This window comes from Oncorhynchus nerka, linkage group LG24 (assembly GCF_034236695.1).
Source record: "Oncorhynchus nerka isolate Pitt River linkage group LG24, Oner_Uvic_2.0, whole genome shotgun sequence".
NCBI classification, from domain to species: Eukaryota; Metazoa; Chordata; class Actinopteri; order Salmoniformes; family Salmonidae; genus Oncorhynchus; species Oncorhynchus nerka.
The window spans coordinates 36,464,546-36,536,634 of NC_088419.1; the positions used below are offsets into that span (position 1 = coordinate 36,464,546).

General features: G+C 42.2%; 1 protein-coding gene and 1 long non-coding RNA gene across 2 annotated transcripts; one reads left to right on the top strand and one right to left on the bottom strand.

The window, feature by feature from the left end:
* The first annotated feature begins 22,155 nt into the window (after positions 1-22,155).
* On the top strand, positions 22,156-46,060 carry LOC115107928 (potassium channel subfamily K member 10-like). The gene is made up of 7 exons (XM_029631703.2): positions 22,156-22,631; positions 25,209-25,594; positions 38,388-38,505; positions 39,891-40,051; positions 41,325-41,517; positions 43,009-43,151; positions 44,126-46,060. The coding sequence occupies exons 1-7, from the start codon at positions 22,577-22,579 to the stop codon at positions 44,801-44,803; spliced, it is 1,734 nt and encodes a 577-aa protein (XP_029487563.1). The 5' UTR covers positions 22,156-22,576; the 3' UTR covers positions 44,804-46,060.
* A 7,405-nt stretch (positions 46,061-53,465) lies between these two features.
* LOC135564303 (uncharacterized) lies at positions 53,466-62,754 on the bottom strand. Its single transcript, XR_010460885.1, has 3 exons — positions 62,602-62,754; positions 62,202-62,396; positions 53,466-53,736 (listed from the first exon to the last, which is right to left on the bottom strand). It is a non-coding gene; the product is annotated as an uncharacterized LOC135564303 (long non-coding RNA).
* Positions 62,755-72,089: the final 9,335 nt, after the last annotated feature.

The window sequence follows — 72,089 nt, forward strand, 5'->3', positions numbered from 1 at the left end:
AAGCAACACTCGTATGGTTTAAGGGGAAACATTTAAATGTCTTGGATTCAGTCTGTACTATTGCATTGGTCCGTAATTGTTTCCGATTTTATCTCAGTCATTTCTCGTCGGCATAACTCTTGGAGGGGGGACCATCAGCCATATTCAGACTGATCTATTTGTGTATCTCTCAGAATGGCCAGAAGATGGCATGCTTACCTGGCCTCCTCTCCCACTGGAAGACATTGTTATGTCATGGACATACCAAGAGATGGAGCCTGCAAGCACTTTCTCAGAGAAGTTTGTCTGCCAATAAACACACACCACTCAATTTCAGCCAATAAACACACACCCACCACTCAATGTCAGCCAATAAACATGTCTTCAATTCTACAGGACAAAACAAAAGCACCGTACTGCAGATAAAGTATAATCAGCACAGTCATGTAATTGAATCAGAACTGGACTTGTGAGAATGTAATTCGTGAATCATGACACATTAATCAAAGGTAGGTTTATACATCTTGGATCATAAACCCAAATGGTATAGCTTTGTGTTTACATTTGTTATTGTTACCAATCATGAGAAACAGCAGTAGAATATACAATGTTTGTTAATTAAAAAAAAAAATGGTTTGCATCAACTGATGATGTAATAACTGACAAATAGCAATAGCTGCTAATAATGTAATACTTCTTGCATGTATAATGTAATAAATGCTGATGGGATGTGGAATTGGAGACAAGTGGGAGTTGAGTTGCTGTGTGAGAGAGAGAATGATTGTCAAAAGATAAAAAAAAAAAAAGTCAAAATGAAACATAATAAAAGTACATCTGAATGACACTAAGTGGCAGTGTTTTTACAACTAATGCCGGTTTGCCTGAGGCTGATGCCGTGCAGGTGTTTGTACGCATGCATATTGTAACGGTTTTGACTTATTATTTATAGGGGTGCCAGGTAGGTTGTGCCTACCAGAGAACACATTGGTTTCTCCTTTTGGTTTGGGAGGGAATGAGTCCCATCTGGTCCGTCAAGTCTACACCAATACAAAGGACTGTAAAAGTCAGGATGGAAATACACTTTTCATAAACCCTTAAAACATTGGAAAGAACTTCAAAAACAACTGTATTCTTTTGCGTGGGTTGTATTACCAACATCAATGATTACACACACATATAATATACCACAATGAGTTCTGGTTCCTCCAGAAAGGTCCTGTACCTAGGGCCTAAAAATAGTCCAGCCTGGTACAGATGTTCAGGGAACTCAAGTGACCTTAGCCACGCAATGTTTGTCCGTTCCTACAAGTGTAGCGTAAACCCAGTATCAAATCATACAATCAATATAACAATTACTTTACCACACAACTATAAAGCGTATCAACTTTTTACTAAGTCCTCAACTAGAACGAACTACATAAATCATCACAGTATACATCACATCAAAACAAATGAAATACCGTGTACAAAAAGGTTATAGTCAGTCGGTCAGTCAGACAATCCAATCCGCCAACAAATCTCCAGCGGAAAGGCCACGAAGAACAGAGAGGTGTAGTCCACGGACGCAAAGAGTGGATACGATCCTGGGTAAACTCTATTAGGCTACAAAACACATGTTTAAAGGCAACAAAACAAACGGAATAGGGGAACTGAGGGTTGAACACATCGTCATTCACGTCTCCATCACAACCCCACTTTTGCGCAGCTAATGCTGGCTATTTAATTGGGAATTAAAGGGAAAGCGCCCTACTGGAAGGAGAAGCACTATTTAATTGGGAATTGAAGGGGAAGCACCCTATTGGAAGGAGAAGCACTGAGACCGTTCAGGAAAATTCAGGACCGTCACAATATACACACACTGTCATTCAAATAAACACATACAAGTACACACACATACATGTAATAGTGCCAGACATGCACACAAACATATACAGTAGGCATTGCTGTTATGATTTCAGTTGTCCTTGATGCCCTTTGTTTTACATTTATTATTTAGTTAAATTTTTTTGCATTTTTGTTTGCTGTTTTCTTCTCTTTTCCTTTTTTCTCTTTAGTTCATTCTCTTGTTTGTTGGTGCATTTGGGGTTGGGAATGAATGGTTGAAGGACAGCTAATTGGGGAACTGTGGGGGGATCTTGGAGGGTTCGGGTTTCACAAGATTGTGATCATGAAAAGGAAACTGACATATATTTTATATCACTATCATGCACACGTACCCTCACACATAAAGATGGCTCTGTTGCGGAAAGACTGATGCATGTTTGATAGTGTCTTGATGCTGGATTGTTTGTCCTTCATTTTCTAATACTTTAATGTTACCCCTTGTGTTTTTTTGTAATAAATAATTATACAAAAATAAAATAAATGCTGATGATGTAATAAATCACAAATAATGTAATAAATAAACTGAACACATAACATAATAATTATTTTGCGCACAATGTAATAATTATTGTTCAAACACACCAAGACAGTCATGAAGAGGGCACAACAACACTTTTTCCCCTTCAGGAGACTGAAAAGATTTGTCATGGGTCCCCAGATCCTCAAAAGGTTCTACAGCTACACCATCCGGAGCATCTTGACTGGTTGGCAACTGCTCGGCATCCAACCGTAAGGCACTACAGAGGGTAGTGCGTATGGCGCAGTACGTCACTCGGGCCAAGCTTCCTGCCATCCAGGACCTATATACCAGGCGGTGTCAGAAGAAGGTCCAAAAAATTGTCAAAGACTCCAGTCACCCAAGTCATAGACTGTTCTCTCTGTTACTGCACGATAAGCGGTACTGGAGCGCTCCTTAACAGCTCTTACCCCCAAGCCATAAGTTTGGTGAACAACTGCTGAGCAATTAATTAAATAAATATTTATATTGACCCCCACTTTGTTTTTACACTGCTGCTACTAGCTGTTTATGATCTATTTATAGCCACTTTACCCCACCTACAAACTACCTTGACTAACCTGTACCCCCACACATTGACTCAGTTCCGGTACCCCTTGTATATTGCCTCGTTAGTTTTTATTTATTGTGTTACATTTTATTTTATTTTTACTTTACTTTATTTAGTAAATATTTTTCTTAACTCTACTTCTTGATTGTTGGTTATGGGCTTGTAAGTAAGTTTTTCATGCTAAGGTTGTATCATGCACTTGTTGTATCCGGTGGATGTGAAAAATTGGATAACATTACAAAATGGGTAAAATTGTATTCATGAATAGTGTAAAAACTTCAACCAATAATGTAATAACCTTAAAAACTAAATTCAAGTGTCATGCTTCAGTTATAGCTGACTACACACCAAACCACAGTCCTGAATCCTAGCTCAAAACCTGACATTAGCAGTAATATCAATACCTTTTATTGACCCCCCCCCCCAATACATACCAATAACCCCTGGCAGGGCCAGCTTGGATCAAGGTAAAGTCATCTTGAACAGAGGCAGGGCCAGCTTGGATCAAGGTAAAGTCATCTTGAACAGAGGCAGCGCCAGCTTGGATCAAGGTAAAGTCATCTTGAACAGAGGCAGCGCCAGCTTGGATCAAGGTAAAGTCATCTTGAACAGAGGCAGGGCCAGCTTGGATCAAGGTAAAGTCATCTTGAACAGAGGCAGGGCCAGCTTGGATCAAGGTAAAGTCATCTTGAACAGAGGCAGGGCCAGCTTGCATCAAGGTAAAGTCATCTTGAACAGAGGCAGGGCCAGCTTGGATCAAGGTAAAGTCATCTTGAACAGAGGCAGGGCCAGCTTGGATCAATGTAAAGTCATCTTGAACAGAGGCAGCGCCAGCTTGGATCAAGGTAAAGTCATCTTGAACAGAGGCAGGGCCAGCTTGGATCAAGGTAAAGTCATCTTGAACAGAGGCAGGGCCAGCTTGGATCAAGGTAAAGTCATCTTGAACAGAGGCAGGGCCAGCTTGCATCAAGGTAAAGTCATCTTGAACAGAGGCAGGGCCAGCTTGGATCAAGGTAAAGTCATCTTGAACAGAGGCAGGGCCAGCTTGGATCAATGTAAAGTCATCTTGAACAGAGGCAGCGCCAGCTTGACCAGACCCATAGGTCTAAACTATGGCTATTAAACCTATGGGTCCCAACCTTTCAACTAAAATGATTTGCCCTACGCATACCGTTTGTTCAAATGTGCTGACACTGATCTTAGCCCTGGCGGCTAAACTAGGCCAATGGCGTCATGTCATGGTAACGGTTCCATAACATGAGCTGCAGCTGGGGCTGCACTATATTCAAATGCCAGTATGCATTCTGCAAATGGTGGAACAGGCAAAATCTGATAATACAACAACAACTTGATGGCAATAAGTTAGCCATCAAGTTAGAAAATGATGTAGCTAACTAGCCAGCAAACCCCTGTAACTAGCCAGCAAGCTAGCTAGCAACGATAAAGGGATTTCAAGTAGGTTAGCATAACTCGAGCATAAAATAGTTTTTTTTCTAAATAAACTTGCTGGCTAGCATTTATGAAGCCAGCCAACACCTTCCTCACACACTAGAAATATCTTTCCTCCAACGTTTAATGAAAAAAAGGTGCCTTTCGCTCCCAAACACAAGTTTTCTGGAGACTTGTGGGCGGAGTGCCAAAGATGTCACACGGTATATGCTTTCAGTAGCCTGACTGTGTCCAGACGAAGGAGAAATCCGCACACAATGCATCACTGACCCCCTCTTGAAGTTGTCAGCCAGGCTGAACACAATCTGACCACAATGAGACTTTTGTATGTCTAAATACCAGAAGTCGCATATAACTAAGTGTCAAGTGTAGACACAGCTTATGAGCCCATGCTATACTGTAAGTAAAAGCAGCACGTCTGTTAAACGAGGCTCGCTTGAAGCGTTTTTACACTATTTTCATCGTCAACAAAAGCATTGCAGAGACGAGGTGGATGCACAGAAATAAGCACATAAGTAAATATAAATTCACAAACAATCTCAATAATCCTAAAACTAAGTAGGAAAATTGCTCAAATAACCCGGTACACATTGAAAGGTTCAGGTATCACCCCCGCTAATTAATACTGTCAGCTTGTGCTAACTGTGACTTCAGTCACTCTTAAAGGGACAGGCTTTTTTTTACAGGTTAACAAACAGAAACTAATATATAGCTGTTGTTTCTGATCAACAAATATGTTGTAATTAATGTTGTTGTATTGTACTGGAACTAATGACAACAAACTGTAACTGAATGGATTCAATTAAGAAAAAAGTTCTAAAAGGATTCTGATTGGGGAGACCAAATTCCACAAGATTTATCAAAATCCTATAGGATCCAATCGGATTGTTTTTGATTTCCAATAGGATTCTAGTAGAGGTGATACAAAATCCTATAGGATTGTGAGAATCACATTGGATCCAATAGGATTACTTTTTATTTCCAGTAGGAAAAAAGAAGTCCATTTATGATTCTGATAGAGGTGACACAATCCTATAGGATTCTATTAAAATCCTATTGGACTAGGGATTTTTTGACAAGGGAAGGTATTTACCAGATAAATACTCTTCAAAATCTCTTCACATTAATGGAAACAAATGCAGATAATGACTGATAATGTTAGCAGTAGCACTTGTATAAAACGTCAGCCCAGCATTCAAAGCGATCCACCAGTCATCAATTACACTAGAGTCTTTATGTTTCGATGATGATACATGGCATGGAAGGTTGTTCAGATGAATTAAATCACAGTACAGTTGAGTTAGATCATATGATTGACAGTTGACAGTTTAGTTGGCATTAGTCTATAATTCTTGTCTTGATTGGCATTAGGATTGACCAAATGGTGGGTAGAGTAGTATGTGCTGTATGTATGTATGTATGTATGTATGTATGTATGTATGTATGTATGTATGTATGTATGTATGTATGTATGTATGTATGTATGTATGTATGTATGTATGTATGTATGTATGTATGTATGTATGTATGTATGTATGTATGTATGTATGTATGTATGTATGTATGTATGTATGTATGTATGTATGTATGTATGTATGTATGTGTATGTATGTATGTATGTATGTATGTATGTATGTATGTATGTATGTATGTATGTGTATGTATGTATGTATGTATGTATGTATGTATGTATGTATGTATGTATGTATGTATGTATGTATGTATGTATGTATGTATGTATGTATGTATGTATGTATGTATGTATGTATGTATGTATGTATGTATGTATGTATGTATGTATGTATGTATGTATGTATGTATGTATGTATGTATGTATGTATGTATGTATGTATGTATGTATGTATGTATGTATGTATGTATGTATGTATGTATGTATGTATGTATGTATGTATGTATGTATGTATGTATGTATGTATGTATGTATGTATGTATGTATGTATGTATGTATGTATGTATGTATGTATGTATGTATGTATGTATGTATGTATGTATGTATGTATGTATGTATGTATGTATGTATGTATGTATGTATGTATGTATGTATGTATGTATGTATGTATGTATGTATGTATGTATGTATGTATGTATGTATGTATGTATGTATGTATGTATGTATGTATGTATGTATGTATGTATGTATGTATGTATGTATGTATGTATGTATGTATGTATGTATGTATGTATGTATGTATGTATGTATGTATGTATGTATGTATGTATGTATGTATGTATGTATGTATGTATGTATGTATGTATGTATGTATGTATGTATGTATGTATGTATGTATGTATGTATGTATGTATGTATGTATGTATGTATGTATGTATGTATGTATGTATGTATGTATGTATGTATGTATGTATGTATGTACGTACGTACGTACGTATGTATGTTTTTCTGCAGGGAGAAAGAAATAGCAAATAATGAGCAATAATGATAGCACATGCACACATAACTAGGTTATCAAATGCTATAATATTAATCAATTGCAGTGTGAAAATGCAATTATGAAACATATCAATAACAATAAGCATACGTGATTAAGCTAGCCAAATATAGCAACACAATAACAATATAAATGTTAAAAGTGGGATGCAATAACATATAGTGTGGTAGGCCAAAGCTAGAGTAGGCTAAATTGGCAGTGGCTATTTAGTGTAGCATATAACAATAGATACAGCTCATGAATCTAGTAGGCTTTCCAACAGTATTAACTAAAAACCAGGCCTTCATTTGAATAAAAAAACAAGTGCACAAAAGATGCAAACAATGACATGTGTCAATTAACAACTACATGTAGCATCAAGAAAACTGATTAGTGAATCAAAATGGCTCTTTGACTTGGACTATTAGCATTAACGGCTTTAATGCTAGAGAGAGAATACAGTAGACAGCATGTGTCAAAAGTGACTGATGATCTATTTTTGGTGTCCTGTGTTTATGCCCTTTTGTGGACATCCTGTCCGGATGTTCTCACGCTATGTTCTCACGCTAGTGCTTATGTAACATGATAGTGCATCTGTTTTGGGTAAAGCAAGTGTTTGCAATAACAATGTCCTGGTGATTGATGTGTAGTGACCATGTTGAACTGAAAGAAAATGTGAAACAGTTGGGAAATTTTGTTGTGAACTTATGGAGCTGCTGTGTATCTTGTGACCCCTTGTAGAATGAAAAAGTAATTCCCGGGGGAGGTCTGCCTGAGTATAAGTAAGTGGTAGACTTGTCCTGTGCCATGTCTAACACAGATAAACTACAGAAGACATGTCTCTTAGACCAATTCTAGGTGTATTGTGTCCTTCATGTCTGGGACACAATGACAAAACCATCTTAAGCCATTTTCTCCTGCGTTTCGCTTGAGAGAATGGCTTAAGATAAGACTTGCTCTATGTCAGACGGAACAGGCCCTGAGTGGAACATCCCTGCCTGGGTACGCATTGGAAGAGGAAGTCTGTGGGAAAGATGATTTGAAAGCCATAAGAATCTCTTCAGTGGCATATAGTCCAGACTCCAAAGGGACCATTTTAGGCTGTGCCGAATTCAATAGCTCAAATGCAACCAAATCTGTTAGTTCGTATGTATTTTCAAAAGCATGCACAGAGGTCAACTGTTCTGTGCCTGTCTTTAGCTTTAGGTGGGGAGATTATTTTAAAGTGCTTGATATGATGAAACAAGTGGAAAAACTTTTCCAACATTGTGAACATTTACGAAGATGGGCAATTCTGTCCTCAATACATAATTTGGGCTTAAAAGCAAGAAGGTTGATATATAATGGAAAAGAAAACATACGAAACCTGGAAGGCCCTGGAGATCCGTCATGGAAGGGACATTGTCTGACGAGTTCACAGCTTGGCGATGGGGTTTTAGAGACTTTTGGGGGTGTTGGTTTACAATAGACCATTCCCAAGGCCTTTTTCTTTAAGAAAAAGGAATTAAAAAATATGTAAATATAAACATGTATTATGTAGTATTGTTCAATAGTAATGTGTAATATGTATGCATTTCAGTACTAAAGATTTTAAAAGAAAATGTCATTTACATTGATTGAATGACAGCTCTTCCTATGGCCCTATGTCTGTGAGAGGCATGTTGTTAGGTTATACACACAAAGAGAGAGAAAGAGAGAGACAGATCCCAAGGTGTTATTTCTAAGACAAATACATTTAAAAAACAGTCTTTCCCCAAAACATATTTACACATATAAACAATTATTGGGTAATAAAGTGTACTATTGTGAAATAATATGTATGATTTATAAACTCATCTAAAAAAGAAACATCCCTTTTTCAGGATGCTGTCTTTCAAAGATAATTCGAATAACTTCACAGATCTTCATTGTAAAGGGCCTAAACACTGTTTCCCATGCTTGTTCAATGAACCATAAACAATTAATGAACATGCACCTGTGGAATAGTCGTTAAGACACTAACAGCTTACAGACGGTAGGCAATTAAGGCCACAGTAATGAAAATTTAGGACACTAAGGAGGCCTTTCTACTGACTCTGAAAAACATCAAATGAAAGATGCCCAGGATCCATGCTCATCGGCGTGAACGTGCCTTAGGCATGCTGCAAGGAGGCATGATGACTGCAGATGTGGCCAGGGCAATAAATTGCAATGTCCATACTGTGAGACGCATAAGACAGCGCTACAGGGAGACAGGAGAGACAGCTGATCATCCTGGCAGTGGCAGACCACGTGTAACAACACCTGCACAGGATCGGTACATCCGAACATCACAAATGGCATGACCAAATACTCATAGTGGCAATGTGAAAATACAATTATGAAACATATCAATAGCAATAAGCATATGTGATTAAGCTATCCAAATATAGCAACACAATAACAATATCAATGTTAAAAGTGGGATGCAATAACATATAGTGTGGTAGGCCAAAGCTACAGTAGGCTAAATTGGCAGTGGCTATTTGGTGTAGCATATAACAATAGATACAGCTCATTAATCTACCATCTAAGCCTACACTCACTAAAAACCCACCACCCTACTCCACTATTTAAATATATCTAGTCCTACCTCAGGCCAACAGCCTGAAAGGACAGGACACCACCATTCAACACACCCTGTAATTTTTCTGATGTAAAGTATCGTACACCCAAATACCTCTCTGCAGTTGCCACCACAACGTCAATTTTCTGTGACTTTCTTTCCGTCCCTGCAGTAAAGTTGATAACCATTGCTATAAATCCCATCTTACTGAAGCACATTTCACTTGTTGGCCTATCCCTCTGTACTGGTACAGATCTACTACTCACACCACTCCTCTCAGGATCTCTCCCCATTGACCCATCTTCCTCTACTTTCTTCACTGCCTCGACAACTTCTCCACTACTGTAACCCTGGAAACCTCAACCTGCCTGTCTTGCACCGGACATTTCTGGTCCCCAGCTCCATGGGAAGCCCACAATTAACACATACCCCTACTCTCCCCAATGCTACACATTTCTTTGTCTCATGCCCTTCTGCACACTTCTCACACCTAGGAACCCCCCTCCTACACATTGCTGCCACATGTCCATAAGCTTGACACCTGTAACAACTAGTGGTGTCTATTCATGGATGCCAAGGGAAGCCAGGCTTCCCCAAAAAATGTACCAAGAAAATCATTTTAAAAACTGTGTTTTATAATTTTCCTTCAATTCGCAAGAGGCTGAATGTATCTCACAGGAGAAAGCATCCGAGCGAGCGAAACAGGGGCCCTCGGTCACTCAGCGTTTAGGCCGTCTATCTGATTTTGTCTGGTCCAAACGAGCATGACATTGTTGCTGCCCGTAGCATTGAAGGCAAGGAAAGTCAGCGAGCATTTAGCCCCCCTTGATAAAATAAAGTATAAAAAATGTGCCAATCAGCATTGAGCTAAGCTGAGTGAGCTCAACTGTGAATGATCTTGGCTCACAAAAAAAGTGTCAAGGGAAGCCAGCTTGGATTTTGGCGTCAGACATCAAAACTCAAAAGAACAGTCTGAGTCGTGCCAAACGACGAGCATCACTAACACCGGGAATCTTCTTCCTGAGTTGGTCAACTTTCACATTTACCCCTACCCCGTTAATCACTCTTTCAATGGCTTGCTTTTTTTGAGAGTTCAATTCCAACTTTCCCTCCTTCTCTGTTTCTAATCTGCCTAAACATGCTCAGTGTAACAAGGATGGTTCAGCACAACAGTTTATTCTGGAAGACTGGATGAGTGGACTAAGGCAGTCTTTTGACAAGCAGAAGACCTGGGTTCACTTCCACCTTCTAACATGAATAACAGTGATGAAGGTCTACTTTTCACGTTACCTCTGCTATAATTTATAGCCCTAAACATTTTGATTGTAACATTATTTATAATATTACAATGGGCCTGGCAACTGTAGCCTATAATTAGTGCCATAGGCTTCCCTAGGAAAAGTATTTCATTCCCAATGTCTTCCTTAAAATATTAATCAAAATATGGACTGAAAATCATCAACAAACAATATTTTTGCTATAAACCATTTGCAATTTAAAACCATTTGATTGTATGAGAGACACAGTCTGCCAAAACTTTGTTTTTGTGATGTGATGCTGCCTTTTACATGCACTGAAACACCAACAAGTGTTTTCACAACGCTCTCTTATAAACACAATTATTCAGATTGAAGAACCACTTTGGATATTTTAGAGTACTTCCATTCTGTTTCGAAATACATACAGTGTATCATAAAACTTACATTGGGTTAAGATTCAGACACCCTCGAAACACCAGATCTCAGCTTAGGGGCACAACTTTTCATGGTTTTACTACACAATGATGGTGTTTTGAGTCTTACTACTTTAACAGTGTAATTTAAATCATTTTAATTACAACAAACATGCAAATTGTTGTTGACGTTACAAGAATAACCTCACATTATGATATGTGGACACAATGTATTTTACATGGCATCTTGTTCTTTTTTTTTGCCAATTATGCATAGGCTACGGCTTATGATGAACGGTGATGCGTTTCGGGAATTTATAACATGTTCTCAATGTCATTTCTTGACAGTAGGCTGTCACTGTTGTAGTTTAAAAGCAGATCTAATTGATTGCTCTAACAAAGTCCACGATAGTGGTTCAAATTGATCAAATCTGGTCTACAGATCAAGTGGGTCGTTTGCAGAAAAGGAATTAGAGGAATTGTCATGATCTTCCTTTTGCTAAATAGACTAAAGATTAAGATGAAAATGTATAGGGCTGATTAGGCCTATTATCGATTTTCATGACAATTACGTTGGCATATGCCATGCAATTCTACATTCTTATCATGGTCCCAGTGTAGCCCCCTGAAAACCTTGTTGACGGAGATATGACGGTGAACCTCGTCACGACATCAGTGTAGTTTCAGTGTGACTCCGATGAGCATGTGGATATATGATGTTAGGTTTTCTGGTCATTCATTCACACCAGCCAGCAGAGGACAATAAAGAAGCCTTGTAGGCTAATAACTGCAGGCTATTTGTCTTCCTCTGGCATTTCCGTGCCTCTCCAAGGACTATAGAATCCATTTTAGGATATCAGCTCAATGTATATGGGTTGAGCTCATTTAATTAATTTCCCCCCAGGACAAAGTGTATACAGCTGTACATTATTCTGCTTGCTTTCCTCCAACTTAGTACCAGGCATCATTACGTAGTTGGATTTGCATTATCTCAGGGTTTCTCAAACAGGAGACAAAGGGCTGTGAGACATGGGTTTACCTCTGGACACATGAAAGGTAGGATGTGTACAAAGGGTCCGAGGCAACAGAAGACGAACCGCAGGGGGCTAATGATTTTGGAGATGGGAAACGGGCCGATAAACCAGGGGGAGAGTTTGCGGGATTCCACCCGGAGTGCCAGATCCCGAGTGGACAGCCATACCTTCTGCCCGAGACGATACTGGGGAGCCGGGGTTCGGTGGCGGCCTGCTTGTCATCGATACCTGGAGGTGGTCTTGAGGAGGGCCACCAGGCTCTCCTCCAGGTACGACAACAGCGGAGGACAAACATCTGGGCAGAAGGTATGCCGACCTCCGCTTCCTGCTCAGGGAAGAGCGGGGGCTGATACCCCAGGGAACACCCAAAAGAAGATAGCCCGGAGGCAGAAAAGGGAAGGGTGTTGCGGACGTATTCGAACCACACCAGCTGCTGGCCCCAGGTGGTGAGGTTGACGGAGTCCAGGCAGAGCAGAGAAGACTCCAGATCCTGGTTGGCTTGCTCTGACTGGATGTTGGACCGGGGGTGGAATCCTGAGGAGAGACTGGCCGGCGACCCAATGAGGGTGCAGAACGCCTTCCAGAACTGAGACGAGAACTGAGGGCCCCGGTCAGAGACCATGTCGACCGGTAGTCCATGGATCAAGAAGACGTGCTGCACCATGAGCTGGGCCGTCTCCTTGGCAGAGGGTAGTTTGGGGAGAGGAATGAAGTGGGCAGCTTTGGAAAACCGATCCACCACAGTCAGGATGGTGGTGTTTCCACCAGATTGGAGAAGACCTGTGACAAAGTCCAGGGAGATGTGGGACCAGGGCTCATCCTGTCCTTGTCAGGTACGAACATCCGGTTATCTGGACCCCCCCTGGGGTTCGGCTGGGAACGCTGCGCCTCTTGAACCTGTTTACCTATACCCCAGCTGAGTGCCATCGCCAGGCACGAGGTGGGAAGGATGGTCTCGGGCTCCGGGGTAATATCCATGGGGTTATTACGGTGAACAGTGCATGCGGTTTGACATTCTTGGATCCCGGCTGATATGAGAGGGAGAAGATGAACTGTGTGAACAGCAGGGCCCATCTAGCTTGCCTGGAATTGAGGTGTTTGGCGATACTCCAGTTTTTTGTGGTTGGTCCATACGATGAACGGGTGTTCCGCCCCTTCCAGCTGGTTCCTCCATTCCTCCAACGCCATCTTCACTGCGAGAAGCTCACGATTTCCCACATCATAGTTTTTCTCCATGGCATTGAGGAGATGGGAGAAGAAGGCACAGGGATGTAGCTTCATGTCCAGGGCAGAACGCTGGGACAGGACCGCCCCCACACCTACATCAGACGCATCAGCCTCTTCCACCAACTGACGGGAACTGTCAGTATGAACCAGGATGGAAGCAGTGTTTATTAAGGTCCCGAAACGCCCGCTCAGCAGCAGGGGACCACATGAACGGAAATTTGAGAGAGGTGAGTTTTGACAGGGGGAAGCCTGGCTGCTGTAACCCCGGATGAAGTGGCGATAGAAGTTGGCGAACACCAGGAAACATTGCAGCTGTACCCTGGACAAAGGCTGGGGCCAATCCACCACCGCTTTCATCTTCCGGGGATCCGTTTGGACACTTCCAGCGGAGATGATGTATCCCAGAAAGAGGATGGTGGAGTGATGGACCTAGCACTTCTCTGTCTTAACAAACAGCTGGTTTGTTGAAGAACCTGTCGGACGTGGAGCATATGTACTTGGGGGAGCGGGAGAAGACAAGGATGTCATCAATGTAGATGAAGATGAACCGGTTCAACATGTCCGTAGACATCATTTACCAGAGCATGGAACACAGCAGGGGAGTTGGTGAGGCCAAATGGCATGACCAAATACCCATTGTGGCCACTGGTTGTGTTGAAGGCGATCTTCCACTCATCCCCTCCCGTATCCGCACCAGGTGGTAGGCATTTCGTAGATCTTGCTTGGAAAACACGTGGCCCCCTGCAGCAGCTCGAAGGCCGAGGAGATGAGTGTTAGCGGGTAGCGGTTCTTCACCATTATGTCATTGAGTCCCCGGTAGTCGATTCACGGGTGCAGGGTCTTGTCCGTTTTCTCCACAAAGAAGAACCCTTTGCCGGCGTGAGAGGTAGAAGGATGTATCAATCCTGCAGCTAGGGAGTCTGCAATGTAGGCGTTCATAGCCTTGGTCTCCGGTCCGGACAGCGAGTACAGTCATCCCCGGGGCGGAGTGGTGGTAGGGAGAAGGTCAATCCCACAGTCATATGGTCGGTGCGGCGGAAGCAAAGTTCCCGGGCCTAGTTGAACCCCTCCCAGAGGTCACCTCCTTCTGAGCCCCCAGGAAGACGTCCCGGGGCTATTTGCGCTGACCTCAGACAATGGGAGTAGCAGAATGGCCCATGATGGTGTTGGGGTAAATGTCTTGTTCCTTGTCAATAATTTTCTTATTGGTGAAATCAGCAATCAGACAATATCTTTAAGTAAATCAATCAAACCTTTATTAATGCAATTGCAGACAGAAGTTAACAACGGGAACATAGCATGTTTCAGAGTAAGTTCTGCAAAATAAAAAAGGTCCTAGTTGCTTTAATATGCTTGCAGTCAACCCCTAGTGATGTAACTGCCTACTTCAACACCTTCTACTCATGAGAACAAACCCATGCATATACAGTTTACAAAATTGCAGGAGAGAACAATAGTTCCAGTGTTTTCTAAGGGCTCAGCAGTAATTTTCCACTTCCGTGTGGCTTACAGTGGTATGTCTGACTTGTCTCTTATCTATTTACTCCCCTGCAGGGTTCTGTGTCTATGTATCTCTTTTAGCCTTGAGGCGCTTTCTCACAGACACCCTGTTTTGACTGTAATTACTCACACATCTCTCAGACCGTTTCATATAATAAGCATAGACTAGAAAATAACTGTGGAACAATATTAAACCTTATAATGCATATATATTGCTATTCTGTAGTCCAGGACCCTATAAATGTAGTGGGGAGGGGTCTTATAGCCCTTCCCCTTCTATTAATACAACATAAGCATAATCAATTATAATTATAATACATCAATCATTTGGTGCAGCCCTTATCATGACCCCAAGGTGACCCCATCAGTGGCACCAGTAGACGAGTTGATGAGGGGATTGTGTCGCTGGAGAATCCCAAAACCACGGGAATCTGAGGAGACTTGATGAGCAGGAATTGAATGGTCTTGCTGTGATTCCCTCACAGCCGTAGGTTGATGGGAGTGGTCCGGCTTATAGAGCAACAGTCCAGGGTGCTAACATCTATGGGAGTGGAGAGGGGCTGAGTGGGGATTTTCAACTCGGAAGCCAGGGTATAGTCCAAAAAGCTCTCAATGGCCCCAGAGTCAATGAGGACCCGGAGAGATTTTGACTGGTTTCCCCACAGCAGAATGGCATGAAAAGGAGTGTGAGCAAGGGAAGCAGGAAAGTTCTCCATATGTCCCACCAGAGTACTCACTCCTACCAGTGAGCCTGGTCTTTTTAAAGGACAAGAGGACACAAAAGGACCAAGAGTCTTTCCTTTCCCTCCGTCGTTCCCGTAGTCGCCCATTCGGATATTCAAAGCAATGAGGGAATCGAGGTCCGTAGGTAACTTCCAAGCGGCAAGCTTGTCCTTGACCTCCTCCAAGATGCCGTGCAGGAACATATCGAACAGTGCTTCCTGGTTCCAAGCACTCTAGGCTGCCAATGTGTGGAAATCCACTGCATAGTCTGCCACACTGTGGGAGTCCTGCCTAAAATGGATTAGCTTCCGGTCAGCTTCTCTCTCGGAGAACTGGGCGAAAAAAACCTTCCTCACCTTTCCCACGACCCCCTCCAGACTAACGCATATGACCGGCTGTTGTTCCCATACAGCAGTAGCCCAGGTGAGAGCCTTCCCGAAACATCAGCGTGATGAGATAGGCTATCTTGGATTGATCCTGCGTAAGCAGGGCTCCTGAGAAGGTGGAGTGACCGATGAGATGGCGCTGCTAGCAGCTGGGTTACTGAAGAGCTGTGGGGTTACCACTGTGATAGGCTGCCTCTCAGTCAACCCATGGAATTGCTCCAGCAAAATGTCCAATGCCCGGGTCATGGCATTCAGCTAACGTTTGGACCCCCACCCCATAAGGCCACGAAGCAGTTCCTCGTGCCTCCCGATGGTAGCTCCTTGGGAGGAGATGGCGTTGCGCAGCTGGCCCGGGTCTGCTGGGTCAGACATGGCCAGTTCGTACTAACACGTTTGAAGGTAAGACCCAGGTGCAGACAATGTCGAAGTAACAAAAGTTTATTTAATCGAAACATGGGCAGTCAAAGGTAGAGGAAGGAAGGCAGGCTCAGAGTCAGAGGTCGGTAATCCAGAGTAGTGGGGCAGGCAGAAAGGTAAAAAAAAACAACTAGAAAACAGGCACTATAGACAGGACAGGAGCAAGGGGGGAAACGCTGGTAGGTATGATTGGACAAAACGAACTGGCAACAGACAAACAGAGAACACTGGTATAAATACACAGGGGATAATGGGGGTGATGGGCGACACATGGAGATGGGTGGAGACAATCACAAAGACAGGTGAAACAGATCAGGGTGTGACAGGGAGATTGTGGCATTTGAATTCTGACACGCTTAGAAATGACAAATAATACAGAGTCCCAAATGTTTGTCATATCTACAGAAGACCAGAACATATGTAAAATGGAGCCAACTTTTTATTAAAATGCTTCTTGTACTGGTTGACCTGAAGAAGAAAAGGTGTACCACTTCCATATGTGAGGCTCATAAGAGGACAGTAGAGGAAGATAAATTAATGTAGTGAAAACAACAGATTTGGAATAAGGAGGAGGGAAACTACTGTTGAATATTTTTGGGATCATTAGAATTTGGCTAATCACATGACTTCAAGGAGTGTCTTCAAATTGATGAGTGTTTTTTTTCCTTCTCTGACAAGACTGGATGTTTTCTAGGTCCGACTGAAAGTGCACTACTAACAAACCTTGCAACTTTGTTGTGGCAATGGATGCAAATGCAAAGTGTTCCTCAAGTGTGTAACACTTAACAAACAGTTCTTTCGGACAGTTTTCAGACCACTTGACTCATTCCACATTTTGTTACGTTACAGCCTTATTCTAAAATGTATTACATTGTTTTTGTTCCTCATCAATCTACACACAATACTCCATAATGACAAAGCAAAAACAGGTTTGTAGAAATTTTTGCTAACTTATAAAAACTGAAATATCACATTTACATAGGTATTCAGACCATTTATTCAGTTCTTTGTAGAAGGACCTTTGACAGTGATTACAGCCTTGAGTCTTCTTGGGTATGACGTGTCGTGGAAGATTCAGAATTTGTTGGTAACATTTGTAAGATGTTTTATATTCATCAAATGTGTGTAAGTTACTTCTCATCAGAATGGTATTTTTGTATAATACTGTGGCGAGGTTGCAGTTATCTGTTCTATGTCAAGACTAAGTTGCATGGGCCGCAGAGAGGGGAGAGGTCAAAGTGTCATCATGTGTAAACATATCTTTTACTCCCTACCTTTTTCTTGTGGGGAAAGGAGGGTGGCAGTGTCTGGAATCATTCTCATGCTCCCTTTTATTTTAACCTATAGCCTCACTCTCCTCTCCGTGAGTTTGTCCAGGTTTGGTTGTATTTAGAGTTGGTTGTATCTAAATGACAATTTGATTTATGCCTGTTGATTTGGAGGATTGGTTTATGGTTCTGGGGTTTGAGTTAGGAGACAAAGCTGAACGATGAATTATGTCTATGCTGTCTGACTATGTGTGTCTTTGCTATTAAAGGATCTCAGTTGCATTGTAAGGGGGGCTCTCAGAGAATTCACTGAGAGACACTGAATTACCTGAGAGTCACCGGATTGTGATAGAGCTCATATAATTAAAGATGGACCTTGATAACTAACTCTGACTTGTGTGTGTGGTTTGCTCCCATGATTTGGTAAATAGAGGAAATTTCCACGACAGACACTACAAGCTTGGTACACCTGCATTTGGGGAGTTTCTCCCATTCTTCTCTTCAGATCCTCTCAAGCTCTGTCAGGTTAGATGGGGAGTGTTACTGCACAGCTATTTTCAGGTCTCTCTAGAGCTGTTCGATCGGGTTCCAGTACAGGCTCTGCCTGGGCCACTCAAGTACATTGAGACTTGTCCCGAAGCCACTCCTGTGTTGTCTTGGCTGTATGCTTAGGGTCATTGTCCTGTTGGAAGGTGAACCTTCACCCCAGTCTGAGATCCTGAGCATTCTGGAGCAGGTTTTCATCAAGGACCTCTCTGTATTTTGCTCCGTTTATCTTTGCCTTGATTCTGACTAGTCTCCCAGTACCTGTCGCTGAAAAATATCCCCACAGCATGATGCTGCCACCACCATGCTTCACCGTAGGGATGGTGCCAGTTTTCCTCCAGACATGACGCTTGGCTTTCAGGCCAAAGAGTTCAACCTTGATTTCATCAGACCAGAGAATCTAGAATTCTAGAGCTCTGTCAGAGTGACCATCGGGTTCTTGGTCACCTTCCTGACCAAAACCCTTCTCTCCCGATTGCTCAGTTTGGCTGGGCGGCCAGCTCTAGGAAGATTGTGGTTCCAAACTTCTTCCATTTAAGAATGATGGAAGTGTGCACAACAAATAAACTTTGATTGGATTTAGTCAGTTATTACATTATCAGTTGCTGAATGGTAGAATTAGGACATGGCAGTGTGTGATCGACCATAAGAAGAACCCCTTTCCCTCCCTCCTCCCACAATCCCCACCCTCCCCATTTCCCACCCGCCAGGCAGATAGTAAGACCTCTCCTAGCTGTCCCACCCATCCCTCCCACCCCCAAGTACTGGAAGTGATCCCCCCCCAGGCACATGCCCGGAGGCCTACTTCGACTGTAGATTGAGCAGAAAACAGTATAGCTGTAGAAAGGCCCATGGACTTGGTGGAATCGACCTTTAATTCATGGACACTTGCTCAGCTGGTCCAGGGCGCTTTAAATAGGTCAGGTGGAAATGTCCAACAGATCTCAACCCATTAAAAGGATGAAATCGCCATCGCCCGACCTCGCTGCTTTCTCTTCGTCAACTCCATCCAATCCAGACATTCTGTGTATCCATGAATCAACGTACCTTTCGTCTGAACTATCTGTTGCGATCAGGAGTGCGGGCCGTCGGTTATTGTTTATAGTTTTTACCGCGGAGCGCGGCTTGGAGCGCACGCTTCAAACCTAATGTGTTATGTCAATGGGTGGCAGGGTAGCCTAGTGGTTAAAAATAAAATGTCGATAAATACAATTGTTAGACATGGAAATATACATATACCTCTCCTTAATGCAACCGCTGTGTCAGATTTCAAAAAAACTTTACGGAAAAAGGAAACCATGCAATAATCTGAGATGGTGGTCAGAAAATAAATACAATTATCCGCCATGTTGGAGTCAACAGAAATCAGAAATCACATTATAAATATTCCCTTACCTTTGAGGGTAGCCTAGTGGTTAGGGCGTTGGACTAGTAACTGAAAGGTTGCACGTTCAAATCCCCAAGCTGACAAGGTACAAATCTGTCATTCTGCCCCTGAACAGGCAGTTAACCCACTGTTCCTAGGCCGTCATTGAAAATAAGAATTTGTTCTTAACTGACTTGCCTAGTTAAATAAAGGTAAAAGGTAAAATATAAAATGGACAATGATCACGGCCCTATAGATCATTACAAGCCAATTATGCCATTGAAATATGGTTGAAATGTAATGAAATGACATGTACATATGAAGACTAACCTGGAAGGATGAAGTATGTAATGTAATGATTTGCTGAATTGAAAAATCCTTGTATCAAATTGATTGAGATTGTAGATTGAATAATTGGTAAGTGATTGATTTATTTGTATTATTATTCTCATGATTATGATGAACAGTTATGAGCCTAAATGACTCAATCACAATTCCTGTTGAATTCTTGTTGAACCTAATTATGTTAATAATGAGTGATTGTTATGATTTGACTTTTGTGATTATGAATTTGCTTGGATACATGCTATTCTGTTTAATTTGTTATGCAGCACAGACAAACTACCCAGTTGCAACTTTGTTGCAGTTAAAGGAATTCCTGCCTCAGTCATTCCTCTATCACCTGTTCACCTTCACTATTGTCAGTCATCCTACCTGTCCAGCTACCCACACAGATTCCAATAATCTTTCAATAGCTTTGTCTGAAATTCAAAGAGGTATTTTTGTTATCACCACAGATTCATTTGCAATTTGTTTTTTTAACTGGGCAAGTCAGTTAAGAACAAATTCTTATTTACAATGATGGCCTACCGGGGAACAGTGGGTTAATTGCCTTGTTCAGGGGCAGAATGACAGTTTTACCTTGTCAGCTCGGGGAGTCAATCCAGCAACCTTTCGGTTACTGGCCCAACGCTCTAACCACTAGGCTACATGCTGCCCCACATTATAGCACTGAGTAGTCATTAGGATCACTCTCTCCACTGTGCTCAACCTGGTCTCAGAGCATGTCGTATTATTCTGTACGTAAATCCGAGACCCCGAATTACAATTCATATAAGTTACGAATTGCATAACGTACAATATGTTAAGAATTTTCAAAACATATGATATTTTACGAATTCTAGCTAGTAGGAGTTAGGGTTAGGAGAAGGGTTAGCTAACATCCTAAGTAGTTGCAAAGTCGCTAAAAAGCAGTAAGTAGTTGTACAGTTGCTAATTAGCTAAAAAGTTATCCGTGATAACATTCAAACTCCATACCTTTGGGTTGCTAGAAGTTAGCGTTATATCCACCCTACTTTAGTTTTTGCCTTATGGTACCATCTGTGTTATGTAACCATTACAAACGTAACATATGATACTAATTTAAATCTCCTGGATTTATGTGTACTATGTTATATCTAGTCTGAGACCAGGTTGCTGTACTTGCCAATTTTCATGCACACTTGTCTCGCAGGACATTTGCATGTGAAATACTCTGAAGTCTTTTAAGCTATTTAAAGACTACAAAGAATATTTAATGAAAAGCCCATGGTTCTGTGTAGTGCGTGTGTGTGTAGAGAGAGAGGGGGAGATATTATGAGAGAGCGAGAGAGGTATGAACTACAGTATAAAGGTTCCACATCAGCGCACCATTCGCCCAACGCACGGAGGAGCTGTCCATGGTGCTGAAATAATGCGGCGGCATGTCCATTTCAGAGTGCTCATATTCGGTGTTCTACTTGACGCATGTCAATATACAATCATGTATATTTAATGTATATTTAATGTAGTTACAACATAAAATACGCTTTCATGTCATGAATGTATTAACATTGTGGGTATAATCAATGACAAATATAATATATGCAATAGGCCAATAATTCAACAAAAGGATCTAACATGTGTTATGCTTGTGACTCCACTACACATCAACAAGACAAAACGTGGTTTTAGGCACATGGAAAAATAATCCAGTATTTTCGGATCACAACATCATCCTTTTCAATTGACTTCCAATTATTTGCAACACGGTAATATGAATCCTCATGGCAATGCATTGTCTGACGCACCAAAACATACGTTTTACGCCCACAATGTTAACGTAACAGTACAACTTAAACAATGAGAAGTGGAAGAGGTGGACAAGGATATCCATATGTGATTGATTTCTTCTGCATGTTTGGATGATGTAATGACGTGTCCCGAAGCACAGGTTAATATGATAAAGCTTTGCCGCAGGGACCACTATCTGCCAGTTACATGGGGGCTCCCGCATTCAGCCTCCCTTATAAAGAAGCTTTATTCCATGAGCCTCATCCAAGTGTCAGGTTTTTTTGTAGGACGGCACACATGACAATGTGTATTAGACAATTCCTTGCCCGTCAAAAATGCTAGCAATCACGACTTCTTCATGCTGAACTTTGGCTGGCATATGCCTCATCGATTTGGAGTGTTGTCATAAGAATACGCCAGCTCGCACTACCATGAAAAAGAGCGTTAGAGACGCACGCGCAGCGCGACCGTTGGATACAATAGGCTTGCACAGCCCTGCTGAAGTCTTTGCTGCAGCGGTCAAGAGAGCAATTATTGAACATGTAATCGTCAAGTTCGTCAACGCTGTTGGAGCTCCGACTCCTCCTGCGTTTTGTCGTTGTTTACAGTTTTAAAAAAGGACAGGCGTGGACTGTGGTGCAACGAGCAATAGTGGGTGTGCGCTTTGCTCTTGTTCCTACTAGAGTCTGTTGCGGGGAGAGGGGAGCTCATAATGACCTTTTTACCCGGGTGTGCACCTCGCTCTCACTGACAAGAGCAAAATAAGACACGGATGATGTGTTTTTACTCCCTACCGTTCTCCATTCTCTCTCGGTTAAAAACAAAGGATTCAATAGAAAGAGCGTTGAAAGATTTTACATAAAGACAAGGCTTTTTTCTTTCCAGTCAGTTGTTTTCGGCAAGGGTTTGGTCCATTGTGGCAAACCGAAAATCAAGATGAAATTTCCCACGGAGAACCCAAGAAAACCAGGGAATCCCAACCCTACGCCAGGTTTGTATTTCAACGTTTGGAACGTTTTGTCGGTAATCAATGAAAGCAGATCGATTGAGTTAAATGCTTCCAATATTGAGTCCATATAGGTTATTTCGTTTAATTGTACACACTTAAAGTAACATATGTATCATTAGACTATAGGTGAAGTTGGAAATGTATTGATACACATACATTGGTGTTATTGACATAGACTAAGTCCATTTATAACTGCAGTGATTGAGTGCACCACAAACATGATCATGCATTGCATGACCAATGTCCAACGAGGAATGGCGCATACCACAGCTGTTTTCCTTATTATGAATAAAGCCTACCTTTAATAACACCTAGAGCCACATGTTGGCTATGGCTCTGATCCCACCCCTAAAGAATAAAATACATTTATTGTTGATGTAGATACTACATTTGGTGGGCACTGATGTGCCTAGGGGAAACTGTCTGCCTGCAACGCGCCAAAGCAGCACACATTGTCCAGATAGATAAAGTAGGAGACATGGCGAGGGATAACGCTACCTGCCATTAATGAGCTTAATCTATTCAATTTGATTTAGAAAGCCCACGGCTGTTTTGGTGATTGACATTCCCATCAGATTAGGTCCAGGGATAGGCACGACTCCTTGTAGCTAGTCTACCTCATGCTGGTAGCACGTTTCCTATTGCCATTTTATGTATAAATGTATGTTAACAGAATTTAGCTACCAATCAAGGTCTGATTCCTTGTTTATGTTGTTTTTGAGGGGAATTTACCATTGCCGGGCTCTAGTCTAAAACACATCGGTTGAGGTGAAGGCGAAATGGCTAATGTGAACTGTCAGTCGGTAATATAATGTCATAAAGGAACACTTGGTGTGTTACAGCTGGTGCAGTATTGTGATGCATTGAGAGATGGGGTAAAAACACATTACCTCATCGGATTTAGGTAGAGCTGGAGCTCTGCATGGGTAGTTCCCGCCAATCCTGCACGTATGGCACGTCAATGCGGCTGTCCTATTCTCGCTCACGATCAAATGTTTACCCAGCCGCATCTCCAGCCACCAGTGCAGCAGGTGTCTATCTGTTTTCATCGGTATGACCTTTTGGGAGAAATGTCAGCCGTGTTTTATGGTCTACATGCAGCCAGCAATGTGTTGAGCGTTGCTCATCAAAATTATTTTCGCCTGCCGGACCAGTGTGGTGAATGTTTTTCCTCACAGTGTGGTTGAATGGTTACATGAATCACCACCACTAATGAATTATATTTGTTTTCATAATCAAAACCTAGTATACAGTGGGTAGGCACATGAGATGTGGCAGAACATTGAGGACTCTTAACAGTACATCATGTAATGTTGAAAGTAAGCATCTTGAAGGTGTAAGCATGAAATTGAAGCAACACGGCTGGAAAATATGTTTGAATACTTTGGCTGTAAATTGTGGATGTTTATAACTACAAAGGCATCACAAGGGGACAAACAGAAAACTCTTTCTTCAAATATCATTCAGACAGTACATCATTGGGAAATTGTTCAGCAGGGTAGCCTAGTGGTCAGAGTGTTGGACTAGTAACTGAAAGGTTGCAAGTTCAAATCCCTGAGCTGACAAGGTACAAATCTGTAGTTCTGCCCCTGAAAATAAGAATTTGTTCTTAACTGACAAGTCAGTTAAGAACAAATTCTTATTTTCAATGACGGCCTAGGAACAGTGGGTTAACTGCATGTTCAGGGGCAGAACGACAGATTTGTACCTTGTCAGCTCGGGGGTTTGAACTTGCAACCTTCCAGTTACTAGTCCAACGCTCTAACCACTAGGCTACCCTGCCGCCTTGCCTAGTTAAATTAAGGTAAAAATAAAATATAAAATAAAAGGCTCAGCTTGTAATCCATAAAAAAAATAACATTCTCAGCCTGTGCTTGGGGCTGCCAGCCATATATGGCCGGAGTATGTGAATCCACTGGCTGATGGAGTGTGCTGATGGAACACTCCATGCCACTGCTCTGAGTTGCCTGCTCTTAAAGGGATACTTTGGGATTATGGCATTCTTCTAGCACACTAGCAGATACCCATGGACTTCCAGTCATTGTGCTAATGCTAGTTAGCAATTGTGCTAACGACAGTTAGCAACTTCCTTCAAACTGCGCGCAGAGACATAAAAATGGAATCCACGTTGTCATCTGACTCTGGGGAAGCAGATAAAGGGCCACATTGACAAAATTGTGAAGTATCCCTTTAACAATAATGGGTTTTCAGAAAGCCCACAGAACACATTAGGGATTCACCCTCTCTCTCTCTCTGCCACCCCGTGCTGCTCAAAACCTCAAGCATCAAGACAAACTCCATTTATATTTCACTGTCATACTCCTGTGGCTGATAGACGGAAATAAATTCTTAAGCCCAAACTGCCCAGAAAAATCAAGCCCAGCTCCATGTAGAAGTCGTACCCAGACAATATAGTAAACTTATTTACATGCTGTAGGGTTGTAGGGTTCTTTTAATTCCACCCATTTGCTTACATCTGGATTGTGCAGTATATGACTACATATGAACTTTTCCTATATTGCAGCACCTAACAATAACATTACATGTTTTTCTCTGCAGTGGCGGTCCAGACCAACCTGTTCCCCCCCAAGAAGGTCCAGCCAGGCATGATGAGTGCCAGCCTGGTCCAGGCCAGTGTGGCCACCATGCAGAACCCCATGGGCTGCACCGTGCCCCGGCTCTCTCCATCGCGACCTGCCAGCATGGTGGCCAGCATGGAGGCGGTGGGCGAGGATGGCTCGCCCCTTTTCACGGTCATGAAGTGGAAGACCGTGGTGGCGGTGTTTGTGGTGGTGGTTGCCTATCTGGTGGGGGGAGGCCTGATGTTCCGGGCCCTGGAGCAGCCTTTCGAGAGCAACCAGAAGGTGACCATCACCGCAGAGAAGGCGGCGTTCCTGCAGAAGCACCCCTGTGTCACACCGGCGGAGCTGGAGGTGCTTATCAAGGTAAGGAAAGACAACAGCAGCCACTAGGTCAGTCTGAAGTCAATACTGGAGCTCTCCTGTCTCTTTCAGCTCTGTCTGAGGTCCCTAGTGGGGACTCAGGTCAACTGAAACTTGAACTCTGTATCGAACTCTGTATCGATCCAATGTTATTTAAGCCCCCCCCCCCCCCCTACACTATACAGTAAACACTGCCAGCCATCCTGAAATTGGATACAAACCACAATAAACAGGCTTGTGTATCAACATAACTATAGAGTCTAGCTGTGTGTCAGACTGAATTGAAAGTTACCACTGACCACCACGTTGTGGGTGACTGTGTACAGTACTGTGATTGATAAAAAGGGTACGAGTGTGTTATTTTGACCAGTATGCCCAGCAGTCTGAGTGCCAACATGTGATGTCGTTCAGGCCTTGGCTGCCACTACCAAATGCTCCTAACTGTGATGCCTAAAGACACTCGTTATTGCTAGCGCCTCACAGGGAATATGGTTGGCATAACAATGGCTCAGAGACATGACTGAGGAGAAGTGGAGAATAGATATCAGAATGGCCAAATGCCAATTCCTATATCTAGGTGGATGTGTAACAGAGGTGGTTCATGGAACCATGCTTGATTGATCTTGAAGATTTGTGTTATCTCCCCAAGCGAATGCCTAGGCTTTAGCTCAGGAGGCTAACACAGACTTAGTTTCAAACCTGTCTGTCACATATGCATGGCAATACTTCATCTGTACCATGGGATAGCTATGATAAATGCCCATACAATGAAGAATACATTATGTAACTGGCAACACCAATATACATTTGTTTTTCTTTCATCAGGCCGATAGCTTATAGGAAAGTTGGCAGGGACCCCTGTCACTGTAATTGTATGCCTTTTACATTATGTAATTCTATAGATTTCCTTATTTAGAGTCACCTTGATCAATTTGACTTGCAAGGGTATGCCTGCCATTTCTTCAAGTCCTGCTCCCTTTTAGTCTATATTGAGACAAACTTCTTGGACTGAGCTCAAGACAGCTTCCAGAAAACAACAGGTGCTACAATCTAAGGTTTCACCTCCGGAATAAAAAAATGGAAATAGGTTCATCTGGATAGGAGGAACATCATAAACTGAGCATTTGACTTGTACTGTAGCACTCTCACTTCTGCAAGGGCCAACAGGGTTCTCAGGGCCGAATGCTTCCAGCTCCTCATAAAACAACCAGAGTGACACTCAAGTGTTTGGATCAGCCAGATATTGACGCCTCATCCATGAAAACCCTGGATGATAATGGCACCAGGCCAAGTTTCTCCTGGCCGGCTCAACAATAATACACATTGAAACACACGGGTGCCAGTGTGAATTTTAATCATGAGTGAATTGGAAACACTTCGCTAACAATAACTCAAGGATCTTGGGCTTGGGCAATGATTGGATGTGAGAAGGTTTGTAATTGTTTTTGAACTGTTTTAACTGCGAAACAAGAGGTGGTAATTTATCTTAGTTACGGTAGAACTCTGAAGTAGTAGGAAATGGGGGCAACCAAGGGGGCAATCAAGAGGGCAATCAAGTTTGAGATCACTTCCTCTCTGGAAAAAAAAAACGGTTTTGGGGAATAAAGGGATGCCAATGCAGTTGCTAATGCTCACCGCCTTCGTAGGGTCTTGCTGGGGCCCCGTAATGCTTGGAATGCAGAATGGATATTTTCCTGCAGAGAACCCGAGCCAAAATAAGCAACTCAGCACTAATTCGCTTACATACAGTGCATTCGGAAAATATTCGGACCGCTTGACTTTTTTCACATTATATTACCTTACAGACTTATTCTAAAATTGATTAAATAGTTCCCCACCTCCCCATAATATACACACAATACCCCATTATGACAAAACCGAAAATGTTTTTTAGAATTTTTTGCAAATGTATTAAAAATAGAACATTTAAGTTATTACATTTACATAAGTATTCAAACCCTTTACTCAATACTTTGTTGAAGAACCTTTTACAGCGTCTACAGCCTCGAGTCTTCTTGGATTGACGAAACAAGCTTGGCACAAGCTTGGTATTTGGGGAGTTTCTTCAATTCTTCTCTGCATCAAACCAAAAATCAAATCAAATGTATTTATATGGCCCTTCGTACATCCGCTGATATCTCAAAGTGCTGTACAGAAACCCAGCCTAAAACCCCAAACAGCAAGCAATGCAGGTGTAGAAGCAGGGTGGCTAGGAAAAACTCCCTAGAAAGGCCAAAACCTAGGAAGAAACCTAGAGAGGAAACAGGCTATGTGGGGTGGCCAGTCCTCTTCTGGCTGTGCCGGGTGGAGATTATAACAGAACATGGCCAAGATGTTGAAATGTTCATAAATGACCAGCATGGTCAAATAATAATAATCACAGGCAGAACAGTTGAAACTGGAGCAGCAGCACGGCCAGGTGGACTGGGGACAGCAAGGAGTCATCATGCCAGGTAGTCCTGATGCATGGTCCCAGGGCTCAGGTCCTCAGAGAGAGAGAAAGAAAGAGAGAAAGAGAGAATTAGAGTGAGCATACTTAAATTCACACAGGACACCGGATAGGACAGGAGAAGTACTCCAGATATAACAAACTGACCCTAGCCGAGTATAGCCCACAAAGATCTCCGCCACGGCACAACCCAAGGGTGGGCGCCAACCCGAACAGGAAGATCACATCAGTGACTCAACCCACTCAAGTGACGCACCCCTCCTAGGAACGGTATGAAAGAGCCCTAGTAAGCCAGTGACTCAGCCCCTGTAATATGGTTAGAGGCAGATAATCCCAGTGGAAAGAGGGGAACCAGCAAGGCAGAGACAGCAAGGGCGGTTCGTTGCTCCAGAGCCTTTCCATTCACCTTCACACTCCTGGGCCAGACTACTAACCCACTGAAGAGATGAGTCTTCAGTAAAGACTTAAAGGTTGAGACCGGGTTTGCGTCTCTCACATGGATAGGCAGACCATTCCATAAAAATGGAGCTCTATAGGAGAAAGCCCTGCCTCAAGCTGTTTGCTTAGAAATTCAAGGGACAATTAGGAGGCCTGCGTCTTGTGACCTGTAGGTACGTGTAGGTATGTACGGCAGGACCAAATCAGAGAGATAGGTAGGAGCAAGCCCATGTAATGCTTTGTAGGTTAGCAGTAAAACTTTGAAATCAGTCCTTGCCTTGACAGGAAGCCAGTGTAGGGAGGCTAGCACTGGATTAATATGATATTTTTTTTTGGTTCTAGTCAGGATTCTAGCAGCCGTATTTAGCACTAACTGAAGTTTATTTAGTGCTTTATCCGGGTAGCCGGAAAGTAGAGCATTGCAGTAGTCTAACCTAGAAGTGACAAAAGCATGGATTCATTTTTCTGCATCATTTTTGGACAGAAAGTTTCTGATTTTTGCAATGTTACATAGATTGAAAAAAGCTGTCCTTGAAACAGTCTTGATATGTTCTTCAAAAGAGAGATCAGGGTCCAGAGTAACGCCGAGGTCCTTCACAGTTTTATTTGAGACAACTGTACAACCATTAAGATTAGTTGTCAGGTTAAACAGAAGATCTCTTTGTTTCTTGGGACCTAGAACAAGCATCACTGTTTTGTCCGAGTTTAAAAGTAGATCGTTTGCAGCCATCCACTTCCTTATGTCTAAAACACATGCTTCTAGCGAGGGCAATTTTAGGGCTTCACCATGTTTCATTGAAATGTACAGCTGTGTGTCATCCGCATAGCAGTGAAAGTTAACATTATGTTTCTGAATGACATCCCCAAGAGGTAAAATATATAGTGAAAACAATAGTGGTCCTAAAACGGAACCTTGAGGAACACCGAAATTTACAGTTGATTTGTCAGAGGACAAACCATTCACAGAGACAAACTGATATCTTTCCAACAGATAAAGATCTAAACCAGGCCAGAACGTGTCCGTTTAGACCAATTTGGGTTTCCAATCTCTCCAAAAGAATGTGGTGATCAATGGTATCAAAAGCAGCACTAAGGTCTAGGAGCACGAGGACAGATGCAGAGCCTAGGTCTGATGCCATTAAAAGGTAATTTACCACCTTCACAAGTCCAGTCTCAGTGCTATGATAGCCCTATTTTAGCCCTATTTTGAGAGGTGAGGTATCATGATCTCTTTCAATAAAGACAAGGAAAGGGGGAGGTCTTTATCCTAGTGAGATTGCTATGGCGAACACCGCCATGTTTAGTTTTGCCCAACCTAGGTCGAGGCACAGGTACGGTCTCAATGGGCTGACTGAGCTGACTACACTGACTGTGCTAGTGGCAGACTCCACTATGCTGGCAGGCTGGCTAACAGCCTGCTGCCTGGCCTGCACCCTATTTCATTGTGGAGCTAGAGGAGGTCTGTCAGCTCAAGCTCTGTCAGGTTGGATAGGGAACGTCACTGCATAGCTATTTTCAGGTCTCTCCAGAGATGTTCGATTGGGTTCAAGTACAGGCTCAAGAACATTCAGAGACTTGTCCCAAAGCCACTTCTGCATTCTCTTGGCGATGTGCTTATGGTCCTTTTCCTGTTGGAAGGTGAACCTTCGCCCCAGTCTGAGGACCTGAGCGCTCTGGAGCAGGTTTTCCTAATGGATCTCTCTGGACTTTGCTCCGATCATCTTTCCCTCGATCTAGACAAGTCTCCAAAATCCCCACAGCATGATGCTGCCACCACCATGCTTCATCGTAGGGATGGTGCCAGGTTTTGTCCACATGTGATGCTGGGCATTCAGGCCAAAGAGTTCAATCTTGGTTTCATCAGACCAGAGAATCTTGTTTCTCATGGTCTGAGAGTCCTTTAGGTGCCTCTTGGCAAACTCCAAGCGGGTTGTCATGTGCCTTTTACTGAGGAATGGCTTCCATCTGGATAATCTACTATAATGGCCTGATTGTTGGAGTGCTGCAGAGATGGTTGTCCTTCAGGAAGATTCTCCCATCTCCACAGAGAAACTCTGGAGCTCTGTCAGAGTGACCATTGGGTTCTTGGTCATCTCCCTGACCAAGGCCCTTCTACCCCGATTTCTCAGTTTGGACGCGGCGGCCAGCTCTAGGAAGAAACTCTGTGGTTCCAAACTTCTTCCATTTAAGAATGATGGAGGCCACTGTGTTCTTGGGGATGTTCAATGCTGCAGACATTTTTTGCTACCTTTCCCCAGATCTGTGCCTCGACACAATCCTGTCTTGGAGCTTTACGGACAATTCCTTTCAACCTCATGGCTTGGTTTTTGCTCTGGCATGCACTGTCAACTGTGGGACCTTATATAGACAGGTGTGTGCCTTTCCAAATCATGTCCAATCAATTGCATTTACCACAGGTGGACTCCAAACAAGTTGTAGAAACATCTCAAGGATGATAAATGGTAACAGGATGCACCTGAGCTCAATTTCGAGTCTCATAGCAAAGGTCTGAATTCTTATGTAAATAATGTATTTCTGTTTTTTATTTTATTTTTTACAAACATTTCTAAAAACCTGTTTTTGCTTTGTCATTATGAGTTATTGTGTGTAGATTGGTGAGGACATGTTTTTATTTAATCAATTTCAGAATAAGGCTGTAACGTAACAAAATGTGGAAAAAGTGAAGTGGTCTGAATACCTTCCAAATATTATCTAAGAATAACAAAGCACCATGAGGCCTCGTATTTAACGTGAAAGGTGAATATTCTGTGGCAGAGCAGAGAAAAGGGCAGATGATAATCATTATGAGGTATTGTGTATAGACTGATGAGGACGTGTTTTAAATTGAATCAATTTTAGAATATGGCTGTAACGTAACACAATGTGGAAAAAGTGAAGGGGTCTGAATACTTTCCGAATGTAATTTTTAAAATTTTAATTTCACCTTTATTTAACCAGGTAAGCTAGTTGAGAACAAGTTCTCATTTGCAACTGCGACCTGGCCAAGATGTAATGCTTTAGTGCATAGGGAGCATCTGCATTCAGAGCATCTGCAATCCCAAATGCATTTCCACCTAAAAAAACTACACTGACATTAGCTGAAATAGGAGTGTCAGACATAGATGTACTTTGTTTCATGAGTGGATCTATTGTGACTTGTATACTGCAGCATGCAAGTTATTTTGTAATCTAACAGTTAACATGGGATTTCTCATTGAACCATCATCTTCTGAGTGTTTTACGTTTGATAAGGATCTCCAGGCGTGTTTGTCGTTGGTTAAAGCAACAGTATCCCTTCTGATATATGCACAGGAAGGCTAAATTTAGCCGTAAGTCTTAAAAGCATCTGCCGGGGAGTCAATTATTCATTAAGGGACTATAATTCTGAAGGACCCACGATGGATGGAGGTGTGGCTTGGGGAATGTCGACTGCTCTTCCGGGTCTCTAGTCTGGTGTGATTAATGCTGCTTGGGATTCAACCGAGCACTCATTACAGTACCTTGTCCATCAGACCTTCAAAGTCCAGTAATGTTCCACATCGTGTTATAGGCATAGCTTGATGTACTACAGCACCCACAACAATCTAGCGACAAGGTCTTTCCATCACACTGATTCTGGAGGATCAATAGACCTTTTTTTGAATATTTTCTGAAGCCATTGAGTTACTTGGTCTTTTTCTCTGACTCATTGTTTGGGTACTGGATATTTCCAGATGATATTGTTCTCAGCGACTGAGTCAGCATTGTCAAACATAAGGTAGGTTGCAGCCTGTAGTGTAGACTGTAGCAGGCTGGGGGACTCTCAGAGGGAGGGATTGGTGTGTTATGGTGTGTCACTCCATCCCACTGAGGTCCTACCATGGTGCTTTTACTAATTACCCAACACCAGGGCCATGATTCAGAGGTGTGGAGTGTGTCTGTGTGAGTGTGCATTGACTCACCCACTCACTTCCTCTTCCCCCGCTACCCCCTCTCCTTCTCCAGCATGTTTCGCTTGAGGATATGTTTATTCTTGGGTTTTCATGCGACTGCTGACACATTCCCTGTGCTGACACAGTGATGAAAGTTGCAAAAGGCCTTTAACATTGGGGGGGGGGGGGCAAACCCAGCGGGCAAAATATGTCCCACAACCTTAAGTTGTCTGATAAGATGTGACCCAATTATAACTGCTCTTTATTAAAACGGGGTAAAGATTTATTTTCATGACAAGATCAATACTTATGGGAAAGACAGATGATCAGATTACAACCAGATAAAGAAGTGTTTTCCCCCTGGTTGTTAAAAATATATTAACAAATGTCCTTATCTAACCAATATACAACCTGACCATAACCGTTATGGCATAACTTCATAAAATAAATAATAATTATGTAATTGCAACCTGTTTTGTCCATACTCCCTTTTGACTATTACCACTTTAAATATTAATTTGGGACCTGCATTCATTTGCATACTTAATAATGAAACCTCAACTTTCCTATGTCCTCGGATTAGGGCTCGATTAAATCCGTGGAAGATCTGCATTGTAGCGCGGTTGAAATTGAAGGTGATTTCCGATTGAGCCAACATATACAGCGTTTACTGTGAAGGCAGTCTCTGCGAAAGTGTAGAGATCCTGCCCAATGGCAGCTAACATATACCGTATGCACATATTCGAATCATACAGTATATCTAAGAATAACAAAGCACTATGAGGCCTTTTATTTAACGTGAAAGGTGATTATTCTGCGGCAGAGCAGAGAAAAGGGCAGATGATAAGCAGTTCTGGGACATGTGCCAGGCTGCTACTTTAGTGTCTTAGCCCTGAGGTACAGCCTATTGGACAGGTAGGGCAGGGCTTCAGCCAGACTACTGGGCGGAGATGTACACCTATCTCCTCAGCATTCTCTGTCAGTTCTGTGCCGGCGACAGTGATAGCCTCCTCCTGTGAAACCTCTAGAATCGTTTTTCCTCCAGCTGTTTATGGGGTTAGGGAGTGACTTTGAGTATCCATCCACTAAAGAATCAAGTCATGTCTAGTCTCTTGCTGCATTGCACAAGTGTCAATAACATAATGTGACAGTATAACTGTTTGCCAAGTTAGCTTGGCAGGCTTGCATACGTTACTGCATGTGGTGTCAATAGGTCCTGACAGTAAGCCTGTATTGGTTAACTGAGAAAGCCTTCCACAAAAGCTACTTTTTAAATTCATATTTCAGAGTGGAAATACGGTGTTGGCTGCATCTGAGGTGATTACATTAATCTTTCTTTCGTTTAGGGTGTCCTGAAGCAAACCACATTCAGATAGAAATGCTAAACACCTTTTATTTTTCTTGAATGCTGCTACGCTGCCCCAGTTCCAAATCTTCACCAGTCCTCTGATCCAGGGATTCCCTAACTTGGTCATGGGGGCCCCCCTGGTTACCCATGGATGCAAGGACTGACCATCCATGATATCAAAACTATAGTTTTAACAGTGTGTAGGCTATATAGTGTGTGTTTACATTTACATTATTTACAAACATTGGAGTAAAACAACATTTTAATTTGGGTTCTGATGGGGTATGACAGATGAACTGAGATCATTAGGAATTTATACGTTATATTCTTCAAGAGTCAATGAGTATATATCATTAATTTCTAAGTCAAAAAATGGATGAGGCAACTAAAGATTCTAGCTTTAAACATCGTTTTACCAAATAAGTTGACTGAGAACACATTCTCATTTACGGCAACAACCCATTGTAGGGGAGAGGAGAGAGACTGAATAAATAGTGAAGTCTTATCACAGAAAAAAACAAGCTATTTTGTACTTCAAAGTTTAGCTTGTGCAAAGATCTGAGTCAGAGTTCTTGCATTATATAAGGATTATTCAAACAAAGTGTGGGACAGATGTAAATTAGACAGGGTTGGGTAGGTTACTTTCTAAATGTAATCCATTACATTTACTAGTTACCTGTCCAAAATTTTAATCATTAACTTTTGGATTGCCTGAACTCAGTAATATAATCGGATTACATTCTGTTACTTTTTGATTACTTTCCCCCTAAGAGGCATTAGAAGAAGACAAAAATGTATGTTACCAATTGAACGACATCTGTTGCAGGATAAATCAGTGTTAAAGTTTACATAGCTGGCCATATATAGATGTTAAATTTTACTTTATGGGTTGGTTATGTAGGTTACTTTTAACCCATCGCTTTCTACAACATATAATAGGATACAATTATATCTTCACATTAAAAACTAAAGTCTATCAGAATTCCAGTCATTCCAATAAATATTATACCACTTGATCTTCAGGAATAGGACTTGGAAATATGGAAGTATAGATTAGCCAAATTGTTTTACCTGAGCGTAAACCCCAGAACTAAGGACTTAGTAGCCAGCCTTACTCTGTTGTTTATGATATTGTTGTCATGGAGGGCTTATTGGGCTCATTGATTCGAGTTGAAAAATAAATATTGCGCTCATGGAATGGCATGCTTTGAGCGCCACTGACAAGTGTCTATTTACATGTGAAAAATGAATGCCATATGCTGCATTTGCTATAGGCCTATTGTTTACCTTTTTGTTGGTGACACTTTGATTTCTTTATAATATGCAGCTGTTTAAAGTGCAAATGCACTGATAAAACAATAACAAAATAGGCACCCCACCTCTGTTTTGGTAAAAAGCTGAGAGATGGGCCTGGATATATGTAACTATTCTCAGATTAATAAACAGAGCAATGGATGCGAGGACTGACCATCCATGATATCAAAATTATTGTTTTAACCATTGTCATGACTTTCCCTCCTGGGTGAGGATTAGAGAGAGCCCCCACCTCTCTCTCCCACCAGTGAAAAAGGGTTGTGGGGAGGTGGGGGAAGTTTGGCAGTTTTAGGACAGTTGTAAATACTTTGCAGGGACTCTCTCTCCCACTCTGCAGAAATTGAAGTAAGAAATCCCTGTGTTACAACAGAGAGAGACTTTGCAGTATTGCAAAATAAAAAGGTTGGACATTGAGACATTATTCCCAACACAAAGAATGTGGGAATTTGTCAGGAGGGACTTAAAGAACAATTATGTCAGATCAGTTTTGTGATATCATTAACTTCTCTAGGGTAGGGGGCAGCATTTGGAATTTTGGATGAAAAGCGTGCCCACATTAAACTGCCTTCTACTCAGGCCCAGAAGATAGGATATGCATATAATTGGTAGATTTGGATAGAAAATAGTTGTTAAAATAGTATCTGTGAGTATAACAGAACTGATTTGGCAGGCGAAAACCTGAGAAAAATCCATCCAGGAAGTAGGATGTTTTTGTTGTTGTAGTTTTCTTCTATTCATAGCCATTACAGTATTCATTGACTTAGGGCTCAAATTGCAGTTCTTATGCCTTCCACTAGATGTCAACAGTCTTTAGAAATTGTTTCAGGCTTGTATTCTGAAAAATGAGGGAGTAAGAGCGGTCTGAATGAGTGGACCCTGCCGTGTCACAGAGCTTTTTCATGCGCGCGACCGAGAGAGTGCCTTTCTTGTTTACATTTTATATTGACAACGTTATTGCCCGGTTGAAATATTATTGATTATTTAGGCTAAAAACAACATGAGGATTGAATATAAATATCGTTTGACTTGTTTCTATGAAATTTACGGATACAATTTGGATTTTTTTGTCTGCCTGTTGTGACTGCGTTTGAGCCTGTGGATTACTGAAGAAAAAGCGCGAACAAAACGGAGGTTTTCGGATATAAAGAAATACTTTATCGAACAAAAGGAACATTTATTGAATAAATGAATGTCTTCTGAGTGCAACCATATGAAGATCATCAAAGGTAAATGATAAATTTTATCTCTATTTCTGACTTGTGTAACTCTTCTACTTGGCTGGTTACTGTTTGTAATGATTTGTCTGCTGGGCTATGTTCTCAAATAATTTTTAAAATCTGACACCGTGGTTGGATTCACAAGAAGTTAATCTTTAAACCTATGTAAAATAGTTGTATCTTTTCAGAATTTTTATAATGAGTATTTCTGTATTTGAATTTGGCGCTCTGCAATCTCACTGGATGTTGGCCAGGTGGGACACTAGCGTCCCACATACCCTAGAGAGGTTAAGGACGGTATAACCAAATAACAGTAACTCTACAAATGTATACATCCCAGTTATCAGATTTACATCTAGATGTTGTGGAACTTACATGATTAAATATGAAAATATTTGTAAGAAGATGAAATGTGATTTTAGCCTTCTAAATAAGAATTGTCTTTCATGTAAAATTTTACCCAGTCAGTAACCATGCCCACATGAGCACAGACATTATGACAAGAGGAGGGAATGCCCTTTTCCCCCAAGTGTTTATAAAAGGACTCCTAATGAAATTTACATTAGACCAGACAGTGTGACCAGACCCGCAAAACACCAGTCTCAACGTCAACAGTGAAGTGGCAACTCTGGGATGCTGGCCTTCTAGGCAGAGTTGCAATGAAAAAGCCATATCTCAGACTGGCCATCAAAAATAAACAATTAAGATGGACAAAAGAACACAGACACTGGACAGAGGAACTCTGCCATCCCGGACTCAGCTCTTCACTGTTGACGTTGAAACGGATGTTTCTGACAAGTTTGACAGACTGACAGCCATCCACAACAACCACAATCCGTAAAGCGCAAATAGCAAAATGAGAGAGTAGCAGTGTGATTCACATCAATACACTATGTAGATATCAATAGTAAGTGATATCCGTATCGTTGTAGACTATATCACTGCTGTCATCCTTACCTCCAAGTGTTTATTCAAGTTGCATAATCTTTGGATGCCGACACCAGTCCCATCATTGGAAGACATACCTTGGACTGTAGCCTACAAAAGCCTATTCCTGTGCTTTGCCCGGGATCGATCAAACACATTTGATGTGTCATCATAGTGGTCTCTGACTTGTGGTCAGACTCGCTCATGTGGAACAAACTTAAACTTGCACTTTTTTTCAATGCTGATTTGAATGCGTCAAGTACTCATCTAGTTTTTCAAAAGTATCTGTAATCTGATTAAAATATTTTAGCTGGTAACCTAACGGATTACAGTTACTGTTTTTTTTGTAATCCCTTACATTTAACGGATTACATGTCACACGTTACTCTCCAATGCTGAAACTAGATCAATGCAGTAACGGCTCATCTTAGCTATCAGATATCAGACTGTCAGTTTGGAAAGTGGAGTTGATTGCATGTGTTACCAGCCAGATTTCAAACCCGGGTCTCCTGTGCATCCAAATCCTGTGTTTCCCCACAAAGCTAAAGCCAGGGAATTTTCTCTGAGAGAGAGAGCAAGTCTTCAGGTCTCGGGCAAGGTTAGTTAACACTCAAATCATGGTTTGCCAAACCAACTCCGTTGTCCTCGACCACTGGACTGTCATGGTCTCTCCTCCTCTGCCCTTGTTAATTTGTCCTTCAACTGCTTCCACACACCTATCCCACCGTCCCTCACACCCTGAGCTTCATCCTGTTGCTCGCCACTCCGAAGCTCCATCTGGCGTGCCGGCTTCCTGCCGGGTAGACTGGCCGACTGGCGCAGAGTGTGAGGGCTGCTCAGGGCATGGTGGGCATCAAATGCCCCCCCCCCCCCCCCCATGGTACCTCTCTCTCATTGTGGCACTGTCATGATGATTCACCATGCAGAAGCATCATCAGCGGTAAGCTATACAGCAGTCATATGTTACGCAACCGGCTGCTTTAGGAAATCACATTGGAAAGTTTGATGGATCCTTATCCCCCTGAGAATTCATCGATTCAAAATGAAACTATAGGATCACTAATAAACAGACTCTCAAGAGACTCTATACCACCAAAAATGGCTGCAATTCTGAACGTAATGCTATCATCTTTATCCATTTGATGTAGTTAATTTTTTATGGTCTGATGAATGTCTTTGTATGTGTGCCCAGCACTCTGTAGATGCAGTGAATGCTGGGGTCAGCCCGATAGGAGACACATCCTATAACTCCAGTCACTGGGACCTGGGCAGTGCCTTTTTCTTCGCTGGAACCGTCATCACAACCATAGGTAATGGTTTTAGTGTTGGACTAGTACTACACATACCTGTTACAGTACTACATTGGTCAGTATTATCAAAACTTAATTGAGGCCTATGTGATCTGTCACATCTGTGGTGACTCTCATTGTTGCTTGTTATTCGTTACCATCCATTCAACCCTTTATTTACAATGGTCTTTTCAGGAATAGGCAATAGATCGTTCTGGCTGAAACAATGATAATAGTCCTGGCAATTCACCTTATTTACACTGTGGCCATTGTTCATTGACCAAAGTTTTTTGCAGGGTAGAAAGTGAAGTGCTCCGTTGAAACCAATTGAACAACTATTTCTTAAGTGTGACCTGTAGACTAAAACCACTGCACACAGTAAAACAATATTATTTGATTTGGGATACTCAGAAAAACATTACTAGAGTATTGTCATTGTCATCTGCCCTGATTTGAAAAGACGGGACAGTTTATTAGCTACCCACGTTAGCTGGTGGAACGTTCAGCTGTGAATCAGGTCTATACCTGCAAACTGCATTTGAAGGTTTCTTATATGAGATAGATATGGGATTGGTATGTGAGTGTGAGTCATATGTCAGATGAAATGAAGTGAGCTGCTCCACTCCTAGGAATAAGGGGGTGCTGATAATGTTTTGTTGATGCTCTACAGACGGCTATATCGGTCTGCTAATACAGGACTAGTAAAGGCCCATTGCACTACTTTTTTCAGGGGGTGCTGCAGCAACCTCATCACCTCTATTTTCCACAGCTATGGTAGTTATTGTACCAGGCAGTGTATGTGTAGTTCAAGCCAAGTGCAAGGGCTGATGAAACATTCTGCCATTTCACCTGAGGTAATGCTGTTTACATTGACTAGAGACAATCAAGACTTTAGGAGCCAGTTTCCCAGACCCAAACTAAAAAGCATGCTAAATGGACAATGTCTATTAAAAGTGCTTTTTAGTCCAGAAATGTGTTTTATTAATCTGTGTCCGGGAAACTGGCCTTATCGTTTCTGTGTTAACTGTGTTGAAATCACATGATCAATCATAGCATTGTCTTCAACAGAACCTTCTAAACCATTAGCACTCTTGACTACTGAATGTCTTCAATTTGATGGATGGTGGAAGGAGGCATTTTACTTCCAATTCATTGGCATATTTGTGATTATATTAGAACCCGACTAGCACCTCTGTGATTCCAAATGGAAAGGGACAGAAGCTTAGCTAGCAGACAGTATGTTAGCCTTTTGTAGATCGCAGCATGTGTACACGTCTATGGTGGAAAGGAGATGGAATTGCTATTGCATAAACCCACTGTGGTTGTGTCTGCCATTGATAAGAAAGAGATTCAAGTCTCATCACATCCAGAAAACATGCCCTTCTCTTTCTCTGTTTCTTTCACAGGATATGGTAACATTGCTCCCAGCACTGAGGGCGGGAAGATTTTCTGTATCCTATATGCAATATTTGGCATCCCTCTGTTTGGGTTCCTGCTAGCCGGTGTGGGGGACCAGCTAGGGACCATATTTGTGAAAACCATCGCCAAGGTGGAGAAAATGTTCAGGGTAAGTTCACAGCATACAGTAATCCACAACAACATGACCAATAGAAACAATAATGATGTTTTAATGTATTATGAAAACAGTTATTAATGACTGTTTCTATCATCACAATGACTTTAAATGTGAGATATTGATAGGCTAGAGAGTAGAGAGACCTGGGTTTTTACCCAGTTGACAGCAGTGGTGTAGCCAGAAATGAGTTGGTGGGTGGGCCTGCAACAGCTAACTTCCTTACACATGTTGCCATGGGGCAAAGAGAAACATGTGCAGTTTTATAGCTGATCTTATGCTATTCAACACAACTCATTAAAGTAAAAAATATATAGATGTGTTGACTGTGATAAAGGCACTTGATCATGAGCTGTTTTGTTGCGCTAAATGAACAAATTAAGTGGACAGTGGAATGGTGTGTGTAGCCATAGAAGCTCAGTGACATGCCTCAATGCAGTCATATTCATGGCTTTTTGGGGTGTGGATTTCAGTTTTTTCTTCTTGGCAACACATTCTGTGAGAGTGAATGGCATTCCAATGCGTCTGTTCTGTTATATTTAATCAAATCTGACTAATCCAGTGCACTGCTTGCTATGAATTATATCTGATGGTGTTTGCATGTTTAGGTAAAAATACATAATGTCACGTTTGGAACACTGACACTATGTAAAGGGAATAAAAAATAAATAATAATATCAACTTTTTTTTCTTCTCAATCTGAGTGGGTGAAAATAATGCCCCCAGGTTGAAAGTGAAAGTGTTCAGTACTGAGTGAGGTGTTATCATCTACTAATGATGTGTGGGCTCTACATTATGGGTTGTTAATGAGCAGGGGGTGATGGCTGTTGTGCTTTATTCTGATTGGCCCAACAGTTACCCTCCGCTCTGTTCTGGCCTGTGGTGTGCTACAGTGTGTTTACATTTCTCAGAACAGAAACACCTAGTGTGAGAGCTGCACTGAGTGAGCTGTGCCTCTGTGACAGCCCATAGTCACAATCACCATTACGCCTCGTTTGAGCTAATCATGCATCTTATGCATCTTTAGCTTATCACCAGGCAGTGTCAGAGTGTGGAAATACTGTAGATGCCACCTTGTCAGAGTCATGAATCTCATCATGCGAATGCAGTAGTGACTCCACCACAGAACGACAACACATGGTGCACTCTGGTAGAATGGCCTTGGCCTTATGGCCTGTGTGTGTGCCTGTTCTTCTGTGTGTGTGTGTGTGTGTGCGCTGTGTTTGTTTGTGTGTGTGCATATGTGTGTCTTCTTCTCCTCTTCCAGCATAAACAGAACCAGATCAGCCAGACCAAGATCCGAGTGGCCTCCACGTTGCTCTTCATCTTGGCGGGTTGTATCCTCTTTGTCACCATTCCAGCGGTCATCTTCAAACACATAGAAGGCTGGACTGGACTGGAGGCCATCTACTTTGTTGTCATCACTCTGACAACTATCGGAATAGGAGACTATGTGGCAGGTGAGAGCTAGATTAATTATTAGTTCATGTTTCTGTTGCGAGTAATGCCATAATGAGATGATTATCTGAAAGAGATTCTTACTTGAATAACAGCCATTTTCAGTCCGTTTTCTACACTAAGACATCATAAAGGCTCATACAGTACATGCTAATAACAACTAATAACAACTGGCTATTGTTATTTTACTGCGGCTGTTCATTTATTTGTTACTTTTATTTTCACATCTATTTTTTACCTAACACTTATTCTTCTTAACGGCATTGTTGGATAAGGGCTTGAAAGTAAGTATTTCACTGTAAGGTCTACACCTGTTGTATTTGTCGCATGTGACAAATCAAATTTGATTTGATTTAATACATCCTTTTAATTAAACAGTTACCAAAACTGTCGTTATAACAACTGTTGCGGCCATTCATTTTGCTTCAAACTTGGTTATGGTTGGAGGCAATGACGTCCTGCATCCCAAAAATCTGAGGGGGCATAACATACGTGAATAATTATTCTTAATACTATGTAAAATATATATATATCTTTTTCTGCATTCTCCTGGTGGTTCATTTGATAAATAAACTAAATATGCTTCTCTGGATCTCTGCTAAAATCTGTGTAAAAGAATGTGTCTTATTCAGTACATTTAGCTATTGCTTGCTTTTCTAAAGTCTATCAACCTTGCCAGCAGGCATGCCAGCTAAGCTACAGTAGTTGGAAAAGCTAGCTACTCTAACTTGATTGATAGCTTGAAATGGCTTCTTGGTAGCCTGGAAACCTATCTAGGCTAGCTAAAGCCAACTTTATATAATTGCTAGGTGGCTAATAGTATTGCAGAGAGAAATCAGCAAAATATTTAAATATATATACTGTATATACATTTTTTAAACAGGACAAATCTGAGGGGGCAATTGCCCCTGTGCCCCCTATGGGCATGACATTTCTGGTTGGAGAACCTACTTTTCCGACATTTTCCTAACACAACTTTGCAACTTGTGCTGTGCCATTATTACAAGCGCTCAAGATTCCTCCTTAATGCTGGGGAGGGTGCTGATATTTGAGACATGCAGTTGTTTCTTGTCTTAGACGTCGACGTTTAAATAAAAAGGTAGTTGTGTCGGGAGGCTCTCATAGCTTGATCTCACTGACCAAGCTGCTGCAACACCGCACAGATGATTTATTTCCCAATCACTATTTGACATACAAGCGCTTGTCTGAGAAAATTAGCTTTGTTCGTTTCTGTTCTCTGGATTTTAGTCCATCAGCTTAAGATATTCAGGTAGAAAATGGACCAATAGAATCAGTGTTTATCAGGGTCATGTTTAATAGTCACCTAAATGAAGAAAATGGACTGATACAGGGAGGGATTACCTGCACTTATCCAATAAGAAACCCACATTTTTGTTTACCATTAAATTTTTTTTTTCTATGGTTAACTCTTCTAAACACGACCCATGTCTCTCATCATGCTGACTGTTTCATTGTTTGTTTACATCCTATAGGAGGGGACCGGAGGGTCGTGTATCGTAATTGGTATAGACCATTGGTGTGGTTCTGGATTCTGGTGGGGTTGGCCTATTTTGCTGCTGTACTGAGCATGATTGGTGACTGGCTGAGGGTCCTGTCCAAGAAGACAAAAGAGGAGGTAAGATAATTTACTTGTATGTGACATTATATGACCATACTACTATGTAATGGTATAGTTGAACACTACATGGGCTTAGTATTTTGTCAAATGTCCCATTAGAAGAACATTAATTCTTCAGGATTGGTGGGTCCCCTGCGGGACGGTTGAGCTAACATAGGCTTATGCGATTAGCAGGAGGTTGTAAGTAACAAGAAAACTTCCCAGAACATAGACATATTTGATATTGGCAGAAATCTTAAATTATTGTTAATCTAACTGCAGTGCCCAATATACAGTAGCTATTACAGTGAAATAATACCACGCTATTGTTTGAGAAGAGTGCACAGTTTTGAACATGAATAGTTATTAATCAACAAATTAGGCACATTTGTGCCGTCTTGACACAAAACTTTGAACAGAAATACAATGGTTCATTGGCTTAGTGTAAAACTGTGCATATACACTGCTGCTCTCTAGTGGCCAAAATCTAAATTGCACCTGGGCTGGAATAATACATTATGGCCCTTCTCTTGCATTTCAAAGATGATTGTTAAAAAAAAATAGAAAAAAACATTTGTTTTTTTCTTTGTATTATCTTTTACCAGATCTAATGTGTTATATTCTCCTACATTTCTTTCACATTTCCACAAACTTCAAAGTGTTTGCTTTCAAATGGTACCAAGAAAATGCATATCCTTTCTTCAGGGCCTGAGCTACAAGCAGTTAGAGTTGGGTATGTCATTTTAGGCGAAAATTGAAAAAAAGGGTCCAATCCTTAAGAGTTTTAAAGGGTTAAAATAGACATTCAAATGGTTAAAACATGGAAATAGTTGTTGTTTGCTTTCTTACCTTGAAAGGAGAGACCGCAATCTATACTTTTGTTTTGTTTACCTAGCTACTGCCACTAATTCTGTAATTTGGATTAACTATCCAATTGCGTTATAGTATTTTATGGTGTGGAATTACCTTGGATTTATTTCCCCGTGCTCTAGGTTGGAGAGATCAAGGCCCACGCGGCCGAGTGGAAGGCCAACGTGCGCGCCGAGTTCCGGGAGACGCGGCGACGCCTGAGTGTGGAGGTCAGCGACAAGCTCCAGCGGACCGCCACCATCCGCAGCATGGAGCGCCGCCAGCTGGGCCTGGACCAGTGGGCCGTCTCCACGGACATGCTCTCCCCGGAACGCCGTGCCGCCTTCAACAGTCTGGACACCAACCCCTACAAGACCTCATCTCAGGAGAGCATCGACATGAAACTCAACAACCTGCGTCTAAGGGGGGCAGAGTGTGATCCGCGCCGGTCCGAAAGTGTGGCCTCCTCAGACGACAACATCTTTAATCGCCTGGGTTCCGTCACCAAGCTGGCCAAGAGAAACAAGAACCGCGAGCTGAAGAAGAATATCCCAGATGAGCTACAATGCAGGCCCTTTAGTACTCCGCCTATGGAGATGGGGAAGAGAAAGGAGGAAGAGGAGGATGAGGAGGAGGAAGATGAGGGGTTAGACAAAAAGTTCAACACCAGCATGTCCGATCTGCCGCTGTTCGTCGAAGTGTGCAAGCCCCAGAATGGTTTCACAGTACCATTCATACCACTACAGACCAAAGAAAAAAAGACTGAGGGGGAAACACTTCAACTTGAAGAAAAGGAGCTGCGTATCCAGATGGATCCTTAAAAATGTCGGTTGTTCCTCTGAGGTAAAGGATGTTTTAAACGTCACCACCATATGTGCCTTACATTTCTGTCACGCCTTTGTGTGCTTGATATTGGGGGAACTGTTGTGTCCCTGTGTGCTATGTAATGTTATTCAATATTCACTGTGCCCTAATAACCTGAAGGAAAGACATTAACCTCATACGTTTCTACAATCACCTGGTCAAATATTTTTTAGATTTGAGGTTCTTGTGGTACAGAACAACCAAAAAGATGGTTTATTTGGAGTGAAAGACAAGATGGCTGCTATTCAGAAGAGTCGATAATAAAGCAAGTAAGATGCTTTGATGAGTCTGACTTTTATGTACGTAGTGGACTTCGACGAGACGGTGCTGCTCCTAAATACACATCCGAGGTCATTTTAGGACAAGAGAACTGAGCTGCTGAGAATAGAGCAACTATTGAATAAGAGCAACAACTGGAGACTCACCTGGATTTGGTTATTGTGAAATGTACGACTTGGTTCTCATTCCGTCACGACACATAAACTCTGAAAATTGATGAAAAAAGTTATAAAAAACAACCACAATGTTGTCTGTGCATGGTCCTTGAGCTAAACTGTCTAGAAGGTGTGTGATTACGCTATTAAGTTCTTGAACTTTCATTAACACAATCTCAGGGCTTGTGGTCCTAATGTTGTCGTTGAAATGTTTCTAAAGTATACTGCATTCACACTTTGTAGCATTAGAGGCGCTTTGGTTGCACTTAGCATTGCTTTTCTGAAGATGACAGCTTATGACAATGGAACGGAAGGTAAGCCATAATGCAGGAAGGAAACATGGCCCCTAATGGCTTAGACAGGATACTGTCAAATTTGGGAGACAGAGTTTTTTTTGGCGCAAACTTGTATGATACATCGATACAATGATTTGCTTGAATACAGTGTGTTACTGTTAGCTGACATCTTTGTTATACTTGATTTAAGTGTACCATGTAACGTCTGTGAAGTACATGTATATGTTCATGTTACAGAGGAGAGGTGATGACACTGAGAACGTGCATGAGTCAAACGTGCACTCTGCGTCTTGACTGTGGTCTACTAATTGTATTACAATAGTGTCATTACAAACCCTTTAAGGTGCATGGGTTAAATAACAATACCTCTACGCATCTCTCAATCTCTCTCACACACTCTCTCACTCACACACACACACACACACACACACACACACACACACACACACACACACACACACACACACACACACACACACACACACACACACACACACACACCAAAAATGTTATGTATGTACACAGTCTTCCCATTATTTGTGTTTGCATTGATATGGGCGCAGCATTAGCCTAGTGTGAATGCAGCTATGAACTTTCAATCTGTGTTTGTTATAAAGAAACGCTACAAAGAAATGCAACATTTAAAGCTTAAATAAGATATAGAACTAAAAAGCATGGAATTTTCCAAATATATTATCATGCTATTTGGTATTAGTTGTATACCACCACATGCTTCACAAGACGATGCTTAGCATAGCGTTTTGTAACTGCCCATGTTGAGGTAGAATGGGCAACACCTGCTCAGTATTTGGACGTTGTTCATAGTATTACTTGTGCCACCATTACATTCAATGTAGTGAGTGCCTTTTGGAAATAAATATCACTGCTACTGGAAGTTTCTTGTTTCCCCTCTGAGTGCAGAGTTATTTTGTTGCCAACATCTCTATTTCTCAGTCTCTACCTTTAGAGGTTTTCATCAAGCCGGAAAAAGGATGTCTCCGGCAGTGTATCGCTTTCGCTCTCATCGACAATGAACTTGTTGTCGCTGAAACAAACCATACACTTTTGCAGTCATTTTTATCTGTGTCCGTCTCAAGAGACTGTTTCACCTCCTGGGCTGTTTCCTGCTCTAAAATCCTGTATAGACGCTAAAATATAAAATCCACACACTTTTAAACTGATCAACACCTTCCGTCCCAGTGAGAAGGTGCAATTGTTCCTCTTAAACTGGAGGATAGAGTCTTGTGGAATAGCATATTTGAAGGTAAAAATAGCACTAGCGAAAATAAAACATCAGGCTACATTATTCTTGATTGATAGATTGCATTTTGCCAGTCAAAAATACATGTGCACACAGCACATACATTTTGTAAACATTACAGGGATAACAGAAAGTCTGACTTATTTCCATTGGGGCTGGTGCGTGGAGGTGGCACCGGATAGACCGGACCGTGCAGGCGCACTGGAGCTTTTGAGCACCGAGCCTGCCCAACCTTACCTGGTTGAATGCTCCCCGTAGCCAGGCCAGTGAGGCGAGGTGGAATAGCCCGCACTGGGCTGTGCTCGTGAACCGGGGACACCATGTGTAAGGCTGGTGCCGTGTTTCCGGCCCGAGGAGATGCACTGGAGACCAGATGCGTAGAGCCGGCTTCATGCCACCTGCCTCGATGCCCACTCTAGTCCGGCCGATATGAGGAGCTGGAATGTATCGCACCGGGCTCCGGTAAGCACGGGACGTTGGCGCAGGCCTCCTACCAGGCTTCGCCACACTCCCCGTGTGCCCCCTCCAATACATTTTTGAGGCTGCCTCTCGGGCTTGCAGCCGCGCTGCCGTGTTGCCTCCTTATACCAGCGGCTCTCTGCCTTCGCTGCCTCCAGCTCTGCTTTGGGGCGGCGATATTCCCCTGGCTGTGCCCAGGGTCCTTTGCCGTCCAGAATCTCCTCCCATGTCCAGGAGTCCTGTGTTCTTTGCCGCTGCTGCTGCTGCCCTTTACCACGCTGCTTGGTCCTTTGTTGGTGGGGGTTTCTTTAACGGCATTCCTCCTCCTCTTCTGAGGACCAATGCGCAGCGTGGTAAGTGTCCATAACGTTTATTTACAGACATAAACTGAACACTACAAAACAATAAACGTGAAACGAACGAAACCAAAACAGTACCATGTGGCGACAAACACTCACACGGAAACAAACACCAACCAACCAAAAGTGAAACCCAGGCTACCTAAGTATAATTCTCAATCAGAGACAACTAACGACACCTGCCTCTGATTGAGAACCATACTAGGCTAAACTCAAAACCCCAACAATGAAAAACACACATAGACTGCCCACCCCAACTCACACCCTGACCATACTAAAATAAAGACAACGCAAAGGAAATGAAATAAAGGTCAGAACGTGACACTATGAGACTTGAAATTGAGCTCAGGTGCATCCTGTTTCCATTTGCATCCTTGAGATGTTCTATAACTTGATTGGAGTCCACTTGTGGTAAATTGAATTGATTAGACATGACTTGGAATGGCAAAAACCAAGCACTGAGGCCGAAGGAATTGTCCGTAGAGCTCAGAGACAGGATTGTGTCGAGGCACAGGGGAAGGGTACCAAAAATTGTCTGCAGCATTGAATGTCCCCAAGAAAACAGTGGCCTCTATCATTCTTAAATGTACAGTTTGCAACCACCAAGACTCTTCCTAGAGCTGGTCGCCCGGCCAAACTGAGCAATCGGGGGAGAAGGGCCTTGGTCAGGGAGGTGACCAAGAACCTGATGTTCACTCTGACAGAGCTCCAGAGTTCCTCTGTGGAGATGGGAGAACCTTCCAGAAGGACAACCATCTCTGCAGCACTCCACCAATCAGGCCTTCATTGTAGAGTGGCCAGACGGAATCCACTCCTCAGTAAAAGGCACATTACAGCCATAAGGCATCTGAAGGACTCTCAGACCATGAGAGGCAAGATTCTCTGGTCTGATGAAACCAAGGTGAACTCTTTGGCCTGAATGCCAAGAGTCACGTCTGGAGGAAACCTGGCACCATCCCCACAGTGAAACACGGTGGTGGCAGCATCATGCTGTGGGGATGTTTTTCAGTGGCAGGGACTTTGAGACTAGTCAGGATCGAGGGAAAGAGGAACGGAGCACAGAGAGATCCTTGATGAAAACCTGCTCCAGAGCGCACAGGACCTCAGACCGGGGCGAAGGTTCACCTTCAAACAGGACACTGACCCTAAGCACACAGCCAAGACAACACAGGAGTGGCTTTGGAACAAGTATCTGAATGTCCTTGAGTGGCTCAGCCAGAGCCCGGTCTTGAACCCAGTCTAAAATCTCTGGAGAGACCAGAAAATAGCTGTTTAGCGATGCTCTCCATCAAACCTGACAGAGTTTGAGAGGATCTGCAGAGAACAATGTGAGAAACTTCCCAAATACAGGTGTGCCAAGCATGTAGCGTCATACCCAAGAAGACTCGAGGCTGTAATCGCTGCCAAAGGTGCTTCAACAAAGTACTGAGTAAATGGTCTGAATACTTATGTAAATGTGATATTTCAGTTTTTTGTATTTATATATGGGGTGTTGTGTGTAAATTGTTGAGGAAAAACACTATTCAATCCTTTTTAGAATAAGGCTGTAACTTAACAAAATGTGGAAAAAGTCAAGGGTTGTGAATACTTTCCAAATGCACTGTATATATATAATCAATACTTATTTAGATAAAATAAAAAAGTTGATTGAATTAAAATGTACAGGAGCTCTCTGCTTAGGCTGATGCTAGAACGCAATTGCAACTATGTTATATCTTAAAGTAACTGTCCAGTGTTTCCAGATGTATATGACATGTGACCTATAATTCCTTACAATATGAGTGAAATAGTTTTCCTTCCAATTATTATTTTTTTAATTATGTTTTTTTTTTTCTGTGTTGGAATGGTGTGGACGTGTTCCTAACAACAGAATGGTGTGGCCCTATACGATCGTTAAAACTATAAATTCATATAAAATCAATTCAACGTTTATTGATCACATACGCACAGATTTTGAAGTTGGTATATCAGCAAAATAGTTGTGTTTCTAGCTCCAACAGTTAAGTAGTATCTAGCAATAAAAAATAAATAAAAAATACACCTGTAATTCAAAAAAATTGAAACAGAAGTTATATAGGTTGAGCCATGACTAGAATACAGTATAAGGTTCAGGGCTGAATATTCGTGGTGACTGTTTAACAGCTAACAGTCTGATGGCCTGGAGATTGAAGCTGTTTTTCAGTCTCTCGGTCCCAGCTTTGATCCACCTGTACTGTCTTTGCCTTCTAGCCAGCAGCATACTACCCTACATCCCACTGGTGCTTGCTTCTGAAGTGGGAGACCAGATGCTGCTGGAAGTGGTGTTGGAGGGCCAGTAGGAGGCACCCTTTCCTCTGGTCCCAATGCCCCAGAGCAGTGATTGCCCTGTGTAGGGTGCCATCTTTTGGATGATCACCTAATCATTCCCAGTTTACAATAGGCACATTTTTTATTTATTTAACCAGGCAAGTCAGTTAAGAACAAATTCTTATTTACAATGACGGCCTACCCCAGCCCAACCCTGACAACACAATTGTGCGCCGCATTATGGGATTCCCAATCACGACCAGATGTGATGCAGCCTGGATTCAAAGCAGGTACTGCAGTGACACCTCTTTCACTGAGATGCAGTGTCTTAGACCACTGCACCACTCATTCATACCCTCTCCCCTGTAACTATTCCCCAGGTTGTTGCTGTAAATGAGAATGTGTTCTCAGTCAACTTAAATAAAATAGATGGTAGCAATGTGAACAGACCTTTGCTCGGGTGCCTGAGGTCCTTGATGATCATCTTGACGAGTAGACCACTTATTGGCCAGCTCATCCTCCTCTAGACTGCTGATTGGCCAGCTCATCCTCCTCGGGAGTATGACATAATACTCGAAGCATTTTTTAAATGGCCTGTTTGAGAAAGAAGTTAGAAGTGTTTTTTTTTCAGTGTTTCTTCTCAAATGTATGCTTTGGCCACTAAAACAAGTATAGGACGAGTCAACAACATTATTTCAGTATATTCACTTTTAAAGGTTCCTGACAGTTCCTTTAAAGCAGAGGATAGCTAAATTATTTATCAGAGGAAAGCTAAATGATTTAGCAACTACAGAGTACTCTTTCTCTTACATTAAAGTTGTTTAGAAGCTGTGGAGAAAGATAGGAGATTGAATCAGGAACTTTGGCATTTTATTCCCTATGTTGCACTTTGAACATGGGCCAAAATGGCCAATGAGAAAACTACTAAGTGCATGCAGATCAATTGGCAGGTTAATTGAAGAGGCTTAGTGCTTATGGACTGTAAGATGGATTGCGCTGCGTGGCTGTCTTTCTCTGCCGGGTCTACAGGGACACCTCCATAACAGACAGAGTTCTAGTGCCAGTGTTGGCAACTGTGTGTTATTGAGCCATGAAAAGCTCACAGGAGCCGGAACCTGTCAGTGTTATTGACATCAATGACCTCCATTGTTCTCGAGTTTGAATGAACTGAACTTAAGATGGAGATGTTTTTGTTGTTGTTGCTTGCCTGATACTGGTCAGGTAGATCAACTCATATACAGCTTGAGTGAGCAAATTATGAAGCATTTTAAAGTGACATTCTTAAAAAACATATCGGTAAACACTACCGTTCAAAAGTTTGGGGTCACTTAGAAATGTCCTTGTTTTTGAAAGAAAAGCACATTTTTTGTCCTTTAAAATAATATCAAATTGATCAGAAATACAGTGTAGACATTGTTAATGTTGTAAATGACCATTGTAGCTGAAAATGGCTGATTTTTAATGGAATATCTATATAGGCATGCAGAGGCCCATTATCAGCAACCATCACTCCTGTGTTCCAATGGCACGTTGTGTTAGCTAATCCAAGTTTATCATTTTAAAAGGCTAATCGATCATTAGAAAACCCTTTTGCAATTACGTTAGCACACCTGAAAACTGTTGTTCTGATTAAAGAAACAATAAAACTGGCCTTATTAAGACTAGTTGAGGAACTGGAGCATCAGCATTTGTGGGTTTGATTACAGGATCACAATGGCCAGCAACAAAGAACTTTCTTCTGAAACTCGTCAGTCTATTCTTGTCATGAGAAATTAAGGCTATTCATGCGAGAAATTTCCAAGAAATTGAAGATCTCGTACAACGCTGTGTACTACTCCCTTCATAGAACAACGCAAACTGGCTCTTACCAGAATATAAAGAGGAGTGTGAAGCCCCAGTGCACAACTGAGCAAGAGGACAAGTACATTACTGTCTAGTTTGAGAAACAGAAGCCTCACAAGTCCTCAACTGGCAGCATCATTGAATAGTACTGGCAAAACACCAGTCTCAACGTCAACAGTGAAGAGGCGACTCCGGGAAGCTGGCCTTCTGGGTGGAGTTGCAAAGAATAAGCCATATTTCAGACTGGCCAATAAAAAGAAAAGATTAAGATGGGCAAAAGAACACAGACACTGGACAGAGGAACTCTGCCTAGAAGGCCAGCAACCGGAGTCGCCTCTTCACTGTTGACATTGAGACTGGTGTCTTGCGGTTAGTTTTTGTACCCATTTCAGACAGATCTCACGCTGGCAATTCTCAAAGACACACATCCTCCTATGTCTATCGCAACTAACAGTTACAGAGCTGTGGTAACACTAACACTGTTTCGAAGGGACAGTAGTGGAGAAGGTGGAACGTTTTAAGTTCCTCGTGTTCACCTCATAGACAAACTGAAATGGTCGACTCACACAGACAGAGCGGTGAAGATGGCGCAACAGGTCCTCTTCAACCTCAGGAGGCTGAAGAAATTTGGCTTGTCACCCAAAAACCCGACAACCTTTTACAGATGCACAATCTAGAGCATCCTGTCGGGCTATATCACAGCCTGGAACGGCAACTGCTCCGCCCTCAACCGCAAGGCAAACTACCTGCCCTCCATGACAAATATAGCACCCAATGTCACAGGAAGGCCCAAAAAATCATCAAGGACATCAACCACCCGAGCCACTGCCTGTTCACACCGCTACCATCCAGAAGGCGAGGTCGTTACAGGTGCATCAAAGCTGGGACCGAGAGACTGAAAAACAGCTTCTATCTCAAGGCAATCAGACTGCTAAACAGCAATCACTAACTCAGAGAGGCTGCTGCCTACATTGAGACCCAATCACTGGCCACTTTAATACCTGGATCACTACTCACTTCATACAATGCACTCTAAATAATGCCATTTTAATAATGTTTACATATCTTACATTACTCATATCACATGTATATAGGGTATTTCATACCATCTATTGAACCTTCGCCATCACTCATCCATATATTTACATGTACATATTTTTATTCACCCCTTAAGATTTGTGTGTGTTAGGTAATTGTTGGGGAATTTTTAGATGACTTGTTAGATATTACTGCGCTGTTGGAACTAGAAGCACAAGCATTTCGCTACACTCGCATTAACATCTGCTAACCATGTGTATGTGACAAATAAAATGTGATTTGATATAATTCGCATTTACTGAACTTCAGCTTTTTTTCACGTGAAGTAAATGCTTGCTCGAGATAGGTTTACAGATTATAGCTAGAACTTGGGTGAGACGTTCAATGATCAGTAATTGTGCATGTGTATTTTGATGTAAACCTGGCTAGGTTATGATCACAGGAATAGGAAGAAACAATAAAAACAGGTTGTGATGATATAAGCTTTCCTGTATTTTATCTGCTGTGTTTTATTGAGCTGTTAAATATGTACAGTTGAAGTTTACATACACCTTTGCCAAATACATATACACTCAGTGTTTCACAATTCCTGACATTTAATCCTGGTAAAAATATGCTGTTTTAGGTCAGTTAGGATCACCACTTTATTTTCAGAATGTGAAATGTCAGAATAATTGTAGAGAGATTTATTTCTTTCAGCTTTTATTTCTTTCATCACATTCCCAGTGGGTCAGAAGTTTACATACACTCAATTAGTATTTGGTAGCATTGCTTTTAAATTGTTTAACTTGGGTCAAACGTTTCGGGGAGCCTTCCACAAGCTTCCCACAATAAGTTGGGTGAATTTTGGCCCATTCCTCCTGACAGAGCTGGTGTAACTTGTCTTCAGCCACAGGAACACAGGTGGGTAGCTTACTGCAACAGACATGACAAACGGAGGAAAATCACAGGTTATTAAAGGAGACGTGTTGTTGAATAAACCACAAAATCCCAAGCCTGCTAAGGATAAATCCGTACAGGCAATCAAATCGAATAGAATATTTGTCATCAGTAGGATGATTGAAAGTGTTGCCGAACTTCAAAACACTACCTAAAATAGTCCTCTCGCAGGCTCACTGGCCACAGTGTCAGTCTATCTGTGACTACTATAAATGTCCTGCAAGTCAACGACCGTGACTTCCTGGGTGTTCTCCTGGGTTCCCCTGAGTACCACACAGAGATATTGCCTTGGCAGTGTGTCTGAACTCCCACCCCACCTGTCACTGTGATCTCAGGAGGACAGGCAATGATGCAGGGTCGCCGAGGACAGAGGGAATGTTACTGAACATTGAACACACACAGGGACACACACACGCCAACGCACGTATTTACATACATGCATTCACACAAACAAACACACTCAAAGACCCAAGCCACTGAGCACAGAGGTCGATTCAAGTTAGTTCTACATCATTTCATTGAAATGACGTGGAAACCATGTTGATTCAACCAGTGTGTGCACAGTGGGAACCCGTTCAGTGTTAATGATTTATAGAGGCTCAGCTATTCAGGGTATAACTTTCAGGCCAGTCTTCTATACTTCTGTTTTGGTTTGGCACAAACTTCTACTGTTAATGATATCCCCAGTCCGTGATGACTTGAGCACCCTTACCCTTCATATCGTCTCCCTTAGTCACTCTGGTCAGTGCCAGTCAGGCAGACTGAAGACCAGCTGTGCTATTCTGCAGTGCCATATGGTCACCTCAGGCCGTCTCCTTCACTGATGCCCCAAGTCTCATAGTGATGAATGAGTCATGATCTTTACCAGCTTGGCCTGGGGTATTTTCCTTCTATCAAACTCCAGGATATCTGTCAGTAGGGGAACAGCCATAGAATCACAATTGCCTTTGCCAGTCATGGGTGTAGCCAACTCTGACAGTGTTATGATAGCACTGCGGCAGTTAAAGATTGGTCATGTGACTAACTGGGAAAATGTTTCAAGGATCAGTCCGCTGCTAGTAACATTGACTTTGCCGCTTAAGCCCGTAGCTTGAACTGTGTCTTACCTCAACAACTGCGTATGTTCTACAGCGTTACCCTCTAACAGGGACACAATGCATTGACTCTATTTGATTCTATTTGAATTTATTTTGATTTAGTAGAGGAGTACATGGGGTACAGTTTGAAGAGGAAGACGACATACACACGCGCTTGTCATACACAAATACACGCACCGCTCACGTGCAGACGCACAGGGTTAAGAGTCCTTGAGAAGATGGGCCAAACGAATCCCACAATGTGTAATGCGGCACGGTGAGTGGTTGCCATGGAAACCGTCGTCCTTGTAATTGAGCTGAGTGAGTTTCTGCATGTCCATGATCGGCCTACAAACTAACCATCCACCCACGCAAACACTTTCTACGCAACAGTTTTTACATTTTTTTTTAACAGGCTTCTCAATAGCCTGTTAGACGAAAGCGTCATGTAAGAAAATCAATATAGTGCATTGCATATAATAGCTGTACTGATGCTGGCTCTCGCCTCGTCACACGTGAGTCTCAGCGGACAAGATGTTCTCTGTTACTGTAAACAATAAAGTGTCTATCCGGGCCTCTCCCCCATTGCTGGTAGGCCTATATGAGCTGATAGACAGAGAGATGCATGGATGGACGCACAGACAAAGAAACAAACAACACAACAAGCTTAGGGCCACCCCTTCTTCTGGGTCGCTCCCCTTTTCCTCACTCCCAAAGAGGATCAATAAACCTGAAATGACAGAGATTTTCCATGTTTACTCTCATCGTACTTCAACCGTCATATCAGATTATTCCAAACAACCATTTTGATTAGAGTACAGATGCAGACATACTGATGCAGATACTGATGATAAACCATCCTTAATGCATGTACAGTATAGTGTACTCTGCTCTCACTAACGCTGTTAGTATAGAGGCTGGAGTGAGTATGACGTGATGAAGAGGTCTTCCTCTCTGCACAGTAAATCAATGGAAACTAGAAGAGGCTCATCCTCATCTGTATTTGAACAAAGGGAGCTGTCCTTTGTAGTTAAGCCATTTAGCCAGAGGAAGAAAACAAGAGAAAAGTGCTCTGGAAAGATATTCCGGGGAAACAACTTCAAAGGATAAAAGCCACCGTCAGCGGGATGAAAGTGTGAGGGAGAGGGAGGTTAAGGGAGAGGGCCAAGAACCATAGGAACAATGACAGAGAGAATGGGAGGGTGAGAGAGAGATCCACAGAAGAACAAAGAAGGGCAAAGAATGGAGAACAAAAATGTACATCCATCCGTCTAGCTTGGTAGAACACTCCTGGGCTGTGACCAAAAGAGTTTCTGTGGAAAATGATAAGATCCGAAGTGCATTCATGAATTACATTTTTTTGTTGTAATTATGCAATATTGTCTTAGCCTAGTACCAGATCCAAGGAAATGTCCCTACCCCGGGATACTTCAATACATCCGGGAAAATAAAGAAAAAGGAGCACTGTTTCTGCATAGGTCTGAGTTTATTCACGGGGAAAGCAAACCAAACAGGTATACGTTTTGTGGCTCACAAATTGTGTGGCTCACAAATTGGCTACATTTTCGTACTACAACAATTGCATCAAAATGAAAGTGAACTTATTATGTTACCCATAATGCACTTCGGTGTTTTAAAGCTATACCCCTACTTCAGCACTCTGGATGGTGATTAGATCTAACACCACTCCAACACTCATACAAAGGCGCGACACACAATGGTTTTCATTTCAGTTACATGGACCACTTTGGTCTCTTGAAAGTTTTTTTTCCCTTCTTTTCAGTCTATTAAGATCATCAAGGACAACAACCAAACAAGCTACTACATGTTCACCCCGCTATCACCCAGAAGGTGAGTTCAGTACAGGTGCATCAAAGCTGGGACCGAGAGACTGAAAAACAGCTTCTATCTCAGGGCCAACAGACTGTTAAATAGCCATCACTAGCACATTAGAGGCTGCTGAATATATACACAGACTTGAAATCACAAATGGAACACTAGTCACTTTAATAATGTTTACATATCTTGTATTACTCATCACATACTGTATGTATATACTGTATTCTATACTATTCTACTGTATCTTAGTCTATGCCGTTCTGACATTGCGTGTCCATATAAATCTAAGTAAAGGAATGGGATTAAGAATATATAAATATTATTTATATATCCTTAATCCCGTTCATTGATACTTAGATTTGTGTGTATTGGGTATATGTTGTGAAATTGTTAGATATTACTGCACTGTCGGAGCTAGAAACACAAGCATTTCGCAACACCCGCTATAACATCTGCTAAACAAGTGTATGTAACCAATAAAATGTTACTTAATTTGATTTGATTTAAAGTCTTCTGAACTTGTCCTGTTCAGTGATAACTCCACTTGACGGAGCAAACAGTCTATACAGTCCATTAAGACAGTTAATGTTCCTTAATTTCACAAAAGCACATGGAGTGGTGGGTAGCAGAATACAAAGGCTGTTGGTTTAAGATGAGGATACCTAGAGAAAGGAAGGCAATCCAGTGGTTCCAGTACCTAACAGTCCATTAAGGGGCTTGCACGTGTATTTAAAAGAAATATTGAATCTTTAGTTAACTAGGCAAGTCAGTTAAGTACAAATTCTTATTTACGATGACGGCCAACCCCGGACGACACTGGGCCAATTGTGCACTGCCCTAATTGTGCACTGCCCTATGGGACTTCCAATCACAGCCAGATGTGATACAGCCTGGATTCAAACCAGGGACTGTAGTGATTCCTCTTGCACTGAGATGCAGTGCCTTAGATTGCTGCGCCACTCGGGAGCACTGTTATGCCAGTGTGAATGCAGCATCCCAATTTATCTCTCCTGAAAAGGATAAAGGTTAACCTCGCAACTTACAAGAACTGTTCTATTTCAAGAATATTACTTTCTGTTTACAAAAATACTTGTCTTTCTTCCAATACAAAATAGCAGAGTTCTCAAAACATAAATGGCCCATGACTCAATGCATAGAATATAAAGCTTTTACCGTCCCATTTACTTCAGGGTGCTCAGCAGTAATAACGCAGCAACGTCTCAGAACAGTTTCAAGGAACCACCCAATCACCTAATCTGTTAAGTGGTATTTTGTTCCTCTTGGGCCTCCGACTGGGTGTCGGACACAAGGCAGGGTGAGTAACAGTCCATGCTTGGTCTTGTTGCATTATGCTACCCCCACTAGACTGAACTCCATCTGGTGTTGCAGACCCACTCACAAAAGAAGAGGTATCAGAAGAAAGTTCTGCGTCTTTCTCACTTCCACTGTCATGGTTTTGATCGTCAATTAACAGGTTGGGTACATCCAGATCAGAGTCGTGGAGACCTGCATCCAGAACAAGTGACAAGACTTCTGCAGGGTGCCATGCTTTGGCGTGTGTGAACACCCAGCCGTTGTCTAGTCATGCAGGAGTTGTACGGCTTGAGTTTGTCACGATGAACAACCTTCACCTTTGTTCTCAGACTCTTTTGGATCCGGGTCAACCAGGTTGTCCAGCTGGCCCAGTATGAAGTAAGGACCCTCATAGGATGGTAGGAACTTCCTAACTGTGTCTCGCACCCACTTTATTCCTTTAATGAAGTACCATTATGTGTCACCAACATTATAGTGTATCCTCGCGACATTCTTGTCATATTGCTTTTTGGCACCCTCCACAGACTGACCCAGCACTTCCCTTGCAATCTGGTGAGCAAGTTCCAATCTGTCTCGTAGCTGTGCAACATGCTGTGGATGGGTCTTGGCGTGCTCATGACCGGGTGGCAAGCCAGCCACCAGGTCGAGGGGCTCTGTTACTTCTCTTCCAAGGAGCATCATGTTCGGAGTGAACCCTGTTGAGCTGTGCTTTGTTGCTCTATAGGCCATCACAGCGGATGGAATCATGGGGTCCCAGTCCCAATGACAACATTCTGTGGTGGTGGCTAAGATCTTCTGTAGAATGGCATTAAATCTTTCGACTTGCCCATGAGATTGTAATCCGAAAGGGGTTGTGCGAGTCTTTTGATTCCTAACAGATCACACATTCTTTGGAAGACTTCAAACTAGACGTTGGAGCCGTGATCACTGTGGAGTGCCTGGGTGCTCCATAGAGGCACACCCATTCAGCGGTCAGAACTTCAGCCACTGTCACAGCTTGATCGTTGGGCACAGGGTAGGCATCCACCCACTGTGAAATAGTCTTGAACCACCGATATGTAGTGATTGTTGTGTTCTGTCTCGTTCATGGGGCCCATGAGATCAATGGCGACCCTGTCCATAGGTACTCCCACGCGGACAGTGCCCATAGGTTCTTGGGGCTTCCTAGACGTACCAGCTGTGCCGCTAAAGCCGGACATGTACGACACCATAGTGTGCCATCCTCTCTCATTCAGTACCAGTAGTATCTTGTCTGCAGCCTGGTAAGTGTGCGTTCCACGCCAAAGTGACCGCCTACTGGGCTGTCATGCAGTAGAAGCGCCGTAAGAGAATGCCGTCCTTGACATAATCTTTTCCACTGGCTCCTTTAGGCGTTCCTGTCCTTCCTCGAGCCATCTGTTGACGGGGACCATGTCAGAGTCAGCCATCTGAGCTTGACACAATTCCTCAGTAGCCCATCCATGGAACAGAACAATGTTACTTGCATCAGTGATGCAAATCTTGTCCACGTCCGACATGTCATCTTCACTGTCCCGATGACCCGACTCCACATTGAAGGCAGCACCAGAAGCTCCAGGGAGTGCAGGCTGTAGACTGGGGTATTCTCCTACTCCCACTGAGCGGAGCTCCATAGAAGTAGCTTCCCCAGAGTAATCATCTATGCTTGGGGCCGAGGTCACACTACACTTCTTGGTACCGGAAACGGTCCTGTGTAGTGCAGGGGAAAGTCTGGCGGCAGGGCCTCCTGGACAGGATGTCAGTATTTTTATGTTGTCGTCCTGGACGATGTATGACCTTGAAGTTATACTCCCCATTCTTCTCGAGCCAACTCGACAATTGGCCTTCTGGTTGCTGTGGTCGGTGTGCACGATAAACTGTCTTCCGAGCAGGTATTGACTGAAGTGTGTAGTGAACTCCACTACTGCCAGTAGTTCCCTCTGTGTGGTACAATAGATTTGCTGGGTGGAGGACAGCCGCCGGCTCCCATACGCTAGTCCCCGTTCCTCACCGTCCTGAATTCGGGACAAGACTGTTCCAATGCCGAAGATGCTGCTGTCTGTATCGAGGATGAGGTCGCCGCTATTGATGGGATAGCCCAAGACGGGTGTGGTGGTGAGTAGCTTCCTTAATTATTTGAATGCCTCCTGACACTCTGGCGTCCACCGGAAAACGAGCATTCTTCTTTGTAAGCTCACGAAGGGGCTTGGCTACAGCAGCAAAATCCTTGACAAATTGTCAGTAGTAGGAGGCCAGGCCGACGCACTGACAGACTTCTGAAACGTAGGTAGGCTGGGACCATTCTTGGACTTTCTGATTTTTTTTGCAATCTGTGGCGAAGCTGTGTTCGGAAACAATGTGTCCAAGGTAGGTTACTTGTCGGCGGAAGAGACAGCACTTGGAGGGGTTCAATTTCAGGTTGGCTTGGCATAGCTGATCATTGGAGCATCTCCGTGTCATCCCTTCCCAGGATGACGATGTCATCTAGATATACTAGGCAGGTCCTTCCTGCTGCAGAAAGTGGCCACCTTATGAGCCCTGGGAGTAAGCTCTACCTGCCCTTAGTCTGACGTTAAGTCCAAAGTGTTAACCATTTGTCTGATGACAGGGTCTAGAGTGTTTTGGATACGAGGAAGTGGATATGAATCCTTAACAGTATGCTCATTGAGATCCCTGCAGTCCACACATAGACGGTATGTCTGGTCATTTTTGCGTACCATTACTATTGCTGAAGCCCAGCTCCCATGGCTTGGAGACGCTACTCCAGTTTCAAGACTTTGCTGGATCTGCATTGAGCTATTTGAATGCCATCTGCCACTTCACAGGTGGCCCAGGCAACGTCTGAATGTCATGCTGAACAAGACTAGTGCAACCAAGATTAGTGGGTCCAGTAGAGGTCCCGTAGGTCCTAAGGAGTTGAGCCAGCCCACAACATTTGTCTGCATTTAGCGCAGCAGAGCTCTCCTTATACACCGACGGTAAGTGAGCAGGAACCGCTGGGGAGACGAGACTTGTTGTTGGTGACATGGAAGAAATATCAGTGTGACCTACTTCAACCCGAAGAACAGACTGAAGGTGCATACACAGCTGTTCTCAATTCTGGGTGTGAGTACAACGAGCCCTGGAGGAATACGGATATATCGCCCTTCTTTACTTTCACTGACTCTGTTCCTTGGTTGTAGAGCCTGTGGATTTGGTTATTGGGCTGTGTGTCAACCACAACCCATGCCACCAGTAGACGATGCTTCTCAATGAATCCTTCTATTGGGCTCAGCACCACGTCGCCTCTGACAGGTTCACGGAAGTTTGTGTTCCAAAAGAGCACGTATCTCCATTTTGTACATTAGTAGGTGGATACACATTTTGGGACCTGTGCCCTTGACACAGAACAGCAGGTGTGTTTTGTCTTTCGGTGGAATTGGGCGATTCAGGGACTACCCGCGGCTTAGCTGGCTTCATTGGTGATGGACAGCTCCGTTTCATGTGTCCAATGCCTTGGCAGTTGTGGCATCTGATTTCGTTCCAATTTGTATTTTTGCTCTCACCAATCTTTGGTTTGCGTGGCTTGAAGCTGGACTTTGGAGGTTTCTGACTCCGCTCTACAGCTGGTGTCATCCAACTCTTGGGTAATGGGACTAAGCAACATCTTCAGATGTACTCGCTGCATAGAGTCTGTGGTTGGCAGAGTTTAAAGGTTTAGTGCATTGAGTATACAGCATTTCAGTAGTTGGTTGAAACATTTCCAGAGATAGCTTTTTCAGCTGCAGGCATAGTTTTGGTTGTGATTCGATTCCACTGTCACTCAACATTTCCATTTTTCATGAGACTCGAATGGATAAGTTTCTCTCCTTGGCTGTTGAGGAGACATCTTTGACTCACGGCACGAGTCAGTCATATTAGCTGCGGCTGGCTGCAAATTAGCTACATCTGAACTTGGCATAAATGGATTGCAGTTACGGTTAGCATTTGCAACATCAAATTCGAACATCCAGTTGAGATTTGTGATTTCATGTCTTCATTCACTGTAGTTAGCGACATGAATGCGTTTGAGTAGCACATAGATTGTCATGATAACAGATTTCCTGCGTGTAGCCGCCATTTCACAACTTTAGCTAGAATGTCAGCCACTACGACAACGATAATTAACTTCTTCTTTTTTTTTTTTTTAAAGGTTTTATTTCTCTTTGATATTCTGGTAGAATGTGAATAACTCACCGATTCAGGCAGGATAAATCCCGGACGAGCTCCCAGTGTTACCTTTCCTGCCTTGCCTCCAGACCGTAGTCGGGACGGCTCAGGGGAGCTTTCACTTGCTAGCTCCAGGGCCAGAGCAATTTACGGATGCTCTGGGGTCATTCCCACATTTGTTGATCTTATCCGCTGCTAATGACGAGTTAGTCTGGAATTGCACTGAAATAGTTTACATTTATTAAACTTGTACACCATGTGAGGTAATCTGAATGACAAAATAAAAAAGTGAGCTAACGGAGGAAAAAGAGCGTGGTTTACAGTTTGGCTACATCTCCCCACAACAACAATTGCAATGAAAACTAATGTTAACCTACTACGTTACCCATTATGCACTTTAGTGTATTAAAGCTATACCCCTACTTACCAACAGTGGGTCCAGATACCGTCGGGCAGACGATATCAGAGCATGAGGTCTGATACCAACAAGCTCAGAGACAGTTTCGATCTACAAGCCATCAGATTGCTAAACACTTGAACTGGACTGACCACCTGCTCTGATTCTCTGCACCTTAGCAAACAAACACTCACACATACGCACACAACTGCTGTTACCACTCTTATTATGATTGCTACATGCTGCACAATTTAAACAAACCATGTGTAAATATTGGAATAATAAATTGTGCCTTCCTGTATTGTACTTCTATATTTTTAAATGTATTCTATTCTACTGAGCCATTTACTTCATGTTCGTATTCTTATCTTTTATTATTATGTATTATTGTTGTTGCATTGTCGAGAAGAAGTAAGTAAGCATTTAGCGTTTTAAGTATTTGATCCCATTCCACCTATTCCGCTCCAGCCATTACCACAAGCCTGTCCTCCCCAATTAAGGTGCTACCAACATACGACTAATAAAACTGTTGTACAATGGACGATGTTCTAAGCATTCATGCACAGATAAGAGGAAAACCCATAAAAGGTTTAATATTTCTTAAAAATAACAAGTGTTGATGTCTCCCCACAGTTCTGGTTTTGAGGCTTGGGCATCTGGGGGCTGCAGATCATCTGTCTAATCCCCTGCAGGGAGAGAGAAATGTATTTAATAATATTACAATAGTGTATTCATTTAATTGAATACATATTCCTGTTTGATATGCATTCATACAAAGAAATTGTACATGGTCCTTTACAATATGCCAGCGTTTATTTTGTATCCAATGCATTTATCTTACATTAGGATGAATTAGTCTAGGCCTTCTAATCTAGTTGTATTGCATCATATCGTCTATAATTTAGTTATCAATGCGTAAGTTGTATATAAAACCAAGCTATCGTGAATAGCAGTGTCATTTAATAATATGCATGGGTGTTATAGTTGTATGAATTTCTCAATGCAAACCTACTCATTGTAAATAAAACACAAGCAGTACTAATGTCATGCAATATTAGCTTCACAGTGAAACACCACTATTCTGGCTATTTATTATTTTTAAACGGCAAGCAAAATATCTGTTTTTTTATTTGTACTTTTTGCTTCAGCCTCTGTACAATGCATGAAACCGTACCTGTCATATGTCCACAACGATGTAGCAGCAGACCAAGCAATTTGCGAGAAGAGGACCCTGCGTAAAATTATTCTGGTCGATGTCAGCTTAATTCACTAACAGGTACTGAGAAAATCGATTCTGTTACTTGTTATTCATGTTCACATTTTCCATTCTGGGATAGAGACATAAACAGGATATCAAATGTCATTTGTCACCTTCCATGGAAGTAAAAATTTTAAATGCATTTATTTTGCCAAAGCTAGCTGGCTAGCTAACAGCCAGTGGTAAAGAACATGCTAGCTAAACTAGCTAACATACTCATAAAAAATAACTATGCTACCTCCTAACATGTTCATATAAACATTTATTCTAGTTTTAGTATGTTTCTCTGACTCCTTACCAGTAAAATAAAAGTATACTATTAGCAGTACTTCAACTAGCTAGCTAATCTGCCTGCAGCCATTTCCTCAACTGCCCACTGTGACCAAGATGTCACATGACTATTCATCTTCTTGTTGTAAATTGTAAAGGAGAGTTTAAAACACTTTTTAAATCAAATACTATCTAGCTAATATATACAATTATGTGCACCAGGCCCTCCTGCAGCAAAACACCCCCACAACATGATGCTGCCACCCCTGTGCTTCACGGTTTGGATGGTGTTCTTCAGCTTGCAAACATCCCCATTTTTCCTCCAAACAATACAATGGTTATTATGACCAAACATCAGACTAGAGGACATTTCTCAATAAAGTATGAAATTTGTCCCCATGTGCAGTTTCAAACCGTAGTCTGGCTTTTTTATGGCAGTTTTGGAGCAGTGGCTTCTCCCTTGCTGAGTGGCCTTTCAGGTTATGTTGATATAGGACGCGTTTTACTGTGGATATAGATACTTTTGTACCTGTTTCAACCAGCATCTTCACAAGGTCCTTTGCTGTTGTTCTGGGATTGATTTGCACTTTCTACGTACGTTTTACGTACGTTCATCTCTATGAGACAGAACACGCCTCCTTCCTGAGCGGTATGACGGCTGCGTGGTCCAATGTTGTTTATACTTGCGTACTATTGTTTGTAGAGATGAACGTGGTACCTTCAGGCATTTGAAAATTGCTTCCAAGGATGAACCAGACTTGTAGAAGTCTACAATTTATTTTCTGACGTCTTGGCTCATTTCTTTTGATTTTCCCATGATTGTCAAGCAAAGAGGCACTGAGTTTGAAGGTAGGCCTTGAAATACATCCACAGGTACACCTCCAATTGACTCAAATGATGTCAAATAGCCTATCAGAAGCTTCTAAAGCCATGACATCATTTTCTGGAGTTTTCCAATCTGTTTAAAGGCACAGTCAACTGGAGTTGTGATACAGTGAATGATAAGTGAAATAATCTGTCTGTAAACAATTGTTGGAAAAATTACTTGTGTCGTGCACAAAGTAGATGTCCTAACCGACTTGCCAAAAGTATAGTTTGTTAACAAGAAATTTGTGGAGTGGTTGAAAAACGAGTTTTAATGACACCAGCCTAAGTAAACTTCCGACTTCAACTGTATATCAAAATCCTGCAGGTTTCGCGCTGGGATTTCTTGGTCCTGCAGGAATTGCCATGTCCTGCAGGAATTTCCATATCGTGCAGGAATATCAATATCCTGCAGGTTTCAGTCCTGCAGGATTCTTGCAGGAATTGTCATGTTTGTGCATGATTTTTAACATTTCTGCAGGTAAGTCATACTTCTGTAGGAGTCCTACAGGAGCATCAGGGACTTTTCCTGCAGGATTTTGTCAATCCTACACGATTCCTGCAGGACACCTGCACAATTCCTTCACAAAAGATTGAATTACTGCAGGATTCCTGTAGGATTTTTTGTAAGGGCAGGGCTATGAACCACCATATGACTGGGCAAAAGTGATTAGCGAGTAGTGCCCAGTAAACTGCACCGCCTGGTCATACTGTCAACAAGACAGCAGGGAGCAATGTTCAGAAACACACAACATGTCTTTTACATCAAATATATGTCACAATGAAAACGCTATACCACCAAGGCTAGTTTAATCGAATTGCCTTAGTAATACATGCCAATAGTAGCAAGTAGACATGGGTTGATCTAACAAGTAAATATACAGTATATCACTGTATGTGAAGTGCCAATCTAGGCGGTGGAGGTGTCAGTGAGGAGGCAGACAAGTAGCACTCAAAATAACAAGGCATTAATCATGCCGGTCTCCCTAGCAGAGGAATGACAGGCATGCCTATTCTCCCAGTATTGCCCTCATCCGGGGTGTGTTCATTCAGACCAAGACCGTAGCAAACAGTTGCAAAACATTTTCACAGAAACCGTTTACTCCAAACAGAAAACGTTTTGCAATGAAAATGAGAGTTTATATTGGACAATTTCAGGTAAAAAGGTATCATCTTGGGCGTCTCGTTGGAAATGTACTCTTCAGAGTTAGCATGAACATGCCAGGAGTAGTTGATGCACATTGCCTGAACTGTGTAATGAATGGAAAGAAAAATCAGTTAGATACTCATCAAACATCAATAAAACCTATAGGCTTTCCTCTCTCTTTCCATCCACTATACTGTTCAGGGGACGTGTTGTTGAAGAATCATATGCTCTCCCAAATCCCCGGAATGCCCTGCTGGTGGCAAGGGTCAGGGCTGTCAAGCAGGTCTCCTACAGGGAGGTTGAAGGAAGTATTTGAATGAGAGAGTGGAGCTGAGGAAGCTATGACAGTTTATGCCCTCAGCCTATGGAGATTCAGAATGTCGTTCACCAGTTGGGGGAAACTGACACACTGATCATGCAGGAGGTGGAATTTGTGGCATTGATTGCGCAGGTGATTAATTGTACTGCCTAAACGAACAAGAAGTCCAAGAAACTGGACATAATTCTATCTGCGGCTGACAGGTTTTTCTGTCTTCAGGAACTAACAGCTGAGACAATGCAGAGTGAATACTGTCTGAAGATGTTCCCCCCTCCCATGCCCCTGAGGGATGTGATCTTGACTGGACTGTAACTGAAGGAGTGGGATGTTTTTTTTATTAATCTATTTTAGTTTCTTGTATGTTGTCGTTTTATTTTTCTCCAGTTCACTACCCCGTACAGAAGTTGGGGGCAATACAATACAAGGTATAGGTTGTAGTCAGCCATTAAATCTCAAAGAAGAACAAGAAGTAGCTCTGGATCATAGAGATAGATGGAGGACTCATCTTTACATCTGTGCCATTATAGTGTCTGTGACAGCATGGGCAGCTCTATTGAGGCTACAACCCCAGGAATCCCCAACCAGTTAACTAACTTTGACTACTTTAAAATGGCATAAGCATGGTGGAAGCCCTCAGTGGCGCTGCCCATACTAATACTGACTTTTGGCCACTAGAGGCCTCTATCATTCACTATGCTCTGGCTAGCATCCCAAATCCTCCACTTCTCCTTCCCCTTCACCTTCACCTTGCTCCTCCATTTGCGCATTCACTCATACTTTTGCCATAAGCAAAAGTATTCAAAAGCTGAGGCAGTGCAAATCATGGAGGGTGTAGGGGCTAATTAGACCTTCTGATAGCCACTCTGACCGAGTCAGCTACGCTGCCGGCTTCAAAAGACAGTCGGTATCCCATAACGCAATTTCACACTAAAGAATGGAGAGGCGTGCCTATTATTATTTGTTCTGATATCGAGGCTTCACACATGCAACATATAAAATACCTCCCAAATTAAATGTTTATACATTTCTGAGGTTTATATCTTGTAAAATTACAGGGAGAATTTTTGCATTTGAATTTCAAGCTTGTTTGAGTATTTAAATGTGGTACTTGAATTGAAGCATTCAAGTCATGAGTGTGTCCCGAAGTTGATTGGTTTATATAATCCCCTCCACACTCTTGAAGCCATCCTGTGTTTCGTCAGCAACGTGACGACAGAGGGCCCTCTGAGCGAATTGGTAGGGGCGAAGGACTGACTTAGGATTTAGCTTCTGTTTGCCATCCGAGGACGGCAAGAAGGACCAAACAATTCACTTCTTAAATTACGAGCAATAAAGGTAGCCTACGTTTCCAAGAATTTGTAAATATGGAAATAGCGATCTCTTAGGCTAATACACAAATAAAAGTATGATAGTACAACATTAGCAAAACAAATTAATGAAAGATGGCGTCCAGCTACAAACTTCTTGCCATTCGACTACAAACTTCTAAGTTGGAACTTTGAATACACAAAAAGAAGGATAGCACTAGCTGATATTATCTGAAACTCTAACAAATGGTGTATGCGCTAAACTAATGAATGTTGGCATCCAAAATGTATTTGGGTATGCTTTCACTCCCCTGGTTCCAGACCTGTTTGTGCTGTCTTGCCAACTCCTAGGTCATTGTCAGAACTGGGACCATAATTGTGTGACTTTACATGGCTTTTCATTTGTTTTTCAGTTATAAGTGCAACAAGAGATTAGTGACAAATCTGGAATGGAATAACAACTTAAATGGACATGATCTTAGCCAATCAGACAAGACTATGTCAATATTGGAGGACTCTGGTGGATTATTACCCCACCAGGCATCCCAGCACTGTGCTTTTGGAGACTTTCTCAGCCTAGCCTGTGCTATATATTTCATATAAATAATCTAATAAGTGAAGAGGACAAATCACTTGGATTAGGTTTGGGTAAAGAGAATCCTTGATGTGCCATGTTGCATTAGTCTAGATGACTGATGAATGTGAGTAAGGCTAGGTTGGTTTTTTGATTTAGTCAAACTCTGTTTGCCTGCGTATACCTTTTCCATTGCTGCTAGTGGAGGAATATGCTGTTTCTATTTCATGAATACCTTTCTTGCTCTGATTCAGTCATCCTCCACTTCCTGCATGTCATATGCATTCAACTGGCTAAGATATGCAGCAGGTTGGACTGAGCAGGTCAAATAATCACATCTCTGGTGTCATGTCTAATTCAGGTTACACTTGTATTCAATTGTAGATTTGGAAGGTGCGCTGTCTGTTTTATTAGGTCAGTTATTGTCTACCTGGTCCAATGCTCATGTCCTTTGTCACAGTAGGATTAAGAAGCTTTGCTGGCAGTGGGCTTTGTGACAGTCTTCTCTTCGTCTGGGTTACGGTGAGACAGACCTGGGTTCAAATAGGCTTAGTTTTCTTCCAAATACGTTAGCTGTGCTCGATTGAGCTCGTCTGGCACAGTGGAACCCAATGGACTAGCAACCAGTGCAAACCTCAAACCTCGTCCACCTGGCTCTCCAAGCAGGCTCAACCAAATGCTGAAAGAAAACAAATGCTATTTAAAGCACAGGTCTGCTGCTGTGTGGGGAGCACATCCCACAGGCTTCTGTTGCTTCTGTCTGTCTCCAGCTGAGGCTCTTCTGCCAGGGATTAGGCGGAATGTATTACCCATCATGACTCACTCTCTTGGTTGTTGACAAAAACAGACTAGAAACAGTGGCTATTTCCATATTAATAACCGTATCCAATTCAGACCCGTTTTTTCTCTGCACTGTAATAATGAGGGAGAGGGGACAGGAGCCCCAGCACCGAGGACTGGAGGAGCAGAGGAGTGGATTTAAACAGGGCTTTATAGTATGAGTCAGGATTTCTCTTCAGATCTATACTTTCTGTTTGATGTCAGTAAAGAGACTCATGTCCCTTGTCAATAATCGAAAAAGAAAGTAAAGGCCACAACAGAGTATGGAGAAATACTCCCCTGAATTTCCAGCAAACTGACTGTACAGTACAAAACCACCATTGACATAGTTATAAATTGGATAGGTTGATTCATAGGTCCATAGAGATGAATGAATATCTGCAAGTAAAGATCTGAAAAGAGAGGGAGCATATATGAAAAGGATTAAACTGTATATTACTCTCCAGGCTGTAGAGACAGAGAGTTCATTCGCCAACTAGCAGTGACAACTTTCACAGCTCTGAAATCTGTTTAAGATGATACGCCAGACGTCTGTGTATTGTTACCAAGGCAACTGAAGCCTGGTCGTCTGGCATTCATAGTGTTTTTGTGGCGATGTCTGCCTCCAGAGAATGGTGGTGGTTAGATACACACGCTTCATAGCAAACCTGTTGAAATAATGTGAAGTTCAAGAGCTCTAGACCACTAGATGCATCATTTGCATTGGAAATACTTAGGAATAAAATTAATGGTCTCTTATGAGTCCAGCCATGTCTATATGTCTAAAAGAAAAGTATACACTGATTGAACAAAACATTATGAACACCTTCCTAATATTGAGTTGCACCCCATTTTTTTTTTTTTTACCTCAGAACAACCTCAGTTGGTTGGGGCATGGACTCTACAAGGTGTTCTAAACGTTCCACAGGAATTCTGGCACATGTTGACTCCAATGCTTCCCACAGTTGTGTTAAGTTGGCTATTTGCCCTCTGGGTGATGGACCATTCTTGATACACATGGGAAACTGTTGAGCGTGAATAACCCAGCAGCGTTGCAGTTCTTGACACACTCAAACCAGTGCGCCCAGGACCTCCTACCATACCCCGTTCAGAGGCACTTAAATCTTTTGTTTTGTCAATTTACCCTCTGAATGGCACACATACACAATCCATGTCTCAATTGTCTCAAGGCTTACAAATCCTTCATTTAACCTGTCTCCTCCCCATCGTCTACACTGATTGAAGTGGATTTAACAAGGGATCCCAACTTTCACCTGGATTCACCTGATCAGTCTATGTCATGGAAAGAGCAGGTGTCCTTAATGTTTTGTATACTCAGTGTTTATGTGAGTAAGTAAATGTATGACTATCACACATACTGTAAGTGGTTTCATCTGACCACCTGCTCTGATTCTCCACACTTTAGCACACATCACAACTGCTGCTACCAGACTGGTATTATACCGCTCAATTTATACACTTGCTCCCCCTTCCCCAATACACGTGTATTATGTTTATTTTAAAAATATATATATTCTGCTGCCATTTACTTTATGTTCATATTCTTATTTTTTTTACTAGTTCTTATTGCTGTTGCACTGTTGATAAGGAACCTGCAAGACAGCATTTTGTTCGATGATGTATACCATGCGTATACCGTAACATAGGACTAATACAAACACTTTAAACTTGAAAGCTATTTCCTGATGTAGCCAATACTATGGTATCTCTGTAAGCACTAGGGGGCAGCATATGCTGTCTAAATGCCCATTTTTGTCAGTGGGGCAACTGGTTATACAAATCGAATCAAATCAAATGTTTTTATGTAGCCCTTCTTACACCAGTTGATGTCTCAAAGTGCTGTACAGAAACACAGCCTAAAAACCCCAAACAGCAAGCAATGCAGGTGCAGAAGCACAGTGGCTAGGAAAAACTCCCTAAAAAGCCCAAACCTAGGAAGAAACCTAGAGAGGAACCAGGCTATGAGGGGTGGCCAGTCCTCTTCTGGCTGTGCCGGGTGTAGATTATAACAGAACATGGCCAAGATGTTCAAATGTTCATAGATGACCAGCATGGTCAAATAATAATAATCACAGTAGTTGTCGAGGGTGCAGCAAGTCAGCACCTCAGGAGTAAATGTCAGTTGGCTTTTCATAGCCGATCATTATACAGAAGTAAATGTCTTATGATGTGCTAAAGCCCGATTGGCTGAACTAGGTGGTATGTGACATCAGAGCTAAGTATGCCAGGGAACACAGAGAGGCCTTGTGGAAGTCCTATATTTAAAGTTATAATTTAAATACCTGATCATGATCAAACCATTGATTATACCACCACAATGAGTATACCATTATGGGGTCCTGACTGAACAGCAAAGTCATGAAAAACAGTTGCAGTAGTTATGATTTCTTTTGTGATACGAGTTGTTATTTTTGGTACATTTCTGCAGCGAGTGCCTGTGTGTGTCTTGCTTTCAAATGCATATAAGGAATATAACCTTGCTTTCCTTTGTGCATTGTATGTAAGTAGTCTGAACATAGTCATTTACAGCATAGTTGTTATTTTTTTAAACATAATTTATGAGTGCGTTTCAATGGATTGTAATCTGTGGTAACATACTGACCTCTTGTGGCTGCCTTCTGAACGGTCGTCAGATCCAAGTCCATCTACACTCATCAATGTACTATGGGTTAACATCAGGGTCTTGCTCAGTGGGGCACACTGTAACATAACATTTAGCCACGAAAGACAAAGATCTGTATTCTTATTGGACATGTTCAGGTAGTACCACTCCATTTCAAAACATTTTGTCCCGACTGAGCACAACCCAGTTTGTAACCCAGTACTAACAACTACATGCCCAGAGGGAGCTCATTTTATTCATGTATTCTATCAATAACTGCCTAAATGATAAATCCAATAGCAGTGAAGCACAGTGAGCCCCAATGTTACGGTCGTTG

What these genes read in the sequence shown, in the direction of transcription:
- LOC115107928 (XM_029631703.2), top strand. Translation starts at nt 22,577, where the DNA reads ATGAAATTTCCCACGGAGAACCCAAGAAAACCAGGGAATCCCAACCCT. An exon ending in AGCTGGAGGTGCTTATCAAG is followed by an intron (nt 25,595 to 38,387) that starts GTAAGGAAAGAC and finishes ATGTGTGCCCAG; the next exon opens with CACTCTGTAGATGCAGTGAA. An exon ending in AACCGTCATCACAACCATAG is followed by an intron (nt 38,506 to 39,890) that starts GTAATGGTTTTA and finishes TTTCTTTCACAG; the next exon opens with GATATGGTAACATTGCTCCC.